Consider the following 71,210-nt stretch of genomic DNA (forward strand, 5'->3'; position numbering starts at 1 on the left):
ATAATCATATATGCTAAGTCATATATACTACGTCTAACTGTCGTATATGGGAAGTCATAAATGCTTAGTATAACTGTCGTATATGCCAAGTCTAACTGTCGTATATGCTAAGTCTAATTACAAATCTAATAATCGTATATTAAAACAATAATAATCTTATACGAAAACTCAAATAATCTTATACTAAAACTCAAATAGTGATATATGCTAAGTCTAGGTGACGTATATTATAGGACCCTAGCTAGTCAATAATTATATACTAAGTCTAATTACAAATATAATAATCTTATATTAAAACTCAAATAATCTTATACTAAAACTCAAATAGTCATATATGCTAAGTGTAACTGTCGTATATTAGAACCCTACACAATCTTATATGCTAAGTCCAATTACAAATCTAATAATCTTATACTAAAACTCAAATAGTGATATATGCTAAGTCTAGGTGACGTATATTATAGGACCCTAGCTAGTCAATAATTATATACTAAGTCTTATTACAAATCTAATAATCTTATATTAAAACTCAAATAATCTTATACTAAAACTCAAATAGTCATATATGCGTAGTCTAACTGTCGTATATTAGAACCCTACACAATCTTATATGCTAAGTCTTGTTACAAATCTAATAATCTTATATTAAAACTAAGTCTAAGTGTCATATATTAAATCTAATAGTCTTAATTGCATTACAAATATAACAATAATATATATAATTACGTCACTTGCCTGCGCGAATTCCTTCGAGGGCTAGCTACCACTCCGGCTTGAGGGACGACGACGACAACGTCTTTTCTGCAACATACAAAAAGATGTATTAGGATAAACGCGAAGTAACATATATTGCATTTGACGTTCACGTTTCGTTCACAATCGTTCACATTCGCGTTCTCGTTAAGGTCACGTTTCATTCACCTACGTTCGTTCGTTCACGTTCATTCACCTACATATATTGTATTTCACGTTCACGTTCGTTCACGTTCACGTTCGTTCGTTCTTTCACGTTCAATTCTCGTTCACGTTCGTTCGCTCGTTCACGTTCTCATTCACGTTCGTTCACTCATTCTCGTTCACGTTCGTTCGCTCGTTCTCGTTCACGTTCACGTTCACGTTCAAGTTCACGTTAATTCGTTCGATCACGTGGCGGCAGCGGAGCGGCGGTGTGGTGGCAGTGGAGTGGTGGAGGGGCGGCGCGTCGGCGGCGTGTGGCGCACAGCGCGGTGGCGGCGTGGCGCGCGGCCCGGTGGCGGCGTTGCGCGGCGGCGGCGAAGCGCGCGGCACGGCGGAGGCGTTGCGCGGCGGTGGCGTGGCGGCACGACGGTGCCGTGCCGCGGCGGCGTCGTGGCGTCCCGGCGTGTCGTGCTGCCGCGGCATCGTGGTGCGGCGTCGTGTCGTGATGACATCGGCGTCGGCGTCGGCAACGAGGCGGCCGGCGGCAACCGAGAGGGAGAGAGAGAGATCGAGATCGGAGAGAGAGAGCTGAGAGGGAGGCGGCGGCGCGGCTCTCACCCCAGAGATACGGCGGCGGCGGAGGAGGCGGAGGCGGCGACAACGACGAGCACGAGACAACGGCACGATACGACGGCGGCGTCGGTGCAGGGATGCCGTAGGCAGTGGCGGCGAAGGAGAAGCCGAGAGAGATCGATCGGGCAAAAACTTCTAAGTATTGGTGGAGAAGACGAGGGCGCGTATCGAGAATATATATACCCCTAGATCTTTAGTCCTGGTTGATGAGAACAACCAGGAGTAAAGATATCTTTACTCCTGGTTGTTCCCATCAACCGGGACTAAAGATATTTTCCCACTATTTCGAAATTTTTTTAAACCCGGTTAGGGTTAAGAACCGGGACTGCTGACAAGCGCACTGAATATTAATTTCCATTACATATGTGTTTCTAAAATAGAAAATAATGCATTAAAATTATTTGAAGTAGAAAAATTAATGACAATTACTTCGAAAAATTATTGTTGTCTGTAATAAATTAAGTGGATAAAACGTAATAAGCAAATATATGATTTAAAAGTAATAAAAATTCTAATAATCATATATACTTAGCATATGAATGATATTAAATTGTTAAAAACTCTAATTAACATATGTATATACATACGCCATGCATGATTTAGAATTAATAAAAATTGTAATAATCATATATAATTAGCATATGAATGATATTAAATTAATTGTTAAAAACTCTAATTAACATATGTAAATGCCACATGCATGATTTAAAAATTTTAAAAATTCGAATAGTCATATATAATTAGCATATGAATGATAGTAAATTAATTGTTAAAAACTCTAATTAACATATGAAAATGACACCTGCGTGATTTAATACTTTTAAAAATTATAATTATCGCATATAACTAGCAGCATATACATGATATAAAAGTGTTAAAACCTCTAATAATCGTGCGTAATTAACATATGCCATACAACAATTGATTTATATGGATAATCAATACATCCAAAATAGTTTACATCGTGTACACAATAATTACGGCAATACATCGGCGGTGACGGTTGACCGCACGTACTTTCTCCTCACTATTGTTCCCTCCTTGTGATCGCTACGTGAGTAAGGGGTGTCTTCATTTGATAGGAGGATGATAGGGTCAATCGTCACCGTGAAAGGGGGTTGCCCATCCAACTGATCGTAATCCTTGTCTGTCTTGTCCTCAACTCCGACGATTTTTCTTTTGCTTGGGAGAACCACGTGATGCTTAGGCTCGTCAGGCCCTCTGCCCTTCTTTCCTTTGCTAGACATGTCCTTCACGTAAAAGACTTGCGTTACAACATTGGCAAGGACAAAAGGTTCGTCCGAATATCCAACCTTGTTAAGGTCAACCGTTGTCATCCCACTGTCATCAATCATTACGCCTCCACTAGTCAACCTAACCCATTGGCACCGGAACAGAGGGACCTTGAGAGGACCATAGTCAAGTTCCCATATGTCCTCGATGGCACCGTAATACGTGCCAGTTGTTCCATCGTGTCCCATGGCATTGACACGAACAGCGATGTTTTGGTTCGTGCTCTTCATGTCTTGGGCTCTCGTGTAGAATGTGTACCCATTAATCTCATATCCCTGGAATGTCGCGATCGACCCAGACAGTCCCCTCGCCAGGAAGGCAAGTTGTTGGTTGATCGACTCGTTAAACATGAGATGTTGCCGTAGCCACGCGGGGAAAGAATCAATGTGATGCCGTGTAATCCATGCATCGGACTTACCGATGTTCCTGGCACGAACTAGAGCCAAGTGCTCCTCGATGTAAGGAGCTACCAATGAAGATTGTTGCAGAACTGTGAAATGAGCTTTACGGAATAAATTGTTGTCTACCGTCATTATTGCTTTCCTTCCGAGAGTTCCCTTTCCCCGTAGTCTCCCTTCATGGCGTGATTCAGGTACCCCGATTGGGCGAAGGTCTTCAATAAATTCTACGCAAAATTCGATGACCTCCTCTGTTGCATACCCCTTGGCGATGCTTGCCTCTGGATGAGCACCGTTATAAACATACTTCTTCAGAACACCCATGTACCTCTCGAAAGGAAACATGTTGTGTAGGCATACAGGCCCGAGAATACTGATCTTTTTGACAAGGTGACAAAGCAGATGCGTCATTATATTGAAAAATGAAGGTGGAAATATCAACTCAAAACTGACTAGACATTGCACCACATCATTCTGAAGGGCTTCTAATCTATCCGGATCGATGACCTTCTGCGAAATTGCGTTCATGAATACACATAGCTTTGTTATTGTTGCCCGGACATTGTCTGGAAGGATACCCCTTATTACAACTGGTAGCAGTTGTGTCATCAACACGTGACAGTCATGAGACTTTAGGTTTGTGAACTTCTTCTCCTTCGTGCTTATTATTCGCTTGATATTCGTGGAGTATCCAGACGGTACCTTTATGCTATCCAAGCATTCAAACATACTTTCCTTCTCTGCCTTGCTAAGAGTGTAGCTGGCTGGACTCAAGTAATGGCTTCCTTTCTCCTTTGGTTCCGGGTGAAGGTCGCCGCGTTGTTCCATATGCTTCAGATCATTACGTGCTTCCAGTGTATCTTTCGACTTTCCGTATACACCTAGGAAGCCAAGAAGGTTTACGCAAAGGTTCTTAGTGAGGTGCATCACGTCGATTGCGTGGTGGACGTCCAATAATTCCCAATAGGGTAACTCCCAAAATATAGAGTTCTTTTTCCATATCGCCGCGTGACCATCTTCGCTCTCTATAGGCTGGCTTCCAGGCCCTTTTCCGAACACTACTTTAAGATCTTTAACCATAGAAAACACTGTTTTCCCGCTGCGATGTTTAGGCTTCGTACGGTGGTCAGCCTTATGTTCGAAGTGCTTGCCTTTCTTCCGTACTGGGTGGTTTGCTGCAAGGAATCGACGATGACCCATGTATACAACCTTGCTACAATGCTTAAGATACGTACTTTCTGTTTCATCCATACAGTGAGTGCAAGCCTTGTACCCCATGTTGGACTGTCCGGATAGGTTGCTAAGTGCAGGCCAATCGTTGATGGTTACAAACAGCAGCGCTCGTAGGTTAAACTCCTCCTGTTTGTCCTCGTCCCACACGGGGACACCTTCCTTCTTCCACAACAGTTTAAGATCTTCGACCAGTGGTCTTAGGTACACATCGATATCATTACCAGGTTGCTTGCGGCCTTGAATAATAATCGGCATCATTATGTACTTCCTCTTCATACATAGCTAGGGGGGAGGTTATAGATACACATCGTAACGGGCCAAGTGCTATGGCCACTGCTCATCTCTCCAAAAGGATTCATGCCATCCGTACTCAAACAAAACCGTATGTTTTGTGCGTCCTTTCCAAAGTCTTTAAATTTTCTGTCGATGTTTCGCCACTGCGAACCATCGGCGGGGTGTCTCAGCATCCCGTCCTGTTGACGCTCTTCAGCGTGCCATCGCAACATTCTAGCATTCCCCTTGTTCCTGAACAAATGCCTTAGCCGTGGTATTATAGGGAAATACCACATCACCTTAGCAGGAATTCTCTTCTTTGTTAGCTGCCCGTCAACTTCTCCTAGATCGTCTCGTCTAATCTTGTATTGTAGCGCTTTGCAAATAGGGCATGCTTCTAGGTTCTCGTACTCCTCACCACGATATAGGATACAATCATTCGGACATGCGTGAATCTTCTGAACTTCTAGTCCTAGAGGGCAGACTATCTTCTTAGCCTCGTACGTTGTCTCGAGCAATTTGATTCCCTCCAGAAGAATGTTCTTGACGAGTTTCAAGAAATCGCCAAATGCCTTGTCACTAACCCCATTTTTTGCCTTCCATTGCAAGAACTCCAGAGTGGTATCCAACTTTTTGTGCCCCTGCTCACAACCTAGGTACAACGACGTTCTGTGGTCCTCTAACATCTTGTCCAATTTATGGGCCCCCTTTTCACTTTCGCAGTCCTCCTTGGCGTCCTACAACATCTGACCAAGATCATCCGCAACGTCGTTACCATCAGCATCCCTTTCCTCCTCGCCCATTCGATTTCCTTCAAATCCAACGTACTAAGCAAAGTCCGGAATATTGTCGTCTTCCACTTCATCTTCTTCCATTTCAACACCTTGCTCTCCGTGGGATGTCCAACAATTATAGCTTGGCATGAACCCCGACTCAAACAAGTGGAAATGAATAGTCCTGGATGCAGAATACTCCTTCTGATTCTTACACTTATTGCATGGACAACAAATAAAACCCTTTTGCCTGTTAGCTTCGGCCACTCTCAAAAAATAATGCACGCCGTCAATAAACTCTTTGGACCGCCGGTCAGCGTACATCCATTGCCGATCCATCTACATGACATGAAAAAAAATCGTACACAAATAATTATTCTTACAATAATGACAGTCATACAATAATTATAAGATAATTACAAACTCTTTCAACAGTCATACAATAATAACATATCTTTATTCATACAAAAATCATAAAATATTACACCAAATAATTCTTATTTACTATTTCTAAAGTTTTAAACTAATATTAATGTGTTTTACTTCTTTTAATTTTCATTTTAGTTTGTTTTCTGTTATTGAAGATTAACTTTCACTATATTTTCCTTCTCAAATATTTTATAAAACCTTCTTTAGCAAATCAACTAAATTTATATATATTCTTTCTTCTCCACACAAATTTTCTCTCTCATCACAACTAAATTTTGGAGACAAAAAAGTGTGCAAAACATAGCTCCAAATGTAATATGACAAAAAAAACATTGGAGGATAAAGTTGCAAACCTTTTAGGCACCTCCGATTTGTATGTAATCACCAAAATAAATTCACTAGAAATTTTGGCATGACCTCCCCTCTTTTTTGAAGAAATTTTGAAGCTTGCTTGGGCAGCTGGAGGAGAAAGAAGACATATATATATAGGGGTGGGACTTTAGTCCCGGTTGGTGTTACCAACCAGGACTAAAGATCACGGGGGGGGGGGGGGGGGGGGGGCGACAGGCCCTAGTAGCATTTGAACCAGGACTAAAGATTAAATATGTCAAACATGGTCAAACATGTTATACCATGTTGATCATGCATGTAGCTAAGTGCGATTTATATCTTATACATTTGCATAAAATTTTTGAATAAGACGAATGGTTAAACATATGAGAAAAAGTCAACGGCGTTTTCTATTAAAAAACGGAGGTAGTATTACTTAGTATTCATGCATGTATGCATGGACATGCAGCCTTCGAGTGCACAGCGAGTTTTTGTATAGTGAAAAAAAAATGATGAGATGGAAGGAAAGGATGGCATACGTTCGGTGGGGAGGGGAATTCGGAGGTTTTATTTTTTTTTTGGTAAGTACACGCGCGCACGTACATACTACTGAAGGAGAAGAGGTGGGGCCCTGGTGTCTTGTTAGTTTTAAGGTTAATCTAATCTAACGGTTTATAATATTGGATTCACCAACTTAAATGAAAACGAAGGGACACATGTTTTGCTTTTTTCTCAGAATTTTTTGAATTTCTCTAATTTATTAGAACGCCACATGACGGCTTGAGAGTGTTTGTAGGAAGTTTAATGGACGTTTAGTATATAATAATAGATAGAATTTCTTGGATTTCTCTAATTTATTAGAGCGCCACATGACGGCTTGAGAGCGTTTGTATGAAGTTTAATGTACTTTTAGTATATAATAGATAGATAGATAGATAGATAGAAGATAGTTTTTGTATGAGTTGTTCGATGTTTTACGCTCCCAAATATATTAATACATTGGATCACCATTTTAAATTTATTATAGATAAGTTTAATACGAAAATTTCAGATTTGTTTTCTTAATTTTTATGAACAACATTTGCATACAACATCTGGTCGTAATAACTACGTTGAATATTACCCTCTTGATGACTTGACTAATTTTAGACAAAAGATGGTCACCCACCCAGCTTTTCATTGAAAGTATAAGAGTTCATACAGTGCAAAAAGGAACAAAGGTAAAATAAAAGGAAAGTAAAAATCCCAAGTCCTGCGTACAAATCTATAGTTCAAGACATACACATCGCCTTCCAACCGAGGTCGAGTTGCCCCGGTGCCATGTCTTATTCGTGGAATTCTATGTCCAAGTGCATACTTTGCGGGGGTAAAATTTTCTACACGTATGTTGCCAAAATTTCTGCTAAGTTTTTCGTGGCCAACTCGAGAAAATTCTTACACAGCCAGTCTATAAATACTCACACATTTCACAAAAAAATACTTGCAACATCAAAGCTACACAGGTAGAATCATCGACCGTAAGTAAGTACTACTCCTACGTACATTAAGTGTGAGCTTGATTAACTATGGAGGTATCCAAGCTGGCCATTGCTTTGGCCATGGTAGCCGCCATGGCACTCCCCTCCCAAGCTCAAAACTCCCCGCAGGACTACGTGAGGCTCCACAACGCCGCCCGCGCCGCCGTCGGCGTGGGTCCGGTGACCTGGGACACGAGCGTGCAGGCGTTCGCGGAGAACTACGCCAGCCAGAGAAGCGGCGACTGCAGCCTGATCCACTCCAGCAACCGGAACAACCTTGGCGAGAACCTCTTCTGGGGTTCGGCCGGCGGGGACTGGACGGCGGCGAGCGCGGTGCAGTCGTGGGTGGGCGAGAAGAGCGACTACGACTACGCCTCCAACAGCTGCGCGCAGGGGAAGGTGTGCGGGCACTACACGCAGGTGGTGTGGCGCGCGTCGACCAGCATCGGCTGCGCCCGCGTCGTCTGCAGCAACGGCCGCGGCGTCTTCATCACATGCAACTATAAGCCGGCCGGCAACTTCGTCGGACAGAGGCCTTACTAAGTTATTTATACACACGGGCGTACGTACTGGCTAGTACTACGTATAGTAGTGAATAAATAAAGACGTGAAAATGTAAACAGGTCAGTGTCTGATCCACGCCTTCACGGTCCATACCGAGGATTCTATAAAGCGTCATGTCGTACAAGTAAAAATAAATAGTACTCCCTCTGTTTCTTTCTGTTTCAGGTTATAACACCTATTAACTTTGGTTAAAGTTAAATTGCTTTAAATTTAACTAAGTTTGTAGAAAAAAAATAATAGCATTTTTAACCTAAGAAAAATTTATTATGGTAATATATTCAATTATTAATTTAATGAAACTAATTTGATACTATAAATATTACTATATTTGTCTACAAACTTAATCAAACTTAAAGTAGTTTGATTTTGACGAAAGTAAACACGCTTTATAACCTTAAACGGAGGGAGTTGTAAAACCGTCTAAAAGCATGTGCCAGCTGCTAGCTGATGGTCCATTCCATCGTCGCACTTCTCTAATTTGCCTTGTCAGTTGTCACTGGGTAAGTTTTCTTTTGAATTCTTTAGGGTACGCTCAAAGACAACCCAAATATATAATTGTTAAAAATTCTAAAAAAAAATACCGACACTCATACAGTATAAATAAACTATTTAACAAAAATCAAGTCAAAACTTAACTCACACATCGAGAAATAAAAATCTCTAGTACAGGATAGCTCATCTTAATCGGACGGCAAGCCTCATCTGTGTCAGGGAGAAGTCCTGTCACGAACCAAAGGTATCGTATTTGTTTTGATCGCAAGCGCATGCATACTGTTGTGAGTATTCCAAATGTATCGTATTTGTTTTTCCGAAAGGAAAACGGCGGTGTAAAGAGAAAGTTCATATATTTGTAATCATGCATACTATAATTGATATACCATAGTCTAAACAGGATTAATTGATAACAATGATAATTGGGTAGTGTGATACAGGAGATTCATCTCTAATAAATATAGACTAGGTAGGGTAGTGCAGAAGGACTAAAGAGAGCTAAGGTTCATATGCACTTTTATATGAACATATTTAGTATACACTTGATATATACATGCTTACAAGGCTAGTAATTAATTCTACGCATCCAGGTGCTACTGAAAGATCACTACCTGCTGATCTGTTAGCGTGGTTATTGCATTTTACGAACTCTTATGTCATACCTAGACAAAAAGGAATAAAAAAAAGGACAGGGTTGTCACCACCAGCTATCTACCTCACTTTTCGTAGGGCATACCCGCATCCAATACCATTTATTTAACCTAAGCACCATATTTTATGTTAATAAACAATGTCACTAATTCACCCGGGACACATACCATTTGGATGGACAAGTTAGAACTAGTGCAACCCATTAAAATCATTGGACAATTAACGTAGTATAGATCGACTAGCCAAATCAAGCGAAGCATATAACTGAAATGTAAAGTATTCATAAAACACGTAAGTAAAATAGTATATGAACTATGTACACAATTAAATAAATAAGATAATTCCTTTATTACATCTCTAGTCTTACAAGAAGAGTAACGTACTAAAGACATATCAGAATAAACTATAGGACGGAAGGCTGTGTTCTTTTCCCCTCTTTCCCAACTCACTTCCCTCATTTTCCACACGCACGCTTTTTAAACTGCTAAACAGTGTATTTTTTGCAAAAGTTTTCTATATAAAAGTTGCTTTAGAAAATCATATTAATCCATTTTTCAAGTTTTTTAGGTTAATACTTAATTAATCTCACTATAATCGTGTGCTTTGTTTTCCGTGTCGGGAGGCAAGGTTGGGAACTTGCCCTCCCGAACATAGCCTAAGCCTAGCTCCACTACTACTAGAGAGAATACAGTATATGGAATGAAAGAATTGCTCCTTTAGGTGTGTATTGTGAAGTGAGAGAGCTCCTCCTTTTATGGTTGGGAAGGTCGGTAACTCCCATAACCGTCATTGAGAAGCCACCAAGGAGCACCACGTGGAGGGTGGAGATGAGAGGGAGTGATGGAGGATCGGCCGAACCCTGGGCCCACCCCTCTCAACCGCCTTTCACAAGGGACTGACATGTGGGCTCCTATGAAGATTAAGGATGGTTTGGCCCCACATTAGGTTAGTTTTAAGCTGCCTAGTGGGCCCATCGATCTGTGTACACGCACGTGATTCGCTGGCGGAGTGTTTCCTTGCATGCCGACTCATTTCTCCTTCACTTCAGTGTTTAATACCTACATCCATAGTAATTCTCCAAGAAAAGTGGAACTACATTATTTATAACTAATATACACATAGAAAATATTAGTTCTCTCTTTATTTATTGAGATAGCTGATGGTTAGAATTGGTACTTATGACCATGTCTTACCTTACTCCCTATGGGGCTTTTAGCTTCCACTCGTGGTCGAGAGATAGAACAGATAATAGAGTATCAGTCACCTACTATTTGTTCAACTTTCTTTCTGGAGGTTACTTTTCAAAAAAAAAACTTTCTTTCTAGAGGTTTTCAAGAATCGTTGCAAATAAAACTTATGTTCCTCAAATGATACTCTCGGATCGCTCAATGTGTATAATTTCTTATCCAATATTGATAACAAATGTTTGGTGAGAAATTGCTACCGCCAGTGGCTTTTATCGCCACTCAATTGGGTCAAGAAACGATGCGGCGCAAGAAAGATTATGGACAACAAACCTTAATTTGGGGCAATTCATGGCCTGTCGGTGATGGCTAGGGCGTGGTGGCAGCGAGGTAGGAGGACACGCGGAGAATCAGAAGGGGAGGGGATGGGGCGGGGGATACACCACGGGATGCGCCGGTTGGCCTTCGCCCTACTTCTTTGTGCATGCTTCATGGAAACGGTTGAGGGAGAAAAATCTATACTCTCAGGCATAGTTGGGCCGGATTTTGGTTTGGCCCATTAGATGAAGACGTGGGGCCTCTTGTTCCTGCTAATGGCTAAGCAGTTGGCTTGCCTCACGATTGGATTCGGACGTTGAGAAAGAATTAATTTGGATGACGTGGAAGCATGTGAAGGCTGGAAAATATCATTTAACTACACTAAAGTGGGGATGAATTATGTAGGTTTATAGGATGCAACAATGACCTTCTACCAAACTGGATGAGACTTTCTTAAAAAGGAGACTCCTTCCTGTTCTGGAAGGATCAATGGAACAATGAGATACTGAAAAAAATTAGGTCCAATTCACATATGCCATAAATGAGGACATCTCTGCAAGATCTTTTATGCAACAAGAATCATATCAAAATTTCAACCTACCACTGACCTCTCAAGCATTAAGAAAGTAACATGACCTTCTACCAAACTGGATGACTTTCTTGATTCTAAAGTGAATGATGTCTAGACATACATCTGGGGCTCAGCTGAACACAAATTAAAAAACGTTTACCACCCCTGCTATCACATTGATATGGAAGAGCAAATTCACAATAAAAGTAAAGGTCTTGTTCTGCCTACTTCTGCTAGATAGATTGAACATAAGGGATATGCTACAAAGAATCAAGGTTAATTTGCATGAAGGTGCAAACTGTGTGCGATGCAACAATATAATGCTGGAAGATGTAATCCATCTTTTCTTCTCCTGCACTTTTGCCCAACAGTGCTGGCAATGCCTTGGACTGTACTCGGATCCATCTATGGAGTTCATGGATATGATTTAAACAATAAAATGCAATTTTGACAACCTTTCATTGTCGAAGTTATTGGACTGCTTGTTGGAATATATGGAGTAGAAGAAATGATGCCATCTTCAACAGCATACAAGTATCTTTCCATCTATGAAAAAGAATTTTAACGAGGATTTTGTGTGCATATGTACATGGAAAAGGACATCGACAAACCCCAATAGCAATCATTGCTTGATTCTCTTATGTAAAACCAGTTTGTAAATAATTTGTACAAACATATTAAATATCACAAAACTACTACTTAAAGTTAGAGTATCGCGGAACTACATATAAAGTAACAAAGTGATCACAAAACTATGTACTTAGCACCAATTTAATCAGAAAACTTGGAGGTTTATGATTTAAACCCTAAAATCTATATTTTTGATATTTTTTTAAATATATAGTATTGCAATACTTTTGCTTAAATCTATAGTTTTGTGATAAATTTGTTGTTAAATTTGTAGTTCTGTGACACGTCACCTTAAGTCTATTGTTTTATGACAATATGATTAATGTCTTTGTGGTTTTGTGAAATTTACTCTATATATTATTGTAATAACCCATCCTCCAGAACTGCATAGCCCAGCCCATTTGATGAGCAGGTCCACTTACACATACTATCCCAATTACACTTTTGTACTCGATTCGTGTAAAATGATTAACACAGAAGTGATATGGTTGAAGGGACAAGCCTATATCAGTTGGTTTCGCTCTTACTCAATTAGTAAGATGATACTAATCAAGTGCACATAACACGCATCGGCCACACAGGTCACGTCGTAATTAGACCAGGATATCACACACACCCCTCAAAGGACGTGACGTCTAATTGGGCCAGCATGTCACACATACCCACCTCCAAGGACCCAACATCCCTCGCGGTCCAAATTACCCACAGAGCCACATAGGCATACAGGCAAATATCTAGGAATGCAACCCCTCTTAGCACACATTCATATGTTCAGTGTCGATGCCATATACCATGACATGTGCATTAGACAGAGATCTTACGCGTGCCATGCGCTATATGCCCGCACTCTGACAAGTGTAGTGCAATTGCGAGGGTCGGCACTGATACTATTTGGGATAGCATGTCCTCGAGAACCACGCAGCCCAGTCCATCCGATGGGCGAGCCCGCTTACACATACCACCCTATTTACACTTTCGTGCTTGTTCGTGTAAAATGATCAAACCAGAAGTGATACGGTTGAAGGGATAAGTCTTTATAAGTTGGTTCTACTCTTGCTCAACTAGCAAGGCAGTATTAATCAAGTGCACGCAACACCCCTGGGCCATATAGGCCACATCCTAATTAGATCAAGATGTCACAATTATTTTAATATAGCACAGTATGAGCCTCTCCTACTATTTATCATTAAAAAAGTCTAGAAGATCTTTAATAGGATATTATAGTAGTTTATTAAAAAACATATATATGCAATACGATTGTTCTGCAAAATCAGAAAGCAGAAAACATTACGTGCACTCCATTTTTTAACTTGCCTATTCAAGCATCGAAATGGTATCCAAAGTATATTTGATATTTTTCTTTCTAATCACTACTAGAGAAACCATCTTTGGTCGGTCGACCCAAATCCACAATAGTCCCGGTTCTATGAAAAACCGGGACTATAAAGCATTTTTAGTCCCGGTTTATAAGTGTAAGGAGACTGTCATCTTTAACCCGGTTCGTGTTATTAACCGAGACTAAAGATCATCTAACACCAACTGGGACTAAAGATGATTTTCAGTCCCGGCTCATCTCGTGTCAGAGGCTGTCAATCCCTAGAGATCTTTAGTCCCGGTTGATACTACCAACCGGGAATAAAATCCTAACTTTAGTCCCGGTTGTTGTTTCTAACCGGGACTAAAAATCAATATACTGTATATAATCCCTTGCTCTTATCCTCAAAAATTTCTATCTCCTATTCCTCCTCCTCTCTCACACACTTTTATCCTCTTTCTCTAAGTCTCTTTCTATTCCTTCTTGTCTAAGTCTCTCTCTCACACTTATCCTCTCGCGGTAGCCGGCGAGGAGCGAGTGGCGGGGCGAGGCGGCGGGGGCCGGGCGCGGTCGGCGGCCCGTGGTGGTCGGTGGTGGCGTCCGCCCGTGGCAGGAGGAGGCGGCTGCGGCCGCCCACGGCAGGAGGCGGCGGCGGCGGCCGCCCACGGCGGGAGCTCGGCGGCTGGATTTTTTCTATTTTTTTCTTTTTTTAATAATTTGTGATTCATTGGATCTGAATCTGGATCAGTGTTATTTGATTTGTGATGTATTTATGATCTGTGATGTAATTTTTTTTAGAATTTTTGATGTTTTTTTCTGACAATTTGTGATGTGAATATTATGATTTGTGATGTTGCTACTTTGATTTGGGGATGTAGGGAGCATCTCGATTTGGAATTTGTGATGATTTTGTGATTTTGATGAGATTGGTGTGAAATCAATATGCAAAGAACAATGAAAAAAATAAGAATGAGACTGGTGCTACCACTTTACTCCCGGTTGGTAACATGTTTAGTCCCGGGTATTTGAACCGGGACTAAAGATAGCGATCTTTAGTCCCGGATTCGTAGTCTCGGTTGGAAAACCGGAACTACAGGGGTTCTAAACCGGGAGTAAAGAGCATTTCTCTACCAGTGAATAGTACTTGCGTAAAAATATTTTAAAAGCAACATAAAAGTTTATTTCGAAAAGAAAATCTAATAATGTCATTCTAACATATCAACGAAATTACATATTTTTCCATATCTTAGCCAGTTAAGATTTTGGTGTTTTGTTTCACGGATTGTAAGATATCATTTCGTTGAGAACGTATGAAGGTAATAATTGCATGAGGTTGTTATTCAATTTATTGGATTACTTTATTTAGTGACATTGTAGAACTAATTAGCTATGCATCTTTGTCAATCTATTTACAATACTCCATGATTTATTTAGGTGACATGCAAAGGGTTACGATATGCATGCTAAAATAATATTATTTTTACAAGTCGAAACATAGTCAATATCAGTCTGTCTTGAATTGTTTATTTAATCTTAAATAATACAATGATGCGAACAGATTAAGAAATTGAATATATGTCGTAGGCACTCCGGACCTTCCATTATATTTGAGAGATGAAGTGAATAATTCAAGTCATCAAACAAGCATAATGAAACATCCGACGCCTCGAGAGAGAAATATTGGAGACATTGCTGAGCCCTTAGATTGCCAGTCAACTTCAGCCTGATATGTGCCCGTCAAACCACTCGAAGGCGGCGACCAGATGTGTTACACATTCAGGAGACTTGACAAAAATGGCTAAAGATCTACAACCTCTCAAATATTCCTAACTCATACTCATGTAAATCTAGTTCCTAGGATGTGCACTAGATTCACACTTTCATCTTAAGCATGATTATACATAGCAAACACAACTAAGATGAAAGAAACTTAAGACTTACAACAACTTAATAATTACATAGGCCGACCGGCCAAATAGACTTATTAGAGAACAGCGGAAGCTTGACTACCCTATCACAAGCACACCAACTAGGAGTTTACCCCATTAAGTTCTCATCCTAGAAGAAGCAATCGGAACCCGCATCACTCAAAGACTAAGTCTAAACCTGCAAACAAAAGGTTTTATCAACAGCAAGAGTCACTACATTAAACAAGTTAATGTACTGGCAAGCACAAGTCAATCCTACCATACTACATGTAAGGCATATATTCAAAGGAAGGCAATATGTAGTTCAATTTCAGCATAAAGCAAGTTTTGTTTCGCAATTCTTTTGTAAAGGAGTTGATGCTTCAATTAACAAAGACAAGTTTTAAGTTTCATTATTAACTTCTTCATAATTCCATCATAATCAATCTCTTATTGCCATACTTAACAATAAGTCATAATGTATCACCACACACACAACTCAACACATTTATCAATTTCAAACCAATATCACATGATCACATTTTTAAAACATAGTCTATACTCATGACACATCACCAAAGCACTCATGACCGTGAGCACGGCTAATTGATTAGTTTAAAGAACTCTGCAGAGTTTGTACAGCTTTACCCACATGATATGAACTCTCTAGTTTGTTTTGAGTTTGCAAGACTCCACCACACTCTTCATGTTGAATGTGATCTAGAGGCCATAACGAAGCCTTTACACTACTTAGAGCCTAGCCTTGCACCAGCACGATACGTGTTCCTCCATCCTAGGCATACTTGGAATATACCTAGAACCGTTAAGTGGCGGGCCCACGCCTTAAACTTAACGCCGTGGTGGCGGACACGACGGGAACCCACCACGTGGCACAATACCGTTGTATTGGACACGCTTAGTCACCTAAACTACCACGTCAGGGTAAATAGGAAGCTCCTCTGAATTATACGAACTCATACACACCGGCCTACTAGAATGCAAGGCTAGTCCTAAATAGATTAATCAGCTTAGGCCATCCCATACTAGCACATGTGGATGTACGAATAACTTTAAATGGGTGACACAAGTTCGGTCCTTATGGACTTGGGCAAACACTCCCCCTATCGGTATGCAACTAACACCATATGCACACCACTTGCCGCCCAAGTATAAAATCACATTTTACACATTTTAGTTCACAAATACCCATCATATTAATTTTATTCCAACAAGGTTTCATGTATCAAAATCATATTTTAATTATAGATGGAATGAGCATTTACATAGTTCTAAGCATGGCTAAGCAAGTAGTTGCACATAGAGCATATATAAAACCATTTGAGCACAAAGAGTGTACTCTAACCATTTCTAGGGGTTCAAACAGCAAGAGGATCAATTATTCAAGGTAGGATATGCAGCAAATATGTCATAACTACCTTAACCAAATTTTAAATACCGATATAGGCTAAGTTCACATGCAACTTTGCAAACAAACATTTTCATTCCTCAAATCATGGGATTCAATGTGTTCAAAGGATGGGAGGATAAAACTTGCCTTGATCAGATAAATGTTAGCACCTAATCCACTCCTTCACCGATTATGCAATTATCTAGATAAAGGACACGATATGCAATTAAACACCGAAAGAGCTGAAAATCCAAAATGCTCTAAAATGCATGATTTATGCACAGTGGCTTGGTACTGATCTAAAATGAATTTAGGTGAAAGAATTTTTATTTTATCTTATTCCATTAGGGAGTTATGAATTTTTAGAAGTTTTATCGGTTTATAGTAATATAGTCTTAGGTAGTGTTATGAAATACTTTTGTAAAGTGATTTTTATTAGATTAGACTTCACAGGGGTGTAGAGATGTGTTTTCTAAGACTAACACATTTGGTTTCACCATTTTTGGAGTTATAATGATTTTCTTATAGATTTTACAAGTTACAACGTGTTTTTGGTATATAGTGTTTTATATGTTCATGACTTTTGAGTTATAGGTTCAAAATATGCTAATTCCTGTTTAAGTTGAACAAAAGGAATAATTTGGTTAACTAAAACATTTTTATTTCACATGTTTATGGTCTTTACTACTATGGTTCATATTTTATAAACTAGAGATGCTCTAATCTAAACTAGCAATATATTATATTAACCTAGAAATTGTCATATGAGCTAAGTTCTTCTAAGTTTTAGTGGATGAGGATGGAACTATGGCTTCACTGGTCAATCAGTTTTTATTTAGGTTTAATTAGACCTAAAGTGTATATATACTTATACATGTTTATGTATTACTTAAACAACACTATGTGTTTAAATTCTTATTTCACTAAGTTAAGGTTTTGATCTATGTTCTCTACAAAAGGTGCCAAATTTTATTTTACTATGTTGAAGATAACTATTTGCTGGTTCTATGGAAACTTTGTTCATTTCATTTGGACTAAAAATGAATTTTCTACAAGTTTTACAAATTAAAGGTTGCTCTATGTTAGTAAATCCTTATATGAATATTTAGAGACTTTTACTACACAGTAAGTATATAATCTTATTTCATAACATGGAAATATGTGTTTTGGTGATCCTACAGAACTTAAGTTTATTCAAATTGAAGCTAAATTGGGTTCTACATGAATTTCTAAAGTTTAGCTTATCTAAAACTAATCATTTTAGATATAATAGTTTTAGAGGCATTTGATGCAAAGTAAGTAATTACTTTTATTTCACCTAATCAGAGAGTGCATGATGATGAATCTGCAGTTTTTGAGTTTGTTTCAAAATGAGTTGAGATGAATTTTCTATGTATTTTATAAGTTTGTACATGTTTTATGTATGACCTATCTTAGATAAATTTTAGAGACATTATTTGTACAGTGAGTGTCAAGTTTTATATTCCTGGAATAAAGTTCATAACTTCAATAATCTACAGCAACTGGAATCACTTCAAAATGAGCTATATTTGATTTTATATAGATTTTACAACTTTGTGCATTTTTCTGCTAAACATATATTTGTTTGGGCATTTTCTTAATTATTCTTCAGATTTTAAAGGATGGGGTCCACATGGCTGTGAGGGACCAATATGCACAAAGACTCTTGAGGTTTCTAGGAATCAACCCGCAGTCCTAGGCCCATATGTCAGTGTGTTTCTACAATTGTAAACGGATCCCTGCACTTAATCTGCTTTAGATAGAGCAGAGCTAGCCATGGCTGAGCTCGATCTCGAGCTCGCCAGCGGCAAACGGTGGCTCGTTTGAGGTTGAGGTCAAGAGATAAAATGAAGAGCAAGCTCTTGTGATTCCATTCCTCTAGTTTTCTTGGTTAGAGGACATCGGAGTAGCGCCGATGGCGAGTGTGAGCGGCGGTGGTTCTTGGGGTGAAAGTGCATGTGTGCATGGAAGTCGATTCCGAACGAAAAGGATGCATGCATGTGGTCTTCTAGCCTTCAGGATGCTCACCGTGGGTCGAGCTAGGGTTGTCGAGGTCTTGGTGGCAGCGGTGACTTGTGGAACGGCTCGGCGACGGTGCTCCTCCTCGGGTGAACGACGACGGCTCGAACGGGACAATGAGCTGCTTCAAGCAAGCATGCACGAGGGTTGTGAGGTCAAGGAGATGGTATATGCGCAAGGAATCGAACAATGGCTCACCGAGGCAGCGGTAATCGATGATGACGGCGGAGGCGATTCTAGATCGGCGCCGGTAAAGAAAAGATGCGTTCTCCGAGTCCTTCACATCTCCGGCTAGGGTTCTTGAGGCGTATTGAAGAGGAGGTTGAGGCGATGACGATGGCGCAGCGGCTTCCTCCGAGGTGGTCGAGAATGGCCGGACGACGACGATGGTTGAAGCGGCGGCGCTCCGGTGCGTGCTCCGGGGCGTTGTCGGTGTGGCTTGTGTTCCCGGCGATGCACTGCACGAGAGGGGTTTAGGTCAAAAGAGGAAATGCTTGGCATTGTGTGGAGAGATGGGAACGCAAAAGAGATGGAGGTGACCTTGACTCAACGGAGATGGCGAAGGTCGTCGTCACTACAACCGGCGGCGAGGTTGAGGATGACAGAGAGGCTGAGGACCTCTCCCTCGGCTTCTTCAGCTCCAGAGTGATGTGTGGAGTTGGGCGACTCGGTCTGGAGGAGATGGAGGCATGACTCAGTGACTTGAAGGCGTCGACATGTCGTCACCACGTGTCGACGTGTCCAAGACTCGGTTGGCTCTCGATCTCTCCCTCTTTGTGTTTCTTAGTCGGCTGAGGATGAGGGACAGAGGAAGGGCGAGCTGGAGATGCTGCCAGGTGGGGCCAAGTCGATGGAAGCTAGGCTAGGAAGAGAGGTATGGGTAGGAGTTTGGATAGACTTAGTTTTTGGATAATTTTCGGAATTATTTCTTTCCCCTAAGTTTGCAACTCAATATCTTAATATGTGGACCAGAAGAATTAGTGTAGATTTTACTGGTGGTAGATCTTTATATCTAGATTCCATTTTCTTTGGTTGCACATAAAAATAATGGGTAGACTTCTCACAGAAATTAAACAAACATCGGCTATTAGAAAGCTAGATTGAATTTTTAGGAGGCTTAAACAGAGGAGGAAAATTCTAGAAAAATTATATTTAGGCATGATAAATTATCTAGTATTTGAATAAATTATTTTGCATGTTCACTTATGAGCAGTTAAATGTACTTTTGGATGAAGTATGGCTTTAGCCGATTAAAATTTAATTTGATTCCTTTTAGTTTTCTGCTTTGACTGATTAATTTGTGGTATTAAACTTAGTTATTAACTTGTACCAATATTATAGTGAATTGCTTGTGCTAAACATTGTCTATTTAATTTTTTTTCCATGGTTTTTAACTTGCACATAATATTTTAGAGAATTAGGATTACTTTACTTTGTATATGTGTTCCTACTTCATAATTGCACCTAATATTGTTACAGGGATTACATTAAACTTCTTTTGGGCTGAGAAGATGATATTTGAGTTTAATATTAAGTCCACATGTTATCACCCAAGATTAACTATAGGTTTGTTTAGTAATTTTAACCCTTTTAGTTTATGCTCACGAGACCAATTATGAAAAGCGAGACCATAATCCAAATGCACAAGGGACTCGAGCCTAGGCATGCATTATGCACATGTATGCTCAAATGCTTGATGACATTTCTAGTCTAATGTTGGGAATGAAAAGGTTTTATTTTGTTCTCAAATTTTAATCATGCAATGGTTTAAGTTGGTCATCACCTAAATTAAAACGGAAATTTTTGGCTCTCAAAAATTGGAGAAGTTAACCTCTAACTATTTTGACAAGAAATTTTAAGTCCTAGAATTTCGGGTACGTTACAATATGATTTGATTGTCATGATTATTTGAAATACTTATCAGAAATTATGGTATGGTATTCCCAAATAAAGTACTGTAGAGATAAAAGGGAGACGTGGGGGTGCCTACATGCCTTGGATAAGAGGATGGTTCACGTGGGGGTGGATGAATACAGGGAAATAAAGGGGAGTGAGAGGAAATCGAGTGGTCTAAGATAATGTGTCCATTCGTTTAAGTGAAAACCGACGATCTGAGAGTTTTGTTGTTTTTATGACTTTCTCAACTTTTTAAAAAGTATAATAGAAGTCCTAGGAGGGCTCGGATGTTTAATAGACCTTTTGGTGATAGATATAAATATGTAGATAGAGACATATATATAGAAGTTGATATAGATAGACATATAGATATGGATATAGACATAGTAATAGATATAGATATAAATTTAGATACAAACATAGATATAGATATAGATATAAATATAGATATAGATATAGAGATAGATATACATGCTGGTTGATTGATTGATTGATGGACAAATAGGTAGATGATAGGAAGACGTAATAGATATAGATATAGATAGAGATAGAGATATAGATATAGATACAGTGAACGTATCCTACGCACAAAGTCTTCTCGTGTACACGCCGTACATATCAACTAGCAAATTTCACAAAAAAAATAGAAAAATTTGGACTTTTACTTTTAATAGCAATACATCTATGTGTAAAGTCTCATATTCACATTATATTTAGGGAACAACAAAAAAAAGACTGAATTTTAATACATTTATACTTTTCAAATTGTCAAAAAAAATTGATACGGCTAAAATATAATGAATGAGGTTATGAATTTACGCATCGGTTTAATACTATTGGCTGTATAGTTTTGTTTTAAAATTTCTGATAAAATAGTTCGTTGTCGTGCATGATGTGTACACGAAAGCTTTGTCCACAAGATATTTTTCATAGTCATAGATATAGTGTATATATAGATATATATAAAGAAACATATTGATAGACGGACAAATCAATAGACATGTTGGCTGAATGATTGATGGATAGATAGATAGATAAGCATAGATAGATAGAAAGATAGATAGATAGATAGATAGATAGATAGATAGATAGATAGATAGTTTAGAAAAACTGCTTGACCTCATTTGTTAGATAAATTTCAAATTCGTGCCACATAGGTCCTTTTCCTCACATGCATGCCTCTTCTATCTGTTGAAGACTTCCCCTCTCCTTCTTAACATCAAATCTTGAACATACATCCATTGGTCCTGTGTGGTGCAACTAGTTGGAGCAATGGAGATAGTAGGTGAGTGCATCTACAATAATCCCCCCGTGCTGGTTACCCCAAGCAAACCAACGCCCAAGCTTGCTCTGTACCTCTCAAACCTCGATGACCAACGCCTCCTCCACTTCCCCATCCAGTACATCTACGTCTTCACCGGCACCCTTGACATGGATACTCTGAAGGTGGCACTCTCTAGAGTCCTTGTTGACTATTACCCACTCGCTGGTAGGTTGAGGGCTAGCAATGAGCACGATGGCAAACTCATCATTGACTGCAACTCAGAGGGGGTTCTCTTTGCTGAGGGATTTCTGCCCGGCCTCACTGCTGGGGACTTCATCCTAGGGCATGCCAAGCCTCATAAGTCTTGGAAGAAGCTGCTCTATAAAGATGAGCAGAGCTTTGTGTGCACGCCACCACTAGTCGTACAAGTAAGTACTTTTATATAGTTACTTCCATTCATATAATTAATTAGAGAAGTCTATGACCATACCTTATATATTTATCATACGATGCAGATAGTCTATATATGGTCATATATATTTGCTTCGTTTTTTGATACTTACAAATATTGGTAGGGGTGCAAGTGGGTCACCCGCGAACCCACTTATAGATCAAAATAAACGAGTTCGTAGATTAGTTTAGCATATAAGTGGGTTTTTACGGGTAGCCGCTTGCACCCTTAAATATTGGACATCGAGTAACACCTGCCAAGAGGGTGCATGTTCGATCTAGTAGATGGTTGGACAGAGAATACGTCACAGGTTGATCTAACGGGTTGTGGGGATGGGACATGAAGTTGGACATATATATACACAGGACGGAATTAATTAGAATTGTTCAGATGGGTGAAACTTGTGGTGTGTATATTACTAGAAGTTGGGGACGATTCGAACCATTATATGTAGCTGTATGTATATTAGCCGAATGACAGGGATCGGTCGACCGGCGGGGGAGCAGAAATCGGGCGCTCCCCCCGTCCCCTGCCCCCCACGCGCATGCATGCCACCTGGCCCCACCACAGTCTCTACCCCCACCTGCAACAAATCACCCACATATTTTGGAAACTCTCTATTAAGTGGATTTGGTTTATTTTTTGTTTCACCAAAAATATTTTACCTAGTGTACTCACAATGTTTTACTATGTATAGATCTAATGTTGCAGTGAACTGAAATATTCCATTGCAACAAAAAACCCATATATTTTGGAAACCCCCTATTAAGGGAATTCGTTTTATTTTTTGTTCCACCGAAAAATGTTTCACCTAATATACTTATAATGTTTCACTATGTATGTACCAAATGTTGCAGTTAACTGAAACATTCTTTCACTATTTGCTGAAACATTGTTTTTATATAAGGTGAAACAACACCCGATTTAAACGAGTGAAACATTTTCGATCTACTTAGTGAAACAATTCCGATATACCTGGTGAAATATCGTGCAACATTTAAAAATAATTCAATAATAAGCTATTTTTTTTCATCGGAATATATCCATGTGTGGTCTTGTTTTGGAGATTTAATTGCAATGAATTTAATGGTGCAATCGGATCATGATTTGGATAAGTAATTTAAGAGAAAAATCTGTTTAAAATAGCTTTGCACGTAAATCTGACGCTGACGTCATGCTGACATCCGTGCCCGATTTTAATCTCCTCCCATCGGGCGCCCGAGCTGGAGTCACGTCCGGTATATTACCAATAAATTTCCATTAAATTATATGCATAATTTAAATCGAACTTCTATACATAGTGTATTGCAAGGAATTGGATTTGTACATCTCGAGTGCAGGCACCATCATTTGCTTCTCACTGACCTCAATAATCTAGCAAATTTTGTGGACCAAAATATATTGATCTAGTATATAAAGACATACTCCCTCCGTTTTATAATTTTATATTAATAGAAAAAATATCCGTGCGTTGCAAAGGGTGAACGTTATTTTAATCTTATTATTGTTATATGGTTTAATCAAAGTGAAATACACTGTGGGAATTCGCTTGGATATATATGTTATTTTTAGCTAATCATGAGCTGCAATTAGAAATCCATCGTCTCAAGTTAGCCTGTGAGTTTTTTTAAGAGATTTCTTATAAGACTCCTAAATTTTCAAAAGCGAACTAACTTAAAAACTGACTCAAATACGGATATGTACTTTCAAAAGAAAACAAACTTAAAAAACTGACTCATACACGGATGACGTACCAAAATACTGGTAAAAATATCTTTAATTTTTATAATAGTAGAGATAGGTCATTTTGACTTTTAAATTTAAACTTCTTCAAAATTTTACCAAATTTATAGAAAAATAGTGCAATTATTATAGCACAAAATTAGTTTTATTAAATCTAACATTGAATATATATTGAAAAATATTGCTATATTTTTCTACAAATTTAGTGAAAGCGAAAAAAGCTTGACTTAGGAAAAAAGTCAAAGCCGCTTATAATATGGAACAGAGGTATTACAAAATAGTCAAATTCACTTATGAATAATGCCGGCGCTATTCATTGAAAAAAAATGTGTCTTTGGTTTGATATGTGTATTGGATTAAATTTCATGTTGGATGGCTGTGGAGTGACATACAACATTTTAATCTATATTCTGAATTTGTTTTAATTTAGAATTTTCTGAAAGACGGATGAGTTGATGTGTATTTAGGCTGCAAATGGACCTATGTGGTTGAACTTTCATGTTTTTCGTAAAGCTATTAGCAGTCACATGCATTTCTTTCGCAACGGAAAAAAAACAGACATGCTATATTTATGGCGACACACCTTGATCACAGTCGGTTAATCTGACCGTTGAATATCATGTAGATTCATGCTACACTATTGATGCTTAATTTAACGAACGTTTGATTCGCTTAGTCTACTACAACCCTACAACCCTACTGCTCCTGTTATTCATTAGTTTCCCATTGAATTTATACTAACATCTCTTTTATTTATATCGACTTACGTATGTAATTTTAAGACTTACATTATATATACATAAAATTACATATGTAATTTAGGGATTTACAATGTAATTATATGCTGATAATTTTTTAGAAAAATATGATGGCATAAATATAGGGAGTTCCAGAGAAAATCATTAATTGTAAGTCAATGTGACGTAACCTGGTTTTCGTATCCACGTGGCACGGACATGTTCAGGTAACTCACCTCAGCTGCGGTGGCACCATCCTCTGCACCGCCATCGCCCACTGCGTCTCCGATGCCTTCGGTGCCGCGCACTTCCTCCGTGCCTGGGCGCGCGCCGCCATGTCCGAAGACTCCGAACTCGCGCATCCCGCCGTCGCGCCCTGCCACGACCGCCGCGCCCTCGCGCCGCGCTGCACCCCGCGCATCGCGTTCGCGCACCCGGAGTACACCGCTGCCAGCGGGGGCGATGACGCCTCCGCCGTCGCGGAGGCCTCGTCGCGCCTCTTCGCCCCGCCGCTGTCGCCGGTTTCCGTGACCTTCACGGCCGCGCACGTCGCGCGGCTCAAGAAGCTGTACGCGCCGTCGGCGTCGCCTCTCGAGCAGTGCACGTCCTTCGAGGCGCTCGCGGCGCACGTCTGGCGCGCGTGGGTCCGTGCCCTCGACCCGCCGGCCTCACTCCCCATCAAGCTCCTCTTCACCATGGGCATACGCCGGCTGGTCAAGCCCGAGCTGTCGGGAGGCTGCTACTGCGGCAACGGCTTCGTGCTGGCGTGTGCCGAGTCGACGGCCGGGCAGCTGGCGGCTTCGGCGCCCGACGCGGCGAGGCTGGTGCAGGAGACCAAGCAGCGGGTCGACGACGACTACGTGCGGTCCGTGATCGACCTCCTGGAGGTGCGGCGGGGCTGTTTGCCGGACTTGGCGGCGACCTTCACGATCTCCTCGCTGACGCGGCAAGGGCTGGAGGACATCGACTTCGGGGCGGGGACGCCGGTCCACTTTGGCCCGCTTACCAGCGAGGTCTACTGCCTGTTCCTCCCGGTGATCGGCGACCCGCGCGGCGCCACCGCGCTTGTGTCCGTCCCGCAGGCCGCCGCGGACAGCTTCGAGCGTTGCTGCCATGATGGACTGGATGACGTGGACGTGGAAGACAAGAATCAGCTGCCTAACATAGGAGATGGCATGGCATCCTAAAATCCTAGGCGTTTGAATGCCATATCTCTTCTAGAAACAATATATTCATATGTCTCTCCATTTGGCTCCAAAATAATAAAATAACTAGTATGGTGGTCCGCGCAGATTACGCGGCTAGTATCATTATATTTTCTCTCATATAATAACATATATGTTTTCTCATTATATTATTCAAATATATTAAAATGACAACATAATTTTAAATTTTGCAATAACTTTACAAAACTACTAATGTGTAATATTCATATTATATTTTATATACGTGTTAGTTATTAATTATTTTTAATATCAAATTTTAGTTATTTGTAAATTATATATATTCCTATATGGACTCTAGACTCGTCTTTTAATTTTTTTTAATTCCGAATTTTCTGTAAATTATATTTCTATATATTATATTTCTATATAGACTCTATGCTCTTCTTCCAATATTATTTATTTTTATTTTTGAATTTTCATATTATATTATATATACGTGTTAGTTATTAATTATTTTGAATATCAAATTTTAGTTATTTGTAAATTATATATATTTCTATATGGACTCTATACTCGTCTTTTAATATTTCATTTTTTAATTCCGAATTTTCTGTATATAGACTCTATGCTCTTCTTCCAATATTATTTATTTTTATTTCTAAATTTTTATTATTTCTAATTGTATTTCTATGTGGACTCTAAACCCATCTTTCAATATTCTTTAATTTTTAGTTTTGAATTTCAGTTACTTTTAAATTGTATTCCTATATTGACCTTAAACTCTCCTTCCCATGTTTTTCTTAATTTTAAATTTTAGTTATTTGTAAATTGTATTTTCATACGGACTCTAAACTTTACTTTTAATTTTATTATATTTATTCCAAATTTTAGTTAGTTTAAAATTCCTTTATGGACTCTATATTCTACTTCTAATATTCCTTATTTTTTAATTCCGAATTTCTTTTTTTCTTAATTGTATTTCTATATGGACTCTATACTCTACTTCTAATATTCCTTATTTTTAATTCCAAATTTATATTATTTCCTAATTGTATTCCTATATGGACTCTATACTCTACTTCTAATATTCCTTATTTTTAATTCCAAATTTCTGTTATTTCCTAATTATATTTCTATATAGACTCTATACTCCTCTTCTAATATTCCTTATTTTTAATTCCAAATTTCAGTTATTTCCTAATTGTATTTCTATATGGACTCTAGTCTCCTCTTCTAATATTCCTTATTTTTTAATTCCGAATTTCAGTTATTTTCTAATTGTATTTCTATATGGACTCTAGTCTCCTCTTCTAATATTCCTTATTTTTAATTCCAAATTTCAACTATTTCCTAATTGTATTCTATATGGACTCTAGTCTCCTCTTCTAATATTCTTTATTTTTTAATTTCGAATTTCAGGTATTTCTAAATTGTATTTCTATATGGACTCTGATTTTTCTTTTTCTCCGATTAATGTGAGAATTTCTAGGCCATGAGAGCGAACGTAGAGACTCTTTTTTCTATTCCTTTAATAATATAATAGATAGATAGTTGTGGTGCCCTAGCAAATTACCTTTTTTTTTGGCGTAGTACAACAGTCTCACATTTTTTTAAGATGTCCAGCAACTTTAAAAGTCATGTAGTAAATTTTACCATAAAAACATACTAGAATTTTGGTAGAAATGAAAGTGTAAATTAAATAATTGCAAAATAGAGAAAAATATAAAAATGATCAATTTCAATAGACCGCAATGAGAATAGAATGAGCGAGATAGACTCATTGGGCCAACTTTCCTCCAAACCTCCATACCTTGACACAATGAGCCATATTCTTTACGAATTTCATATAATTTCAAAAAGGAAGCAGTCAGGGGCATCACAGCATGTTATATTCAGGTTTAAGCATTACTCTGAAATAGTTCAGTGATTTACTATGATGCCAACTGATTATGTTTGTGCCTGATATGTATGTATTTGTTTACCACTGTAAAAATTCAAAACTAAAAGTGATTGAGGGAAAGGGGGGGGGGCGGTAGCTTCAGACATGACCAGCTTTTATATTGGTAATAGCATTCAGAGGTCAAGACCTGTTGCATGATTCTATTTGTAAATTTTTGTCCACGTTATCTGAAATCAGCGAAGAATATGGGTAACACATTTGTTGTTAATTTAGGAATCATTAAGTGAAGAATATATTATTTCCACACGTTATGTTCTTCTGTATATAGGATTGTCATCTCTCATCTTTCTTCATGCGTTTAGTACCAAGTGTTGATTTAATTGGGTAATTGATCCATTCAAATCAAATAAATTTCAAGGCTCATTATGCTAGGAATTTGTGTATATTCATTCTCTTATGGGATATCAGTGGGACGAAGAGTTTTGAGAATTAATCCATTTGATTAATGAATTGGTAACCTATATCAATTACTCCTAATTGATGGTTGGTTGATGGTTGTGTACTGGATGATGGTTGATGGCTAGTTGATGACAATCAGTCACTCTATTCCTCTTCCTATTCTATTGGTTAACATATATCAAGTACTTGATATAGGTTACCAAGTACTCTCCTAATTGATGGTTGTGTAGTGAAGAATAGTTGATGACAATTAGTTACTCTATTCATCTTCCTATTCCATGACTATCTTACTCTTCATCTTTCATTTCTCCTATAAAATGAGAATGGATTTGATCTCATGCGTGAAAAGAGATATACACACTTTTCATCCACTTCTAATGCGGTTGCTGCCACGATAATCTCATCCCGACGAGTGTGTGCACATACGTTGGGAGATTAGGCCTCCGAAACCATGCACTGCTGCGATGTTTGCACGGACGAGCGAGAGATCAGGTTTTTGGGGAGCGCAAGGCGCGACTACTCACTATTCGTCAATGTCTACTTCATTCATCACCATGTCGACTGATGGAGGCGTAAACGGTGGACATGTCGGTGGCGGTACTGGAGGAGGCGAGAACGACAACATCAACGGAGGCAACAACAACAATAGCAATATCTCATTCTCTGGAGCATTCTCTAGGTATATTACTCTATTCACCTTAGTGTTAAACATGTTGCTAGATGATGCTATTACTATTACTAGCATGTTCATGTTTAGCACTATAACTAAATCATTTCGTTTTTCACATGTCATGTTTATTATCTTGTTTTTCTAGATTAAAATATGTCAAATTATGACCATATTTCCAACAATCCAAAAACCTGATAGGTCTTTTTCGGTAGTTAGCTTTGCCGCATCACTAAAACCACATGCCTTCGATGGTTCAGACTATAAGAGGTGGAAAGCACGTGCACTATTGTGTTTGACGGCTATGCTTCTCTGTTTCTTGGAGCAAACCGAGTGAACCGCCTCTCTCTCCTAAGGAGGAGGCTATGTTCGAGTCTGCGGATTGCTTGTTCCATGGAGCATTGATCAGTGTACTAGCTGACAATATATTGGACGTTTACATGCACATGCCTTCAGCGAAGGATATGTGGGATGCAGTTGAGGCCAAGTTCGGAGTTTCCGATGCTGGCAGTGAGTTGTTTGTCATGGAGCAATTCTATTACTACAAGATGGTCAATTATTGTTTTGTAGTAGAGCATGCTCATGAGATTTAGGCACTGGCAAAGGAATTTGAGAATAAAAACTGTGACTTGCCGGGCAAGTTTGTGGCGGGTGGCATTATTGCAAAATTGCTACCTTCTTAATCGGACTGTGCCACTTCTCTGAAACACTGGCAAGAGTTCGGTGTTACTGATCTCATTGGCTCTTTGGGTGTTGAGGAGAAGGTGAGGGCAAAGGACAACCCCGATAAAAAGATCAAGAGAGGTTCTAGCGCTAACTTGGTGCAAAAGAAGAACCCTAATGCACCCCACAACAATAACAAGAAAGTCAAACGTGATGTCAAACTAAAGGCAACAACCAATTTTAAGAAGAAATGCAAGGGAAAGGCGAAGGGCAACTGCTTTGTGTGCGGTAAGTCTGGGCATTGGGCCAAGGATTGTCCTGATCACAACGACAAAAAGTCTGCAAACATGGTCATTAGCGAGGGCGAAGGAACATCGGGGTACGGTAAATTTTTACCTACAGTTCTCTCTATTTTCCACTCACCTGATTGGTGGGTTGATACTTTTCGACATTTTAGGTCACGACTACGGTATTTGCATGGTTTGGAGATCGTTGGTGCCAGGGTATATGCGAGATTGAAGTAAAAGAGATAGAGACAAGGATTTTTATATAGGCTCGGGCCCCTTATCTAACAGGTAATAGCCCTACTCATGTTGGTCATAGCCGGTATTGCTCTATATTCATTAGAATCACACAAGTACAATATTTTGGATAGCCTATCTAGCTGTCATCGACTTGGCGGCATAGATAACCAACACGTAGTCGACAACAGGGTAGTCTTCCTCCTCGAGTACAAACTCGTCGAGATCAGAGATAGCGCTAGATTCCTCTTGTCGGCCTCCGTAGGCACCATATTGGGTTCGTCCAGGCTAATCTCTGATGTCGATGTCTGACGGCGTGTGTTGGCTTCTGTGTCTCGTGTCCATTGTGTGTCTCTGTATCTCCCCTCTCCTCCTAGGGGGTCTTGTATTTATACCCATAGATGTCCCCTTGTCCAAGTCGAACTAGGGAGACTAATATGGATACAATTCGAGTAGTCCTTGTTGTTTCCATATAGAACTCTACTCATCCTTCCTTATCCGGAACTCCTTCTATATACGAGATATAATTCTGTATAAGACTTGGTATATGATGGGCCCCGCTGAGTTTAGTCGATTACTATTGGGTATGTGGTATCCATAACCATGACAAGAAGGTGGAGCACTGTTATTTGTGGAGTCAAGAGAAAGAAGTTACAGGGATAGCGAAGTCTCTTTATTATGGTGAGCTTGGTGAAGGTTCATCGGGGTGGCTTGACGTAAGCAACGGAAGAATCAACCACTACTACAGAAAAGTCCATTGGTGTCGGTTGGGAACCAGTCGTAGGTGCCGGGTTTTCCAATAGGCACCCAGCAGGCGGCACCGATGACTTCAGCCATCGGTGCTGGTTGTAGAACCAGCACCTATAATAATGTATAGGTGCCAGTTTTACCCAAGAACCAACACCTACAAGAATGAACATGAGAAATAAAAAACTCCAACTCAGCTCAATCAAGCCGACCCAAGCACATCAAGAACATAAAGAACACATTAACATCAAGACCTAAAAGAAACCTCGCCCTCCGCACCAGCCTTCTCCACCACTGCCGCCGTCGTCGGATGGAGGGGAGGAGAAGGAGGGCGCCACCGCCGCCTCCCCTCCCGCCGTCGCCACTGAGAGAGGGAGAGAGTGGTGTAGTGAGAGAGAGGTGAGGGAGAGAGAGCGGTGGATGGAGGAGGAGAGAGATGGAGATAAGATGGGTGGGTGAGGAAATGAGGAAAGAGGGGGTTGGGTGGGTGTGGTGATTTTTCAGGTCTTGGCTCGATTTTTCAGGTATCGGTTTTTTAATAAAACCGGCACCTAGGTGCTGGTTTTAAAAAAACCGACACCTATGTGTATTGATGGTGGTTTTTATTTAGAACTAGCACCTGTAATTGCTCAAATGCGTCGGTTCTATATACTTTAAGCCAGTAGAAGTGGGAAAAGATCTATAGGTACTGGTTTTAGTACTTCCGACACCTATAGTGCCAACCTCTATGTGCATTTTTGTAGTAGTGAACTCAAGTCCTAGGACACTGAGATTCAAGCAAGTGACAGATTCAGGTTGGCGTGGTATATTCGTCAAGGTAGAGTTTGTTAGAGTTTGTTTCGAATATATATACATATAATTGATCGATTACAGTTTAGAACTTGGAGTTATACTAGATACAGGAATAGAGTAATATTATATAGAAAAGAGCAAGACGCATCGATCGTGGTTTTGTCTTTATTTCAATCCAAGCTGAAGTACATCATTTACTCACTTATTTGATTTGACTAATGTTATTATTACTCCCTCTAATTAAGACATAACACAAACACACAGCGCGTGCATGTAACGAGCGAGGGACGATGCATGCGTGCTAGACACATATATATAGCTTGTTGCAACAACGTCGTATGATCAGTAGGGCCTGCGGCCAACGATGTTGCCACGGGGCTCGTAGTTGCAGATGATGAAGATGCCGCGGTTGGCGTCGCACCGCACGCGGGCGCAGCCGACGTTGGTGGAGTCGCGCCACACCACCTGCGTGTAGTGGCCGCACACCTTCCCGGCGGCGCAGCTGTTGCTGGCGTAGTTGTAGTACTTCTTCTCGTCCACCCACGACCGCACCGCGTCCGCGGCCGTCCAGTCGGCGCCGGCGGAGCCCCAGAAGATGTTCTCACCGTACGGCCCGCCCGAGTGCTGCAGCCGGCAGTCGCCCTTCCGCTGCCTCGCGTAGTCCTCCGCGAACCCCTGCAGCTTCGTGCTCCAGCTCATCGGACCCACGCCGACGGCGGACCGGGCCGCGTTCTGCGGCGACAGGTAGTCCTGCGGCGAGTTCTGGGCATCGGAGCAGTGAAACATTGTAGCGGCTACCACGGCGAGCACGAACAAGCTGCAGATTGCTAGCTTGGATGCCTCCATCTCTGCTTGTAAACGTAGCTGCTTTCTTACTTCTGTATATAGCTGGTACATGCATGCAGAGGGGTATTTATAGTCGACGTGTGAGAGAATTTTCTTCGTTTTGCATGGAAATGTTGGCGAGGCGTGCCGGTATTTTCCTTGTGCTGGCAAAGAATTCTACGAACAGGCGATGGTACTGCATACTTATCTGCAGCCTACTCGATTCTGTTATTTAGATGAACGTACAAAGCTCCAGTCAAGTCATGGCATGTTTAATTGATTTGTTGGATAGAGAATACTGTAACGTGTACCGTTAAGATAAGAACACGTATATATATGTTTGGACTCTCAGCTATAGTGCTTGGGAGCCAAATATTGGACCGCTCCGGCCGGTGGTGTGCTCTGAAGAATTTCGCAGAGTACTGGAGTATACTAGCCGGATGGCTCTTGTGTGCGCATGCACGTCACATTCTGGCAGGAATTAAGTTAAGACGAGAGATGTATCTATACGTATCATGGAAATAACTTTCGTGATACATCATATAAGACTGTTAAGCAAGGTTTCTCAAGGCATATGTCTGCTAATGAGAGAATCGGCCTAACTTGATCTTTTTTGGGAGTAGACCGATTTGGCCCTGGTCATTCAAGCAAGCCTTGGACCATCATGGTGTTTTATTTTGGAGTAGAATAAGTCTATCACTAGAAAATATTTGCCGCGCATTAGTATATATAGGCTAGCTCAATTGGATGGACCCAGTGCACTGTTAATTATGAAGTCAGGTAAATAAGAATTGATAATAACTAAATATGTATATCCAAAACAAAAAAAAAGAGCTACATAATCACAAAATTTTACATTCAACTTACCCGATAATCTAGTTTTACATACCATCAAACTCAGTTGCTTTTGTTACTGACAATGAGAGATCAACTTTGTTTCTCCTTATAAAAACAATATGAGGTTCATATCAAATATGTTTTCCTTACAAAGATATTACATGATCAATACTTTGTGATTAGCATCAATGATGAAATAAGGAGATTTAACTATTTGTAATGAATAGAAAGTAAGACAATATTTTCAGTGAGGATAATAATATAACTTATCATTGAATCCACCGTCTTGTGATATCTCATTTACTACAGCCTTGTTTGGCATGAGCATTGCTCTCTCACTGAATTGTACAGTGGTTAAAGTCCCAGTTCTGCACCTGCATTTCTCAGTCCCAGCACTCTATGTCAACTTAAGAAAATGTAAATAAGGAACAGAAAAAACATGTGTTCTGAAGAAACGGAACATAACATGAAACATAACATGGAACATAACATAACATTAACAATGTAGCCCCTTGAATTTGAGCTATGGTAGACTTTAATTCAGATTTTAATATCTAAAGGATAAGGCAGTGACTCGGTTATCAGAATATAACATGAAACAAATAATTTTGAGAGAGCATAATACAAGTATATGTGATCTAAAAGAAATGCAGCCTGTTATCAAGACAAAGTTCTTTGTGACTATAGGGTAGCCCAAGCAGAAGTTCTGGTTGTGATCTTCATTCATGCAGAGGTGAAAATGGAAAGCAAAGAAACTCTAGTTTTAAAAGCAAAATAGAAAGGGCAATTTCTTTCTGCTGTTCTTATAGGTCAAAATTGTCCCACTGATGTGAGCATAGTAGAAACGATTTCTTGGGGTTAGTTTTGCTAGATTACTCCGTGCCATAAAAAAGATAAAGAAGATTTTATAAACAACTTGACAAATGTCCATAAAATTAGCATCAGGTAAGCAAAAGGTTTTGGATCTTAACGAACAATCATGTGCTAACTTTTTTTAACTAATGCTAACTAAATTTAAGCTCAAAATGCCTTGCTATGTTTTCTTTTTCTCTCTTTCTTTCTTTTTCCTTTTGCAGATTAGTGTAGCAGCTACCTGACCATAGGTGAAAGCATCGCTGCTAACAAAGTATACAGATAATGAAATGATTTGGAGGTCATTTGATCGATATCTGATTGACGTCCTCAACCGTTGACACATACTCATCAGATTATAATATACATGAAGGTTACGGGTCATTAATCTGCTGATTGTATGCATGGAAAGCATGAAGCATCATGTCAGATATGGAAACCTTGCTAATAGATTAATTGAACTCAGAAAAAATGCATTTTTCCAGATCAATTAAGAAAGTGTAGATGAGTCAGTATTCACCTAAAGAAACGAGCACCGGCATTGGTAACTTGTGTGCATCTCCGGTGAGCTTTATTGCCTCTTTGCCAGAGAATAAACAAAATTGAGGATGACGGTGGATGAAAGGCTGCCGCCGTCTAGCTCGTTCCTCCACAGCGAGGTCAGGGAGAAGGAGGCCTAAAGATGAGCAGGAATAAAGGGGGAAAAGCTGCAGCAGCTGTGGATTAACCAGAGACCGTCGGGGGTGGTCGACTGGAGCATCTCGCTGAGGAGGATGTCGTCGTCGTCGTGTCATCGACAGCGTCGCCGCTCAGCCCGTGCATGTCGTCCGAGGGGAGCCCAGAATAGGGATGGGCAGGAGGCAGCGTCGGCGCTCGTTCTGCCCGGATCTGGCACCCTTGAGCTCGTCCGATGAGGGACTGGTGGCGTGGCTTGGATGGTGCAGCGGTGACGTCTGAAGGGGATGGATAGGAGGCGGTGATGGGGAGGAGAAGGTTGCCGTGGTGCCTGGCATGGGAAGGAGATCAGGAGAAGGATGCAGCGGCGGCCGGCAGCAATAGGAGGCGGAGCGATGAGGAGGGGGAGGCGGCGGCGTTTCGGGATGGGAAGGGGCGGATAGGTACGGGCCGTGTTACGGGATAGGACACGTGGCACGGTTTTATCATATGTAAAATTGCTTCCAGTTTTAGCCACGTGGCCAATCAACGGTAAGGGATTGGACCCAAAAATCAGTATAAGAGATGCCTCCCTCAATACTTGCTCCTGATTGAATAGCCTCCCTCAACCGCAATACCAGGTATAATGTCTCCCCACTCTTCAAAAATCTGACCAAATCAAGTCCCTTGGCTGTTTGGATAGCGGTTTCATCCTATGTGACGCTCATGGGATCCACTGTCAGTGATAAAAAAATAAAAAAAATAACGCCCCCACATAACGGACTTCATATATAGTTGAGAACTTGTGAGTACAACTCCCCAACAGAGATTGGTTCAACCCGTGCGCACATAGCTGAAACAACTTCATTGTATCCTTCACCAAGTTGAGTTACGATATACTGGATTAGATCTTCTTCGTCATGTGGACAACCGCTAGCCATCGTCATCTCCTCGGCAAGGGACTCCATCTTCGCAAAGTACTCTGGGACTGATAGGGGGTTCCCTTCATGGTGTTCATGAGCGCAATTCTGGTGTTGATTGATCGTGCCCGGGTGTAAGTTGAGTACATCACTTCAATCACACCTGATGCTTTAGTCATTATCTCACACGTCGCAACTTGCATATGGACATCCCTTGATAGGGACGAGAGCAAGTAACCCATGACCTATTGATTGGTCTTCTTCTCCGTCTTGCCATCGGTGGTGACGGAGACCTCAACAATAGCTAGGTTTCTTGCTGGCATTAATGAGATGCCCTTGGAGTCAAGCTCCTTGGACAGCAGTGATGATCTGCACCTTCTAGAACACATGATTCGCCTTCCCTTATTTCTTTGAAACACAGTGGCCTTGAAGCGGATTGGTGGCCATTGTGTTTGAGGATGACGACACCATGAGGATCGCCCTAGATGGATCGACACTCTGATACCATGTGAGTTTTCTGGATGGAAACGATCGCACCAATCCCGCGCATCGCCTTTGTGTTAATATAGATAGGAACAACACCTATTGTGTCTTACAGAGATATGCGCTGATAGAATCGGTAGGACCACAAAATCAGGAAAGGCGACCAATGATCTATATGTTCTGCTATTATCAGGTGTGACCAATGATCTTATCTAACACTTAATCGTGACTGAGCTAGGTTCAGGTTGTTCTTCAAATTATCCAGAAGTCTAACTGACAATGGCTTAGTAAAACCATCTGCAACTTGATCACTAGATGAAACAAAATCAATTTGTAAAAGTTTATGACTTACCCGTTCTCTGATGAAGTGATAGTCAACCTCAATGTTTTTTTTTGCATGGAAAATTGGATTTGTTGATAAGTAGTTAGCACCTAGATTGTCACACCAAATATTGGTTGCCTGAGGACTTATAATTCCTAACTGCAAGCAAGGTTTGCATCCACATGATTTTTGTTGTAGCATTTGCAATAAAATTATGCTCTACACAACAAGATATATACCAGATTGCGCTTCTCTGGCAATGTCATCTGGAGTTCAATTATTACAATACAAGTTTATTGCAGCGCATAGTCCAATTAAGACAGTATGACATAATATACAAGTTTGAATAATGGAAAAAATAATAAGACGATGAGAATTTGTTGTAGTGTTGTTAACAATGGAATTTTGTATCAAACTCGGAGAAGAAGGAACAAGATCGAAGCGGATTTGGTGCAAGATCAAGTTGGTTTTGAAGTCGGACTCCGCATCGGCTAGACACTGTATCGGCTGCAAACTGAGCTTAAGTCGATAACAGTTGATAAGGTTGATAGCCAATACAGCCGATACGGTATAACTTGGGCTCGGTTTGCACCTAGATTAAGATAACCGTCGTTGCCAATTAGAGATAGAACTCGAATAAGGTAATTGTATCTAATAATTAGGATATTTAAGTCAGTTTTGTTAGAGATTTGGCAAGAGACCACCGTGTAGTCTTGTTTGTATCTTATTTTTAGGAAAATTTGAATCGAGTCCATAATGGACTAAGTTTGTACTCAGGCATAAATATGAACCCCATAGCATTATAATCGGATGGACAATCTAATACAATTTCGGCACAACACCACCCTTTTTACTTTTCTATTGTTCAACGAGTTTATACTTGTCATGGTTATTTGCATCGGCAGGGTTAGGGCTTCGACACTCTAATCTTGTCAATGTAAGTACCTATCTATCATATATCTTAGTTAATCTAGTTTGTTAGTTCAATTTATTTGTATCAGCTAAGATTCGTTTTAGGGTTTATGCCGATATCGGCTAAATTGCTTTACCAGATTAGATTAACTAAGGTGTCTACCACCCTGAAATTCAGTCAAGGGCTTGATTGTCTACATATTATGTTTATTTTCATACTTTGCGCTGCATCAGCCCCAGTCGTGCTTAGAACCATAACCTCTAGCCTGCCTTTTGATTTCCAATAAGGGTTTCATCGGGGTTTCAGCCGATGAGTTATCTAGATATTGCATCGGCTTATAAAGATTATATTCAAGTTAGATTTAGCCGATCGCGACAAAGGTTTCACTGTTTATCTATTCGTTTTGATTTAATGACATCGGACTTCTAGCCGATGCATGTTTTAACCTTCGGATCAATGCTTATTCTATCATATTGTTAGCCAATTGGTTTCTACTGGATTATATTGTTGTTTTGTTGCATTATCATCAGCCGATTGTCTTTGTTTACATCAAGTGTCAGACTCTACATCAACCATATAGCCGATAGCTCAAAATCCTATCGCTATCGGTTGGTATCGGCATCGGCCGGAATTACTCCACCGGCTTGTCAGCCGATTGGCTCATTGATCTACTATTTGTATATCTTGTCAGTTATAGGATCAAACTGACTGGCACACCCGTATCTTATCAACTTTTGGACCTGCACTGGAGCTAAGCAGATATCCCAGGCCGTTGTGTTCATCGACTTAGTTCGCGCCAACACAGTTTTGGCACCATAAGCTAGCTAAGCGCGGATTTTTTGTCAACAAGTGTACAATAATCCCAGTGGTTTACTGGATTCCTTTTAATATTTATTATTCTATTAGAACCCACGTTTTGGCATGGTTATGTATTCATGGATGTTGCTCTATTAATAACTCGAGGGTTAGAGCTAGGTAAGGCTAAACTGGAATCTACAGTGGGCTTTTATTTTGTTTAGAGGATATCCTATCTTCCGATATAGTTGGTACTCACTAAGGATTATTTACTCCTATAAAGCAAGATAATACAAGAAGCCACATCATCAATAATTTTAAGTCATTAGATCATATTGGTACAAAGATAATAACCGTTGGATCAAGAAGCTATACTTATTCATTCAATTCAATCATTTATTAGTTATCCATTCACCTCCCTTTGCTCCACCTCATTGTGCATAAAACCATGTTTTCCGAATATAACTCAAATTATTGTTTAATATGTGTGTTTTATTTTATTATGCACGATAAGATAGCATATAATTATTAGGTATCGTTACCTAAATCTATTTTTAGAAAAAACTTGAGTGAAGTAGAGAGATGCAAATTGTCTAACTATAACGATACCCATATTGCACATGAAAATAATATTCATATATTATAACAATACACAATTGCGCTTGGAAAAATAAAGCATGAATTGTATTGTAATAGCATATATAAGACATATATAAATCCACATTATTATATATTTTATAAATACATAGAGTTACACCTAACAATTTAAACTATGATTTTGTTTGACGATAAAACTACAAAACCCGTGGCAAAGACGCGGAATGCCAACTAGTTTATCATATGACTATGTAACATGAGGTTCTATTGTCTCCTATAGTGATGCACGGGCATTTTTTAAGTTAAAGGAATAAAAAACTTAAGTGTTGAAACACGTTCTTCTTAATTAGAACAGAGGTCACAAAAACCAAGTGGACTCAGAAGCAACATAACACTCATTGCTAAGCCGTGGGCAACAAAACCGGAGGCCATGGCATCTGGTACTGAAACACAGGCTCACTCGCACTAAAACTCGCAACAACCTCTAAGTTGCTGAGACGAAAGGCAATGTAGCGGTCGTTCAGGCGTCGTGGCGAGTGGAGGCACATCAGCACGACGCCGGCGTTTACGGCGACAACGCGGCACGCTCGATCATAATCCCATAGCATATCAGCAGCGTCTTCGGTCGACGTCGTCAGCGATGTTTCCTGTTCTTGGTCCAGCACCCACGCGCGGCCGCCGCATCCAGACTTTCCAAGAAGCCAAACTCTGAGGTGCCATTTTTTCTTAGACAACATGACCAGCCTCATCGTTCCTCTCTCCTCCATGTTGACCAAGCACATGGAGCCGTCGTCGGTGTCGCCGACGGCGTACGACGGGCCCAGGAGGACCCCGGGCGGAGGCACGACTTCGGGGAACCCCATGGTTTCGGCGTCCAGGGAGACAAGACTGTTAGGAGAGCCGCCGCGTAGCCTCTTCCAGCAGATGCGACCTGGCGCGTGCATGGCTGAATAACGTTTCACTTTGAGAGGCAGCGGCATGTCGATGTCGCTGGTGTTGGTCCACGGGCGAGCGCTCCACGCACCCGTGGAGGAGTCGTACACAGCCAGTCGCTCCATGTCCAGCCGTTGATCTCCTCCCGAGGCGTATATTACTGTCGTACTACATCTCTGCATGGTGACCACACGGAACGACGACGACGACGCTGCCTGATCGCCGACGCGGCCAGGGATCAAGAAGCTGCCGGAGTTGTGATGAAATGCCCGCTTGTTGCCATGCCGCGGTGGGGTGAGCTTCGCCAGGACACGGCGGGCTACAGGGTCGAAAACGGTGAGCTCTCGTTGGTGTCGCAATTCCTCAGTAGGAGGCGGCCTTGGTGGCAGTCTTCAACTTCAAGGCGGCCCATGGACGTGACGGGAGTGAGGAAGAAATCGCCATGTCGGACGACCGCGGATAGTTCGGGGTCGGAGAAGGTGGGCTGCGCTGGTTGGAACACCGGCCGCGAAGAGCATTCAGTGTAGTAGTAGTGGCCGAGGAGAGGTTGGGCTTGGCCGGGGTGGAGGGCGTGGAAGCGGCGGAGGAAGGCGGGGGACGAGGCCACCCGGCGCCACCGCTTCACAGCGCAGGCGGCGCGAGCCAGCGACGGGACTGACGGCAGCCGCACGAGGAACTCCGCGATGACATCGTCGCAGAACGAGTCGACGGTTGTGGGCGATGCGGCCGGCGGTGGATCACCGGAAAAACTGGAGGGTGATGCCTTGCGCTTCATGCCTCAATACACGGTGCGTAGTACGGCATGACACAACTCGGTCGATCAGATCGCTCTGGGACTCAGGAAAACTTGACTTCATATATACTATAAATATTCTTCCTTGCAGAGAAAGAGTTCGTTCTGGATTGGAACAGAGCTCTCGTATCTATCGAAACTACTAAAAAATATTGGAGATATATGGAAAACTCAATTTATCCCTTAAGAGGATATCCCATCATTTTTCATGTCAACTAAAAAGTCATAAAAAAAATTTAGTAGAATAGATCAATATGTGATATTGTCACTTCACAAATATGCAAATTCAAATTCAACTTATACAAGTAGAAACAAAAATAAAAAATTTACTATGAAAAAAAAATCAGTAGAATAGATCAATATGTGATATGTCACTTCACAAACATACAAATTCAAATTCAACTTATACAAGTAGAAACAAAAATAACAAATTTAACTATAAATAGAGCGGTCAAATTTATTGTTTTTGTTTCAAATTGTATAAGTCGAATTTTAACACGTATGTTTGCGAAAAGATATATCACATATTGATCTTTCCTACTAATTTTTTTTAAAAAAATTTGATGACTCTTTGAACGACATACACAAAACGAGGGAATGTCTCTTTGAGGGACAAAATTCCACTTCTGAGATATATCTGCTATTTTCAAAACGAGGGGATGTTCCCTCGAGGGACAAAATTCCACTTCTCAGATATATCGCTATTTCCAAAGAAACAGGAGAAAACTTGCAAATACCATGCCTTCAAATTGATTCGTTCCTTCCATCTTCCGACCCGTCGTCGCTGCCGTCGCCGATCGCTTTACGCGATGAGACGCGGCAGGAAACGCAAGCGCGCCGGCAAGCCGACCTGCCTCCCGCCGGCGGACGCCTCGTTCCCTTCAATTGATTCTCTCAACGACGACGTCCTCGAGGAGATCCTCGTCCGCCTCCCGTGCATCGCCTCGCTCGCCCGCGCCGCCTGTGCCTGCGCGCGCTTGCGAGCGATCGCCTCCTCGTGGGCATTCCTTCGCCGCTTCCGGACGCTTCATCCTTCGCTCCTCGGCCACTTCGCCACCGACGCCGACGACGAGTCAGTGATACCGACCTTCCACCCCGCACGTGCCCAGTTTGATGGTTGCTCCGACGCCGCCGTACGAGGCGGCGATTTCTTCCTCACCCGCGTCGACGCAAACGCTGGGTGGCGCGTCCAGGACTGCCGCCACGGCCGCCTCCTCTTCGCCAACGAGAGCGATCTCCTCGTCTACGACCCGCTCTCGCGCCGCGGAGTTTCCATCCGTCGACCATCGTGGTACCCCTCCAGCCACTTCACCCACTGCCTTCTCGCCGGCTACGGCGGTGACGGCTGCCCGGGCTCCTTCCGCGTGGTGTCCGTCGAGCACAACGGCGAGCGCGCGGCGCGGGGCGCGGTGTACAGCTCGTGCACCGGCGCGTGGCGGCGCGGCCGGTGGGACTACGACCGCGTCATCAACCCGAAGCGCCCCAGCGAGTACTCCTACTTCCCGGGGATGCAGGCGGCGGGGCGGATCTACTGGAAGCACCGCGACACGACGAAGCTGCAGGTGTTCGACGCGGGACCCATGCGGTTCTCGTACGTCCACCTCCCCGAGGGCGTGCACCCGCGGTCCAAGTACGCCGTCGGCGAGGCGGAGGACGGCGGGTGCTGCCTCGTCGTCCTCGCGGACGCACCCCACGGCACGGTGTTCAAGGTGTGGCGCCTCAGGACAGGGAAGGGGTCGTGGCCGTGGGCGTGGACGTGGGAGCTTGAGAGGCGGCTGCCGGCATGCGAGGTGATAGGGAAAGTACAATACCCTCCGATTCGCCACGTGTGCGCGGTGGTCGCCGGCGTGGTGCTGATCTGCTTCCAGAATCACGCTGGGCCTCACCGGCACATCGCATTCTGGCTCAGCAACATGCAGGTGGAGGCCACGTTCAGGAGCGCTGGATGGGCTTACCCTTTCCTGATGCCATGGCGCCACTCATCACCTCTCTTGTTGCCTTCTGCAAAATTTTAGTCTAGCAAATACAAACTGCGTTGCTTTTTCTCGATAATCTGAGACTCACAAAGCCATGTTTGGCCACTCTTTCACGTCATAAATATGTGAGGTTTTGTTAAAACTTTTGAGTTTTTTTTATCTTAAAAATACAAGTCCATATGCCCATATGGGTGCATTTTTTTAAAAGAAAATATAGGTGCATTTACCACAAGGTATAACGAGATCGGTGGACCATCAACGAGTTTGATTGGAGAATCATTTAACAGATTTACTAAAAATGTTGCCAAATTTTCAGCTTGATTTCAGTGAGTTTCTTCGCCTGTTGGATCACACATTCATTCTTTCAATTTTGTTATATATTTGCAGATAAATTTGCTGCTAAAAATTTGATAGATACTAGTATAATTTTTATTTTGTTTTGTGTTCATTTGGGCTAATCTCTTTAAGATCCAGAAGCCTTTGCTAGCTGGCTCTATAAAGTAAATATTTAACCTCTCCAAGTGCTAACCGGCCGGATGGCTAAACTCATCTGGGCATTGACGAAGGCCGTGTTGAGTTCCCAACTAAAAACTTCACACTATCACATCGAATATTTGGACACATGCATGAAGTATTAAATATAGAAAAAACCAATTACACAGATTGCGTGTAAATTGCGAGACGAATCTTTTGAGCCTAATTACGCTATGATTTAACAATGTGGTGCTATAGTAAACATTTGCTAATAACGAATTAATTATGCTTAATAAATTCGTCTCGCAGTTTCCAAGCGGAATCTATAATTTATTTTATTATTAGACAACGTTTAATACTTCAAATATGTGTCTGTATATCCGATGTGACACGCAAGGCCAATTTTTTTTTTGCCAACAGGGTCTAAATTTGGCCACGATATTTCATTGGCCAAACCCACATCGACGGCGGCCGGCACTAAGCTATTCCATCCCATTGTAGGACAGTGTAGTTGTCATCTCATTCAGCGCCACCGTTGATCCACCCCCCCTCGCTTCTCTGACATCGTCGCTCTTGTCTCTTCGACACCGGCACCCTGATCAGGCGCATAGTTGACTCAGTTTGTATCATTGACATCCAGTGCCACCGTCATCCCTTGTAGCCTCCCAGTCCTCCCCCATACCGACTTGGCCTTAAAAGTTTAGATGGGAATAAAACTTTTAAGTCTCTATCACATCGGATGTTTGAACACTAATTATAAATATTAAACGTAGACTATTAATAAAACCCATTCATAATCTTGGACTAATTCGCGAGACAAATCTATTGAGCCTAATTAATCCATGATTAGCCTATATGATGCTACAGTAAACATTCTCTAATTATAGATTAATTAGGCTTAAAAAATTTATCTTGCAAATTAGCTTTTATTTATGTAATTAGTTTTATAAGTAGTCTATATTTAATACTCTAAATTAGTGTCTATATAAAGAGACTAAAGTTAAGTCCCTATATACAAACACTACCTCACAACCTTTGCCTTCAACTGTTCCCACCGCCACCGCAATTTTTTATTGGCTCCGTCACTCCTACTGTTGCATCCTTCTCAAAATTGCACGCTGCTGATCGAAGGTTGTCCTGCATCGCCAGCATACGGGTTTTTTTTTTTTTAGATAATGATCGCCAGCATACGGGTGGGTGGGAAAAACAAGAGAAAAGAAAAACACTAAGACACTAACAAGTGGGACCCAAGAAATTGGAGAGTGGGAGGTTGAATGACTGTTGAAACAAAGAGGGTTCACTTTATTTTTCGATCTTGCGAAATAGGCAAAATGAAGATCAATATTTTGCCTCGGTACGAAATAGACCAATATTTGACAGGGCTCTTGGAGAGCTCTAAACTGTTGATTCGATGTTATTTTGATGAAAATACCTATTACAGTACATATTTATAGCACTTTTATATAATTAAAATGTAGTAATGTCTAACATTTACAAATAACTAGTTTTTCAAAGTGAGCATAACTCAATTGATTAGGTTTTTTAATGGAGCCAGTCAAAGAAATCTTTTTTTTTAAAGTAAGCGTAGCTCAATTGGTTAGATTCTTTGTAATGGAGCCAGTCCACCCAAGTTCAAATCCTACATTTAATATGGTGCTCACATTTACGGCTAATTATTTTTTTAGGGGTAGGCAACGTACATGTTGGCAGCGAGACACCTGTGGTGACTTCGTCAATCTCAAGATATACTTGCCCAGTCATTCGGAGGTACTCCTTCTGGTAGAATGTGCGACTTCGTCAATCTCAAGATATACCAATCCAGTTATTAGGAGGTACTCCTCCACGTAGAATGTGCGTGTGTACGTTCATAGGGGTGAGTGTGCATGCTGTCACGCCCGGAATTTCTATCCAAAATTCCAAACGCTTACATGTGTGTGAACCCTCGTCCAGGAATCAGCCGAGGCACACAATAACAAATTGATAATAGAGTACAATTATTACTCTAGTTAATAAGCGAATAAAATGTCATTACAGAGGTAGATAGTTCCTCTCAATCAATAAAGATCTAAGCAGCGGAAAATAAGATAAACGGCGCAGACGGCTCCACTCCACAGGCAGCTTGACCAGGGCTACACCTAATCCTCCACACCATCAGCATCATTGTAGAACTCTTCCTCTGATGAATGATTGCATGGTGAGTATATGACATACTCAGCAAGCCACGCAGCAAATATGCAAGTGCACAGGATAACAAAGGATGGCATAGTAGGGTTTCATTTGCACAAACAGCATTTAATAAACATTTCAGAATTTAATAAAACAGTTAAGTAATAAATAAACAATATTAATCCAACGCTATACAACATACCCTGTTGTATAGGCCCAACCATTCTGAACAATCATCCCGGCTGCACAGTCCTATCTCCAAACCAGGAATATACCATTCCAAACCAGGAGCTAATCAAATTATTACCAGTTATAGCATCTTCTATTATGATGAGAAGTGTGAGACTAATCACAAAAGACATTGTTAGACCCGCCCATAACCGCGGGCACGGCTATTCGAATAGTTTTACTCTGATCAGAGATGTACCACTGTACCCACAAGACACAGCCCTACATCATGTCACCATGTGCCTCAATACCACCACGGTACCTCGGAAAGGAGCTGTGACAATACCCCTTGCATAACACAATCCACCGCAGCGCACCATTCCTGGATTATAAATCACCCCCTTATAAACAAGGCATGGACTCCCCAGCGACCCCCGTGGGCTTATCTCCGCCACTTCTCAGTCTGGTACTCCGCAATAAACCATGCTATACAAAAGGTAAAGCCGTTGCCCACGCTGGCTTGTGGTTGGCACGGTTAATGTTTCACAACCGAAACTCGTGAACCGGTCCTTAATTGTCATGAGCACGACTCTCAAAACCATGTGCTCACAACCCACCATTATCAGGTTTTAATTGGCTAGTAATTAATTAACCAATCACGATTGACCATCGTGAACTATCATTAAGCCATCATTAATTAATAGTGAATCATAAGTTATCCCAATAGTGTGCTAATGTTTCTAAGCATGGCTAAGCAATCACATATAATATCTAGCTGAACCAATATGTATAGCCCAACTAGTCAAGTTATAATAACCCAAGGTATCAAGGAATAAAGTAATCAAGAACAAAAGGGCTATAACAAACAATAGGTTAATTCCACCCAATGACATTCGAAAATAAATGCAATAGTTGAATAGAAACAATAGCTTTAAACAGGATCAACATGCTCAAAGGGTTGTTTGGGATCTGTGTGACTTGCCTTGCTGGCCTTAGAACTCTTCAAATTCTTCTCCTGCGAAAACGGACTCTCCGGAAACGTCGGAATCTAAACAGAAAAGAGCAAAATCACCAAAACAGCACATAAACAAGCATGAACAGTACATGTGGATATTTTTAACATGTAGATCTCAATTTTAGAAAAATTTAGAGACTTGAACCAACTAAATCCGAGCTAAGATGAATTAGTTATGAATTTTTGAAGATTAAATCGGATTAAAACACTTATATGGATTTTAATTGAATTATGACGCAATAATGAATTATTTTTGAAAAGGAAAAGAGATTTATTGCGTCAGCGGCTAGGGTTTGCGGTGGACCGGGTGCACGGCAGCGGTTCACGGGAACGAACGGCCGAGATCGATCCATCCAAAACGGACGGCCGAGATCGATCGGGTCTACGGCGGCTCACGGAGACACGACGACGATGACGTCGGCGATGACGTCACCACCGGCGGCGGCTCGAGCTTGCAAACTCGCCGGCGAACGACGGCGCGGCGACGCGAACGGAGGGCACCAGCACGTAGAGGGCGACGCGGCGAACTCACCGGTGACCAAAGAAGCGGCGGAGGAGCAACGGACGACGTCGGCGACGAGGTCGAAGCGGCGGAGAAGATCGGGTCGACGGCGGCGACGGTGCTCCGGCGGTTGACAGCGACGGCAAAGGAGCGGACGAGGACGGCGACGACTTGGCGACCATGATGGCGATCTTCCCGAGCGACAACGACGACCGGAACGGCGGCGGCGCACGGCTGGAGCGGCGGCGACGACGGCGGCTCAAGGTTACACGGCGCTAGGGCGCTTCCGACGGCGAGAGATGAAGGCGAGGGTGGCGACGGGTAGCGGCGGGCTTGGGGATCCTTTTATAGGGGCAAGAAGGCGGCGGCGAAGGCCCACGGCGACCAGCGACGCGAAGGAAACATCGGGGTTCGGAGGAAAGAGACCGATCCGATTTGACCTCGAATCCACGAATTTCCAAACGATTTTAGCCGGTGATTCCAAAAGAGAAAAGGTAGAGGAGATCCCGAAGATTGTTTCCCCTCAATTGATTTCACCGGATAAGGAAAGGCGCGGCCGAATTTGGAAGGAGACGGCGGCGGCGCGGCACTAGGGTTTCGGGCGGCGGCGGCCGGAGGTTGACGACGGGTCCGACAGGTGAGCCCCACCTGTCAGCGACAGCGCGCTCGCGCGGGCGGCTGCGGCTGCGTACTGGGCCGACTGGGCCGAGGGAGAGAGAGAGAGGGGTTTTGGGCTGACTTTCGGCCCAAAGCCAAAAGAGACTTTTAAAAACCTTTTTCGATTTAAATTATTCATGAAATGCAATTCCATTTATTAAAAATACTTCCTTAGCTCAAATAAATCCCAGAAAAATCTAGGAATTATAGAATTAAGCGAAGTATTTAATAAAATTTTATCTGGCCCCATTTTATATTGGAATTTATTAATTAAAATTAGATCTTCTCTTCTAGGCTTTTAAAATAAATTCTAATAATTCCAATTAAACAACAATTTATATATTTAGGATTTTTAGGGTGTGACACATGCGTTGAGGGCACTTGCATTTGTACCATGTTTTTTTATAAAAAAATAGAAATCTATTTTTTATTTATGATAAATATGGCAGCATAAATAAGAAATGCTTAGTCTAAAAATATAAAAAATGGTGAGTTGCCTCGAAGAGTATAATACTCTTCGAACAAAATTATCGTAAGCATCACGATCATATTAGATTATATAAACTTATTTAGTTTTAATTTATTCTATTATAAAGTCGGTGATTAAAAAGGCTGCTCTAATCTTACTCTTAAATATCCATTTATGCTGTAAGGAATTTGTTTTTCGAGAAATCCCTGTCCATTGCGAGGATGTGTCATTCCCACATAAGCGGCCAATCAATTTTTTCTACGTAGTTTTTTTTTTGATCTTTCTACGTAGAAGTATTTGGTTTGGATAATGTTTGGCTGCTCGGTTTATTTTACCAGCCTCAGTTCTTCGGCCTCCACGTGTTAAAGATGATGAGGCTGGGAAGGGCGCCCTGCTGCTACTGCTTCACCGAGCCGCACCCCGCCGGCGGCGTCGCGGCCGCCGTCAGGCTGCGACTGCTGCCGCCTGCCCGCGCCGCGAATACCTCCTCAGAGCCGGCGGCGCGGCTGAGGGCGGTTCTCGAGCAGGTGGACGAGGAGCTGCGGAAGGGGAACGACGAGGCCGCGCTGTCCCTCGTGCGCGGCTCGCAGGGGGCGGATGGCGGGCTCCGGTTCTTTGGCGCGGCGAGGCAGGTTGGCTTTTGTTGTCATGTAATATTTGTCCTGATGTTGTCTCGCGATTATTAGCAGCTGTGATGATGATGCATTCACCCGCTCTGCTTTCGTTCTTAGATTGGAGCATTTTTATGTGCATCTTAAACTGATTTGGCAAAGAATTCATGAGCCGAGAGGGCGATAGGATATATTTAGTGCTGATTTCAACTAATGCTATTCATAATTTTGCCTAAATAAAATGAAGCTTTAGCCTTTTCCTTTTCTCTACATTTTGATCTTGGTAGTCTTTTTTTTTTCTACTGAAATCTATATCAGGTACCTCAAAGACTTTATACATTGGATGAGCTGAAGTTAAATGGGATCGATACTTCTGCTTTCCTATCTCCTGTTGATCTGACTTTGGGATCAATTGAGAGAAATCTCCAAATTGCTGCAGTTCTAGGAGGGCTCTCTGTATCAGCTGCATTCGAGCTTTCTAAACTCCAAGTTCTGTTTCTGTTTTTGGGTCTACTATCTCTGTGGTCGGTGGATTTGGTTAGTTACATCATAATGATTCTTTCCAATCATCTAAATAAATTTTCATCATTATATGGCCTTTTAGATCATCGACTTTATGACTTGTAGCTGTTGATCTACTGATTTATTCAAGTCCATGTTATGGTTAAAAAATCTCCATTGCTAATTTATTCAAGGAGTATTTAATCATCTGTAACTGTGGAAATATGAAGTCTAACATATTGTTCCATTCATACAGTAATGTGCTTTCAATCGATGATCTTGAGCTTTTCTATAATCTCTAACTGAAAAATCTTAGTATTACTTGCATACACTTCTTAGAACTCTAATTCATTTTTTTCCTTGAGCTCATTTCATGTACCCAAAAAATTAATTGTCTATTAATGTCATCTTATCATTTGTCCCATGTCATGACCATCAGACAACCCACTGTTTCTTGATCTTACACAACTACAGCTTTCTAGGTATATTTCGGTGGTGGAGTGAGAAACTTGATTCTTGATACAATTGGTCACAATCTTAGCCAGAAGTATCGTAATAGAGTTATTCAGGTATATATATGTCATCCATTCTTATTTACATGAGCTTAAGTTCTGTGAGTTTAGAAAATTTGACAATGCTTTCTTCTAATTGATTAAAGATAATTCGCCATGAACCCAAGTTCATAAATGATAAAATATAAATGTTTACCCACTTTGTTCCTTTACCACTGTTGGATACAATTTTTTAATTTATTAGTGTACAATATAGTCACAGTTAATTATGGCATCTCTAGTTTATGTTGTTTTGCTGTCAGAGGTATGAGGGTTCAAATTTTGGAATTGTGGTTCAGAGAGAAAAATCTACCAGGATTACAACGATTAATAAGTGTGTCAGTTTGATGATCTGATTAATTTCTTATCAACAGTTCTTAGTATAATCTATTTATGTTGGTGAGTTTATACTAAAAACTCGGGAAGTCCACATTAGAATATATTTGTAAATTGGTGCATTAAATGGGTGTTAAGTCTGAAGGGATAAACATGATCATTCCCAATAATTTACTTGGTTGCAGAGCCAACATGGCTGGCATAATTTTAAGGAAAACTAACTGTTGCCTCTATAAGTCTGCTTCACAGGCTTTGATGCCTGGTATAACATAGATATGTATGGGGAAATGTTTTACTATGAGTACATTGCGCAGCTTTCGTTGTTAGATCAAGCTTTGGCAAAGTGATTAGCGGCTGAAGTAGCAGTTCTTTTTCCCCCTTCATTTCATATTTTATCATAAAAAAAACTCATAGTGATCAACATTGTAAAAAGTAACATGGGTATTTGGACCAAATGGTGAAGGAACACATCCAAATAGCTTACTTCCAGCAATAAGGCGGTTGAATATCTTCAAAACAACAGCTTGAAATATGGCAGAAAAAATGAAAAATTCCAACCTATTGAATGCTGACGTTGTGGTTTATTTTACATAATCTAAGCTAACATCCTTTTATGTAAAATTTTGAAGCACGAAGCTGGCCACTTCTTGATAGCGTATTTGCTTGGGGTCCTTCCCAAAGGATACACTATCACAAGTTTAGATACATTCATAAAAAAGGGCTCACTGAATGTGCAAGCTGGGACAGCTTTTGTTGACTTTGAGTTCCTTCAAGAGGTTAGTTTTCTTATCACCTCCATTTTTACCACCACTATTTTGGAAAATGATGATATCTTATTGTCTGTAACCTTTAAGTTTCGAGATGCCCTGTTTCTATCCTCTAGATTTGTGAAGTGTATGATGCACAATCTTGTGACTCGCTGTTGCTGTTACTCTGGTCAAAGGCTTTCTTCAGACAACCCCCCTATCGACTAGTTTGTCATGGATGTACAAAATGGTGAAGGGTAATTGTTAGAGATATTAGCTATTCTAGCAAAACCAGAGTCACAGTCTGAAAGCAGTGTACTGATAAGAACCAGCATTACCTATCCTTTTTTCTCCATTCTCTTTTGCCCATAATAAAGGATGAAATGTTATTGTTATTGCATTTTTATGACGCAGTTAATAATCTATTGAACACGAAAAAGTGGATGAACTGTATCAACATAACACATCTTTAAGCATATGGTGAACGGCTGTTCTGATATAAATTTCTGAGCAGGCATTCAGCTTAACATGAGTACATGACTTCTGTTTTATGCCATTTCTTCCTGGTTAAAACAAAGAGTTGAGAAGATAAAACTTGAAGTGTGTCTTGATGTTTGAATCCTTCATGATGCTTATGTTACAGTAATTATTTATAGTATAATGCCCACCAGTTCAGTTCATCATATTAAAAAGGAATGCAATAATCATGCAATGCCATTCATATGTTATGGTTTAAAAAGTATTGCCATTATGTGATCGCAAAATAAATGTAGTGTGCATTTTATATTGTTATTGTTCTACGCCTTTTTTCCAAAAAAAAAAAATATTGCATGTTATATGCGGACTAGGCTAATAATTATCTTTTATACCCAGGTCAATTCAGGCAAACTATCTGCCACGGTAAGGGTTTCTAATCAACATTATCTTGTATAAAGCATGTAAAATAGACTGAGATGTGATTCGTTCAGCTTCAAGACCTATTGTTGGTTGGTGATAATCCTTGGATTATCTTGGGGGTAAACACTTGTCGGAAGTAGGTCAGACAGCGGCGACTTTTGGTAGAACGGTGCTAGGTGGAAGAGTGCACTGATTGAGGGAGAAACACATCTAGAATAGCTGGCCATGGAACGGATTAGAGCTGAAGTTTAGAACTAGGACCCATTTATTCATTTATAAAAGTATGCACAACCCCATTCTTACATAGTTATGGAAAGGAATATATAACAGTGTAATCTAGTCTTATATCTCTAAAATAACAAAATGAAGATGCTGCTGGACTAATGTGCATTTCTGTTTGCATACATGAACAATGTCAGAACTCAAAAAGAGTCCGTAAAGCATATTCTGATAAAAATATATTTACTTTAATTCAAATTCGACATGATTTTTTCCATTTAGTGTTGAATAATGAAAGTAACATCGAAATAAAACAGTCTTTATTGATTCAGGAGAAATTTCAAGGCCTTAGGCCTCCCAGTAGCCCCCAAGAAATTTCCATCATCCATTTAATACATAAGGCGTATTATGTGTAGATCCATTGATTAAGGAGTGGATGGAACCAAGAGAAAGGGAGGAGAATTTACGAATTTACGTTATCCTTATTATTCAACAATTTAAATATCTTGAAAACTGGAAATTGAACAAGAAAATCATTACATATAAACGCAGGTTAGATGGGATGGAGTAAAGTGGGGGGAAAGAATGTTAACGTCAATAAATTTGCACACATCTTACGTTTTGAAATTAGAGAAGACTATATGCTTCATAAAATGGGGTACTTTGTCAATAATTGATCATTCCCTTTTTGAAAGCTCCCTTTTGCATAGTTGTATGCATATTACTCCCTTTGTTTCATATTATAAGATGTTTTGATTTTTTTTCTTAGTCAAACTTCTTTAAATTTGATCAAATTTATAGAATAACGTATCAACATTTGCAACACCAACCAAACAAACTATCAAAATATATTTAATGTTAGATTTAATGAAACTAATTTAGTGTTATATGATTTGTTACATTTGTGTATAAACATAGTCATAGTCAAACTTATAGAAGTTTGACTTTGAAAAGTCAAAGCGTCTTATAGTATAAAACGAAGGGAGCAACTATTATAACATTGTAACTTAATATTCAAATGAGAACATTTGCACCATAGCATTCAGTGTTGGTGTTAAGTCTGGATTTTTTTCTTTTTGTGATGATGTTTGTGATGAACAGTTGACTATACGTTGGATCTAATGGCAGATGTTGAACAAGTTCTCATGCATTGCCTTGGCTGGAGTAGCAACAGAGTATCTTTTGTATGGATATGCTGAAGGAGGACTAGCTGACATTGGGCAAGTATGTAGGCATGGGTAGTCGACAGACTCTGAATTTTGATAGCCATTGTGGAACCACATCAACATTGTTTATTTTATGCGTCCTTTTTTTTTTTTTTTTGCAATTACAGCTAGATGGATTGCTCAAAGGTCTAGGTTTCACCCAGAAGAAAGCTGATTCACAGGTGAGATGGGCTGTGCTGAATACTGTACCTGCACTGCGTCGCCATAAAAAGGCCAGATCACAGCTCGCGGAGGCAATGTCCTCTGGGAAGTCAGTTGGATCTTGCATCGGGGTCATAGAAGAGAATATAAACTCTGAGGATATTTAGTTAGTGACTATAAAGATGATGGAAAATATAGATCACATATGTACAAACTTTCACAATGGACTGTACCTTTTAACTTGGGCTTTGTATTTAGTCTGTTAGCAGGAAATACATGTCAAAATCATGGTTTTTATTCAGTTTCATATATTAAACGTTTAAGTCTACGTTCCGGAGGTGGGATAATGATATTTTATGGTGGATGCTTGATGATATATACTGTTTTTTATGTTTTTGCTATGAAGGTAATGAAAAAAGTACCGTTTGTCTGAACAATTTGTATTTTCTGATTTTACGTAAAGACATGAAGGGGGGAGGGAAAGGATAGGTTCGCTGGCTGGATGCATAACTGCCATGATTTTAATTCAATAGTCTCTAGAGAGTTGGTCAGAATTGTGTTCCACAGCATGGCTTAGAGCAGAGATGTACCATAGGTCTAAAAATTACTTAGATACTACATCCGATTTAAAATATAGTAATTTTTAGCTATATATTTGGACATACTTCTCAGATAAGCCAGAAGTTATTATATTTAGGGACGGAAGTGGTAGCTACCATACATTTTTCTCTTCTGATAGGTGCTATACTCCAACGACATTAATGGGAGCTCCTGTTGCATCGACGGTGTTCATCAATTTGGTCAGGCAAATCTCCTGTTGCAAAATACACCATCAACGGGAGTATATACAAACGATGATCTCTTTTTCCCTGCACGTTTCTCACGCTGAAGTTCAGTTGAAGTTTTTTTTTTTTCTAATCATTATTAACAAGTTCTTGGATGTCCTTGGTAATCACTATCCACTGGAGCACAGAGAAGCTGGCACCGTAGCCAATCTCTACTCGTATTAGACAATCAAGACTAACAGAGGAGATCAAACAAGGTGTTGACGCGAAAACCTGTGTCGAAAGGTTCACAGGAAAGTGTACTTAGTAGATGAACTGCAAAATTTCAAGACCTAAATTATATTTACATGTGGAGGGAGACATGAAGATCACTTGGCTGCGTTAGGTAGAACATGTTCCTACCTCCTCGTTTTCCACACGCACGCTTTTCAACTGTTAACAGTGAGTTTTTTTCAAAAAGTTTCTATATGAAAGGTACTTAAAAAATCATATTAATCTATTTTTAAAAATAATTAGTAAATACTTAATTAATCATGTGCTAATCGCTGCTCCGTTTTCCGTGCTGAGGACGAACGTGGCCTTAATAAGAACTCTTTTGCTACGTTCTCAACTTTTAGCTCATTTCATAAAGTCTTTTTCTTGTTGGTTCCTGTTGTAGATTGAGTTAGAATCTAAAAATTCTCTCCTAAGTATCTTGTTATGATCTCAAGTGAGCCTATTTTTCAAAAACAAAAAAGCATGCGCGCGCGCGCGCGTGTTATTAGCACAAATCATCTAAAAAATATCTTAAACGAAGAAAAAAAAATTTATAATTGCTTCAGGTATTGAGGAATAAGGGCAGCTATGGCAGCAGCATTTCATTTTATGCATCTTACAATCATTTTCAGTTTGCAGTAATCATATCGAAAAATCTTTTGTATAATTTAGAGTTGTTTGTACTAGAACAATACCCTCAGACTCAGAATTAGGAAAATGGTAGATATTCCAAACTAATTTTCAGAAAAGTATCATGATTGACATTACATTGATTGCAGCAGTTTATTGTTCTTTCCAGTATAAGATTTGCAAAACATTCTTAAATATGTGATAATCAAAATTATGATGGCTTCAATTTATAAATACCATATGCGCAGAATATATTAGCTAATTAAAGATTCAATACTATAACTGTTGGGATACGCGTAGGCTACGATAGCATAAATCAAAATTTTCTATCGCGTAAACCAGGAAACATGCAAGTATTAGATCATAGATCGTTACCACTCAACGCGCTGTGCAGCGGAAGAAGACGCTGAGAAGTCGAAGGAACTCTCGCGAAGTAGCGCGCGTCGATGTAGAGGAAGTAGTCGATCGCACTGGCTCGGCCTTCTCCTCCTCGTGCGTTCTCTTCGCCGTACTCCCACGCCAATCAGCACCGCAAACCAGCGGCGCCTCTACCAGTATCCACACGTACAGGGACGGAACGCCACGTGCAGATGTGCTAGCACCCGCGCGCGGCTAGGGTTTTGCTCGGGTAGGGAAGTGACGGCTAGGGTTTCTCACATGATGCAATACCTCCACCGGTCACACCTCTCACGAATATATAGGATCCATCACTCGGGCCTCCAAGGCCCGTAGGACTACTATTTGGATCCCTATCCGAATTAAACTCATATTAGATCTCTATCCAATCCCCTTATTTCGGCCCATTAAGTGTGCGACCCTGTAGGTTCATGTATACTTGACTGTAACCCGAAAACTCCTTTTCGGTCCACGCGTCAACAGCAGCTCCTAGCAGAACGTATTGACCCATCGGGCATACATAAAGATCATATCGGCTGAACCTCTAGTGTATACTTGTATGAACCCCTTTGCCTCACGATATCGATTAAGCTCAAGGCTAGATATGTGCCATCCTCTAATAGCTCAATCATTCACTCGAACCTGTTGATAGATTATATAACTTATGATTGACTCCTCAATCACCTTTGGCATGGCCATGCACTTCCATAATCTACAACATCGAGGGGCCCAGAAATATCTCTCCATAAGAGGGGCAAATCCCATCTTGATTATTCATATCCCACTACATGTTTCATAGCATACCCGAAAGCTACTTTTATAACTATCCAATTACGGAGTAGCGTTTAGCAGTCCTTAAGTAAGCTACTACACATGTTGAGAACCATGATAATCTCAGGTCTAAGGATTCAACACCAACACTCAATGAGATCACTGATGACACAACACATATGGCTCTTGCAGTGTCTCATGTTGGGTCTATCCAACAACATGTTCACCAACATGTGTCCACATTATTAATTTGATATCTCTATACCATGATCTATGAGACATGATCGTGAATTAATACATGTGCTGATCATATAAACATATTTGTTCCACATATGATATTTGATCAGGGATCCTTTAGAAATAGTAACAAACATCATAAAGAGTCTCATGAAAGAATCACATATTCATTAACCAATACGGAGTTATCTATTTCAAGGAACAATGTCGGATAAATATATAAACATAGTATGTGATACAATCATCTCTATGATTGTCTCTAGGGCATATCACTAACAGTCTCCCACTTGCACTAGAGTCAATCATGAATATATCTTATACCTATTGCCCTAGTGTGTGCCTCATGCTTAGGCTGAGGGAGTGACTTTGTCAACGGATCTGCAACATTCAAATCCGTATATATTTTGCATATCTTCACATCTCCTCTACCCACTATCTCGCGAATGAGGTGATACCGCCGTAAAATGTGTTTGGACTTTTGATGCGATCTAAGCTCCTTGGCTTGCGCAATGGCACCACTATTATCGCAATAGAGGTCCATAGGGCTAGAAGCACTAGTCATCACACCTAGTTGAGAAACGAATTTCTTTATCCAAACAGCCTCCTTTGCTGCTTCAGAAACGGCAATGTATTCGGCTTCTGTTGTAGAATCAGCCACTGTATCTTGCTTGGAACTCTTCCAACTCACAGCGCCTCTATTTAGGCAGAACACAAATCCAAACTGCGATCTAAAATCATCTTTGTCGATTTGGAAGCTTGCGTCAGTGTAACCATTTACAACGAGCTCTTCCTGTCCTCCATAGACTAGGAACATATCCTTAGTTTTTCTCAAGTACTTCAGGATATTCTTTACAGCTATCCAGTGACTCTCACCTGGATCTGATTGGTATCGGCTTGTTGCACTAAGTGCATATGAAACATCTAGACGTGTACATAGCATAGCATACATGATGGATCCGATTGCCAAGGTATATGGAATCACACTCATCTTGTTTCGCTCATCAGTCGTTTGAGGACACTGATTCTTGCCAAGATTAATGCCATGTGACATCGTTAAGAAACCTTTCTTAGAATCTTGCATGTTGAACCTCTTCAACACCTTGTCAATGTATGTACTCTGGCTTAATCCAATTAGCCTCTTTGATCTATCTCTATAGATCCTTATGCCCAGAATATATGCTGCTTCCCCTAAGTCCTTCATTGAAAAACTATTTTTCAACGATGTCTTAACGGATTCAAGCATATGAATATCATTCCCAATCAATAATATGTCATCTACATATAGGATTAGAAACACCAATGCGCTCCCACTAATCTTCTTGTATACACAAGGCTCTTCTTCGTTTTTGACAAAGTCCAACGCCTTGACTACTTTTGTCAAAACGAATATTTGAACTCCGAGATGCTTGCTTCAACCCATAAATGGATTTCTGCAATTTGCATATCTTTTTAGCTGATTGTGGATCAACAAAACCCTTGGGTTGTGTCATGTACACATCCTCATCGAGATTTCCATTGAGGAAAGCTGTTTTGACATCCATTTGCCATATCTCATAATCGAAATAGGCAGCAATCGCTAAAACAATCCGAATAGATTTTAGCATGGCGACTGGCGAGAAAGTTTCATCATAATCAACACCTTGAATTTGTCTGAAACCTTTCGCCACCAATCGTGCCTTGTAGATGTGAACATTTCCATCTACATCTGTCTTTTTCTTAAAGACCCATTTGCATTCAATGGCTTTTACACCATCAGGTGGATCAACCAAGTTCCAAACTTGATTGACATGCATGGATTCTATTTCGGATTTCATGGCTCCAAGCCATTTCTTAGAGTCTGGTCCCACCATTGCTTCCTCATAGATAGTAGGTTCATCATTGTCTAACAACAGTATATCACGTTGTCCTGTAGTTAACAACGCATACCTCGCAGGTGTACGCCGTATTCTTTCGGACCTTCGTGAAGCCGGTGTTTCCACAACTGGTTCAACAACAGCTTGTTCAACCTGTTGAACAACATCTTGCTCAGCTTGTGGTTGTGTGGACGTTGAAGCGTTTTCCGGTGTTTCCTGAATTTCTTCAAGTCGCACCATGCTCCCACTATCCTTTCTTGAAATAAACTCTTTTTCCAAGAAAACACCGTGTCGGGCGACAAACACTTTGCCCTCTTCCCGATTATAAAAATAATATCCTTTCGTTTCCTTAGGATACCCCACAAAGAAGCATTTATCTGATTTAGGTGTGAGTTTGTCCGATTGCAAACGTTTTACATAGACCTCACAGCCCCAAATCTTTAGGAAAGACAAACTGGGACGCTTCCCTGTCCATATTTCATATGGTGTCTTATCCACTGATTTTGATGGAACCCTGTTTAGTGTGAACGCAGCTGTCTCTAGAGCGTAACCCCAAAAGCTTAGCGGCAGATCAGTTTGGCTCATCATTGATCGCACCATGTCCAACAATGTATGATTCCTTCGTTCAGACACCCCATTCCACTGAGGCGTTCCTGGCGGAGTGAGTTGTGGAACAATTCCACACTCCTTTAGATGATTGCCAAATTCAAGGCTCAAGTACTCTCCACCACGATCAGATCGTATATACTTGATTGTCTTACCCAAATGATTTTGTACCTCATTCTGAAATTCCTTGAACTTTTCAAAGGACTCAGGCTTATACCTCATTAAGTAGACATAACTATATCTACTAAAGTCATCGGTAAAGGTAATGAAGTACCCAAAACCACCTCTGGCAGTTGAGCTCATTGGTCCACATACATCAGTATGTACTAGTTTCAATAGTTCACTTGCCCTTTCACTTTGACCCGCGAAAGGTGCCTTTGTCATTTTGCCAAGTAAACAAGATTCGCATGTCTCAAATGATTCAAAATCAAACGAGTGTAGAAGTCCATCTCTATGAAGCTTCTCCATGTGTTTCTCATTTATATGACCCAAGCGACAATGCCAAATAAAAGTGGGATTCAAATCATTAGACGTTGCCTTTTTGCATTAATGTTATAGACTAAACATCCATCAAGATTCACAATGTATAAGCCATTCATCATGGGTGCATGGAAATAGAAAATGTCATTATAATAGACTGAACAACCATTGTCCACAGATCTAAAACCATAACCCTCTTCTTGCAAACAAGAAGCAGAGATAACGTTCTTACACAAAGCTGGAATGCAATAACAATTATTTAATTCCAAAACTAATCCTGACGGTAAAGATAATGGCATAGTGCCGACCGCAATAGCAGCAACTCTTGCTCCATTGCCCACGCGAATGTCCACTTCGCCTCTTGCTAAGCTCCTACTTCTTTTCAGCCCCTGCAACGATTTGCATATGTGAGCAACTGACCCGGTATCAAATACCCAAGAATCAGTAGAGGAAGTAGCAAGATTAATTTCTATAACATTAATACCTGAGGTGGAACTCTTTCCATCCTGCTGCTTCTGCTTGAGCTGCTCTAGGTATTTCATACAGTTTCTCTTCCAATGACATGTCTCCTTGCAAAAGAAGCACTCTGCATCCTTAGCGGGCCCTGTCTTTTGAACCTTGGTCTTAGAGTTGCTAGTACTTGTGATCTCATCAGAGTTTAGCTTTCTCTTTTGACCACTTTTCTTGTTGTTGGGCTTGCACTTATGCATAACCATCACATGGTTGGAGTTTTTCTTAATGCTTTCCTCGGCAGTCTTTAGCATCCCATGCAATTCTGCCAAGGTCCTGTTCAGGTTGTTCATGTTGAAATTCATTATGAATGGCTCAAAACTGGGAGGGAGCGACTGGAGAATCAAATCAGTAGTCAACTCTCGGCTAAGGGGAAAGCCAAGCTTATCCAGACTCTCGGTGTAACCAATCATTTTGATCACATGTGGGCTCACTGGATTACCTTCTGCAAGCATGCACGCAAACAAGGACTTTGAGGTATTAAACCTCTCAGCTCTTGCTTGGTCCTCAAACATGTTACGTAGTTTCGTGATTATCGTATGAGCATCCAATGCCTCATATTGCCTTTGAAACTCAGGGGACATAGTAGCAAGCATGAGACAGCTTATATCAAGGTATTCATTGCATCACCTTTCATGCTCCCTACGTTGAGCAGCAGGAGCATTGTTGGGCAAGTCAGCTAGAAAAGGCTGTGTAAGCATAAACTCTTTGTGCTCTTGCCTGAGAACAATTCTCAGGTTGCGATACCAATCCATGAAGTTTATTCCAGTCAACTTCTCTTTCTCAAGAATAGACCACAAGTTAAAATTGGATGGTGCAGGAGCTGCCATGATCTATAATAGAAATATATGCATGCAAAATCAGCACCATGTTTACATTTAACCTTTCATTAAACAATTTAACAAAAGATACTCCCACTATGTATTGTGAAATAAAATTCCCTCTAGTAACATAGTGAGTCAAGATCCTCATTTTATTAGTGTCTAGTAAGCTTTGGCATCACAGCTAGACAACTATCAAAATAGGTAAGCAACACCTTGCTAATCACATCATATGTGACTCTTGTGCTATTGGGGTGACATCTCCATGTCCAACCCAACCTATGCCCCAAGGTCCAAAACTGTTTTGATAACCTTGTCAAGTAAACCAATGATCTCCGCATATAGATGTCCGATATCTATCCTATTTTATCATGATAAAAAGTGACACTTTGCTATGGCAAACCCATCACTTATGATCACAACCGTAATAGGTGCAATTATTGGAAGAGCATAAATTACTTAATTTTTCTGAGGGAATCTATCCTACCATATCATATCAAATATATAACAGCAATAAAGTAAGATAGATATAATAAAACCCAAGCGAAATCTAAGGGGCAACGCACACGGCGGTCCCGCTAGCCGGTTAGCGGGCAGGGGGTCGAGGGGAGAGCCGTCCCCCGCGGGTGAAAACCTTAACGGCGTAATCAAATTATGCCGAAACCGAGTCAATCTCATTGGCTTGTTTTTCTCATTGGCGTGCGGTTCCAGTGGACATCGGACTATCCGATGAACACACTCGCGCTCGGCGTTGGTGAGTACTAAACATTCTAGTGAAGTCACCAACATACATACCGATTGATCTCATCAACCCATGTGGCTATCGGTTCATCTCATGTTCCGATCACCTAAGAACTCATATACAACATAATACATCTCATCTACTACATCCGCATATCAATTATATGCAATGATCTAGATCATAAACTATACAAGGCGGCTCTGATACCACTGTTGGGATACGCGTAGGCTACGATAGCATAAATCAAAATTTTCTATCGCGTAAACCAGGAACCATGCAAGTATTAGATCATAGATCGTTACCACTCGATGCGCTGTGCAGCGGAAGAAGACGCTGAGAAGTCGAAGGAACTCTCGCGAAGTAGCGCGTGTCGATGTAGAGGAAGTAGTCGATCGCACCGGCTCGGCCTTCTCCTCCTCGTGCGTTCTCCTCGCCGTGCAGATGTGCTAGCACCCGCGCGCGGCTAGGGTTTTGCTCGGGTAGGGAAGTGACGGCTAGGGTTTCTCACCTCCACCGGTCACACCCCTCACGAATATATAGGATCCATCACTCGGGCCTCCAAGGCCCGTAGGACTACTATTCGGATCCCTATCCGAATTAAGCTCATATTGGATCTCTATCCAATCCTCTTATTCCGGCCCATTAAGTGTGCGACCCTGTAGGTTCATGTATACTTGGCTGTAACCTGAAAACTCCTTTTCGGTCCACGCGTCAACAGTGGCTCGTAGCAGAACTTATTGACCCATCGGGCATACATAAAGATCATATCGGCTGAACCTCTAGTATATACTTGTATGAACCCCTTTGCCTCACGATATCGATTAAGCTCAAGGCTAGATATGTGCCATCCTCTAATAGCTCAATCATTCACTCGAACCTGTTGATAGACTATATAACTTATGATTGACTCCTCAATCACCTTTGGCATGGCCATACACTTCCATAATCTACAACATCGAGGGGTCCAGAGATATCTCTCCATAGGAGGGGCAAATCCCATCTTGATTATTCATATCCCACTACATGTTTCATAGCATACCCGAAAACTACTTTTATAACTACCCAATTACGGAGTAGCGTTTAGCAGTCCCTAAGTAAGCTATTACACATGTTGAGAACCATGATAATCTCAGGTCTAAGGATTCAACACCAATACTCAATGAGATCACTGATGACACAACACATATGGCTCTTGCAGTGTCTCATGTTGGGTCTATCCAACATGTTCATCAACATGTGTCCACATTATTAATTTGGTATCTCTATACCATGATCCATGAGACATGATCATGAATTAATACATGTGCTGATCATATAAACATATTTATTCCACATATGATATTTGATCAGGGATCCCACTTGGGTCTGCTTTTCACAAGGCACAATCTGTTTTTATGGTTTTAGACACATAGTCATATCATTTGTAGTTCCAGAACAATTTCTGAGCACAATCTGATAGTACTATGACCATTTGTTTACTAAAGGTTGTTAGCTTAACTATGTTAGTATCCCCGCAATAAAAAGCTTAACTAGTTAGTAGATTATTACTGCTTTTAGTGGTGTATCGAGAAAAGATCAATTTCTCTCTTACTATTAATTAGTGAAGAATTGGAATCGTAATATCAGTACAAGCATCAAGCATCTACAAATTCAAAAGTTGGAGTCTTACACTGATGAAGGGATGCAACGTCTGCTAAACTCGTGTTCATATACTAAAACAAGAAAGCTGGAGAACCTGTGGCAGCATCAGGAACACCTTCTTCTTCAAGTAAGTGATCTTACTTGCATTATCCAGCAAACAATTAATTTTAGTATCTTTCTATTGTCAACAAGAGTTAATTTCATGTAATCTTTACCATTGAATATTGTTTTAATCATCACAGCTTACTAGCCTTCCAAGTAGTACAATGTCTTAATGATCTTAACTAAAGAGAACCCTAAAAAACAATAGTGGTATAAAATTTATTGAGCAGCAAATGCTTCATCATGTAAAAACTATTATGCAAGATAAGATGACAAGATTTATACCATGAAGGTGGGTTGTGAGGTGAGCTAGTTGAGTCATTAGCTTCAGATAAATTCATAGCTCAATGGCTTTTCTACTGAGGATCTTAGTAGCAATTGGGACAACTCAAGTTTTTAGGGAAGCTGAAAGTTTGACATACGTGCTGCTACTTTGACCAAATTGACTATATTCCAGTCTAGTGTGGTGAAGAACTATGATGGTCATCCGATGTAATCATTGAAACAAAACAGAATCTCATCTTTCTTATGAATTTGAGTCAACTTTTCTGTCTCACCAATAATCTCCACAGGAACAGCTTCCATCGCTGAAACAATGGAACCGATGTGCATCTCTAACAGTAATCTGTCTGAAAGTTATGGCAGAGATGATTATGATGGCATTATGACAGTCTCCACGTGTCCTTAGATTTTTCATCACAAGTATAGGTTCTCCTTCTACTGTATTAATCAAACCAAATGCTAGTGCAAGCTTCTTGCTATTGTGCCTTAGCCTTGTCTCCCCTCCGGCAGCATGATCCTTTGCCAAGGCCCATATCTTATCTGGAACATACCCTGCAAGCTTCATCTTCTCTGACATCACCTCCAAGAATTTGTACACGTCTTTGATCCTAGGATGTGAGATATCATTGGCAACGAAAATATGTACTATTCTGCCAAGATCTATCCAGCTGCAGCCAGGCTTCTTTCTGATTCCCCGATTTCTCAATAGTTTCCGGATTTGTGCAGCCTCCTCCCATTTGCCAACAGTGGCATAAATATTTGAGAGCACCACATGTGTTGATGCACTGTAAGGAGTCAAATTGAGAATCTCTTTGGCTGCTCTTGCTCTAAGATCCATGATTCCATGTGTCCTACAAGCACTCAGCGAGGAAGTCCAACCAATTGAACTAAGGTTAAAAGGCATTTCTTTAGTCAACTCCTCAGCCTTCTCAAAGTTCTTGGCACGGGCAAGTACGTCAACCATGCAAGAGTAGTGTTCTTCGCAAGGTTCGATGCCATATTTGTGCTTCATTTAGTAAAAATACTCCCAACATTCACCGACTTTCCTAGTGTGGGCACATGCTGACAGCACTGAAAGGGAGGTGCGACTTGGCGTACCGCGTGTGCATGGCGGCGCCGAGGAACAGGTCGCCTGCGGCCGCGCTGTCGCTCAGGACGGCGATGAACTGAGCCGCGGCCGCGGTGCACAGACCGGAAGTGGATTTTGATCCTCGTTGTTTGGATGTAGGGGGTGTTTAGAAACAAGGGTGAAAAGTCTTGGCGTGTCATATCGGATATACGGAACGTAGTCTAATAACAAAACAAATTACATATTCTGTCTATAAACTACGAGACGAATTTATTAAGCCTAATTAATCCATCATTAGCAAATGTTTACTGTACCACCACATTGTCAAATCATGGAGCAATTAGGCTTAAAAATTTTGTCTCGCAAATTAGTCGTAATCTGTGCAATTAGTTATTTTTTTAAGCCTATATTTAATACTTCATGCATGTGTTCAAACGTTCGATGTGACAGGGTGAAAAATTTTAAGGTGATATCAAAATTTTAGGGTGGGATCTAAATGGCTATGAAAAAATTGAGAAGATATATTTACACGTGATATATCACTCCACAAACATGCATGTAAAAATTTAACTTTTACATCTCGCAACGAAAAAAACAAATTTGACTCTGAATATACGTTAACTAGTTGCGGTTAATTTGTTTTTTTTGTTACGAGATATAGAAGTTGAATTTGAGCTTGCATGTTTGTGGAGCGTTATATCACAGACCACGGGAGCAGCCAAAAGCCCATCATTGCATCGCCAAGTTGCCGCTAGCCCGCGACACACTGTCGTGGCATGGCACGTCCACTGTTTGTAGTGTAGCACGCCTACGGGCACTGAAGCCAGGATTTGGCGATTGGATTTGGGGGTGTTGACCATGAGACGTGAGAACTCGCTAATGGCTTGATGGACAGTGATGTGGGGAACGAGATCCAGTGATGTGCTATTCATCAGTAGCGTTGGATGCTTGGGGGACGGTGGATCGAAGAGCTACTGCCCTCTGACGTAGTTTTCCCAACGTCAGAGGATCGTGACGTGGACGTGAGGTCGGTATCATGTCACAATAATTAGCAACTAGAGAAAGAACACAAAATCTACGGGCAAGTCTTTCTAGATCATACTAATATATGCAATTGTGCATCTCTACTCCTTAAAAATTCTGGATTGGTGATGGTGAAACCAAAGCAAACATAGGATCCAACGTACGTCGACATGATTGGAGCGAGAGCGACGAAAAAAAAAAAAAGTACATGCGATCCGGAACGGAAAAAAGCGTAAAAAGCGTCGACGCCCCGCGACCCGCGCCCCGTCCCGCGAGTCCCGCGTCCCACGCGTCCCTCGACCGCACCGCCTCCTAGCCGCCGTCGCCCCTTCCTCCGCGCGCCCTCCATCGCTGCTGCCCCAAGCACCCTCCTCGCCCCCTCATCGCCGCCCTCGACCGCCGACGCCCCGCGCGCCCTCCACCGCCACCGCCCTGGACCGCCGCCGCCTCCTCGCCGCCATCGAACGCCGACGCCCCTCGCCGCCCTCGACCGCCGCTGCCTCCTCGCCGCCCTCGACCGCCGACGAATCCTAGACCCACGCCCGGCGTCCCGCGTCGCGCGCCGCCCTCGACCGTCGACGCTGCGACCCGTGCCGCCTCCTCGCCGCCGTCGTCGCGCCCCGCGCCGCCCTCAATTGCCGACGAACCCTAGACCCGCGCCCCGCGCCGCCCTCGACCGCCACCGTTGCGCCTCGCCGCCGATATCTCCCACCCGCGTCGCTGCTCGCCGGCTGCTTCGTCGATCTGCTCCGCGCCGCCCGAACAACTACGACTGCGCCACCGGGAGACCAACAGCCGCCGTTGGCTGCTTCGCCGATCTCCTCCGCGTCGTCGGGAGACCGATGCCCGCTGCTCTTGGCTCACTCTCCCCAATCCGCGCCACCTCCGCCGGTCACGATCGCCACGGAGGTCTATCCGTCGCCTCCGCCTCCGTCCTCGACGCCACAGTCTCCCTCTATAGGTACAGGTCCCCTCCTGCCTCACCCCAACCTCCCCCCCCCTCCCTCTTCTCTCTCTACCCAACCCTAATTACTCGGCCCGCAGTCCATTGCCGGGGTAGGCCTCGCCGCCAGGCCCCCTCCCTTCTGCCACATGAAAATCTGCTCAATTTTTTTTACCAGTGAAGCATGTATATCATAAAGGTGCTGAATATAGTAGAGAATCAGATATCATAATTAGTGGAAAATCATACATTGGCCTAATATATACAGCAGAGGTCCCAAATTAACTTTTCAGTCAAACAATTGCAATAATCGAGTACCATCGCTCATTATCTGGAGTGGTTTGGCGATGTAGAGGCCGGGTTTATCCCATTTTCTAAAAAAAAAATGTCTGGAGTGGTGCAATCTTCCCCGAAGCACTATAATGCTTGCCTGGTGAATTATGTGAAGAATCCTCTGAAGTAGTGGCACATCAACCTTCTTCGCTTAACTGGAACAATAAAACAGCAATGGGATTTTGTCAGTTTCTTCAGACATCGGCCAACATTGTTCACTTCTGTAAAATTGCTAATCATGGTTTATTTTAAGTTTATTACTTAGGATTAGCAGAAGTTAATTTATTGGACTGCTTCAAAGTGAGTCTGCCTGGTGTGTACAAATTTGCATAAAACTGAATATGAAGGAGCGCAAGTCATGAACTGATTGATGCTCCAGGAAAACAATAACAGCAATTAACAGTTTCACTCTCCCTAAAAAAATACAGCAACTAACAGTTTCAGAGGCCCTCCTTTATGTTCATGAATCAAATCAAATTGATTATTTATACAATTTATATATCTGCATAATTTGTCTCACAATGATCATGACATTCAAGTTATTGCTACTTATTTCAGTATATTTAAACTGTTGTCGCAGATAAAAATCAGACTTTTTGCTCTCATCATGCAAAGAATAATTTCTTTTATTCTTTACTGCTCCAATGATACTTCGGTTATTTTTCTACTTAGTCAAGTTCTTATAAAATTTGGGAGTGCATCTCTGTTGAACCCGGCCGACCCGACCCTGCAACAACGCCTCACCAACCGTCGCCCATCTCTGCTTGGACAACATAGTCAACTGCCATCTGCTCATTTCACGGTATAACCCAGCATTTTTCCCATCCTTATTTATTTTCCTCCTCTCTTCTGATCTTGTGAGATTTTTTTCTTCATCTTTATTGTGGGTATGTCTCTGCAATATTCTTTGAGTACATCTAGATTCACATAGACCTTTGATCCAGTGTCCTGTGACATGTCCAATTATATATTTTGGGTACCATGTAGATCAGTTATTAATTCTACGATGCCAGAAAATTACTGGGCTTCACATTGAAAGGCTATAAATATTATTCTATTTCTTCCCTCTCATCTTAATTGTGTGTGACAAATACTTTGTGTCATGACTGGTCCTTAGCTAGATATAATTAATGCATGGAATGCTTGATTGGTTCATGAACTGGCCTTAAATTGCAGTCAAGATCCATCCATGTGTTACAAGCAGATGTTTCGTGAATACTTTTGCTAAGCTCTGTACTGTTCTTAGCTCGAAGACTTTTGCTATGCTCTGAATACTTTCACTGTTTGCATATACACTATCGCTAGGAGAGGATCAACTGTATCTATTGTTTGCGGAACAGATATGGCATAGCGTGTAGATTTTGATGCTATCACATTTCGTCTTCAGTTTGATTAATTAACCATTCCCCTGGGACCATTGCTGACTGTCCTATAAATAACTGTACTGACATATTCTCTGTTGCTGAAAAGAAAAAAAATTCTTGCTGATATGGTCTTCTTTGCAACCTGGAATGGTCAGTTTAGGAACCTGGAATGTTGTCCTTGCACAACTAACGAAGTAATGATATGGTCTTGATTTGCAGGATAAGGAGACTAGGAGAGTGATTGGGAGGATCTGCTACTTCTTTGTCGGATCTGCCACTTCTTGCAATCAGCAAACATACGTAAGAAAGTGCCTTTAGCTAATTGATCTCTTCAAACTCCTATCTAAACATGAACAATAAGTCCTCGGCCTTGAGTGATTAGGGAATGTCATATATATATAGCATTTGAATGAACTTAGCTTCAGTCTTAAGACTCTTGGTGCGATTACAAACTCTGAACTCAAATGGAGAACACCTCTCTTTTTAGGTCAACATTCTGAATCTGCATTGGCAACATGCAGGCATCTTTGAAGGGTTTCTCAATGGGTCTATGAGGGCACCAATTACACACTAATAATTTAGCATTTAAGCTGTAGGAAGCCTGTCGATCTCCTGTCATGTATACAGAAATAGGAGCTTTGAAGTCTTGTGCATCTGAAGCCCAGAATACATGAAGCTCCTATGCTGAGTTTTTATCATCACTATGAATTTCTAAAGATGCCCTGTACACTTGAAAGTTTACTGCTGAATTTTCGAGCTTTTACTATTGTTCTAAAATTCTTGAGATGTACTATCAGGACTCGAAAGTTGAGTGTCTCACTCCATTGCATCTTGTTTTTAAGATACTTAAATAGAGGAGCAATTAGAACAATGAGATGCCATTCAATCGTTTGAACTATTTTGTCACGTGAGGAAACCTGGGGAGTAGTTTGATATTCTTTTTTGTTCACTATTTTCTCTCTATTTTTGATCTATCAAACAGATGCATAATAAGATGCTAGCCTCGTCATCAATGAAACGTGTGCACTGCATATTTCTGTTGGTTGTTTCACAAATTCATAATATTTGATCTATCATCTCATTTATTTTCAGAAATGGTTAAGATTGTTGGGGGCTCCACACCATCAAGTACAAAATCAGGTTAGCCATGTGCATGTTATTGACTCAAATGATGCACTCTTTGCATGCTAATTTCGCCCATGTCTTCCTTTCTTATGCCCTCTTGCAAATATATAATTTTTTTGAGAAATTTAATGATTTACTATTAACAAACGCCCGATTATTTTTTCTTTTTTTAAAACGTGATCATTTTGCTCATAAAATGTGACCTATTTTAAGCAAGCCATGCTTTAGTTCCTTTTTAAAAAATTGCATTCAAATAACAGTGCATTAGCACAAAAATGTGCCGTTGTTTGCTGGGCTATTTTTCTCTCAAAGGTTTAGAAGTGACAAATTAAAAATCTTGGACTATTGAAGTCATATACTTGGAGGATGATCCCCTGGTCAACGACGTAGTAATATGCCCGTGCATCTTGTTCTTTAGATACAGATCTTAGCTAGGATTTGGGATGAAAGCAAAAAAATATGCGTTCACATGTATAAGGGTCACAGAGGACCAATTAGAACAATCAGATTTATATCCCTGGGATTCATGTTCTGGGCAGAAATTCTGTTTAAATCTGCAAATATTATTTTATACCATATTTTGAAATTAGATAGGATGTGGAACTTCCTGCTACTATTGGTGTTTCAGTAATCTGTATTGGCAATACAGTTGTTCTCATGGAATTAATATGTTTGCATCTATTCATATAATCTCTTGTCCAATAATTTTCTGTACCTTTCTGCGATATATTGTGATGTAACTATAGCAGTTGTTCACTGATTAATACACCTTCTAGGTCTGCACTTTGAATCTTTATGTGGAGTTCCACCAACTGAACTTGGCCACTAACTGACTAACTATGATTTTGAATGGTATTGATTGGATGTGTGATGGAATCGGTTCACATTTTTGTCCTGTACAATATGAGTGTGATGTGTGAACTGTTAGATTTCTGTGATTTGATTACTGGCACAATGTGATGAAATCGGTTGAACTTCTTTGTCATGTGTGGAAACCTGGGGAGAATTTGTTTGTCTATATTTTATACACTCTTGTAAAATTTAATTGTGAATTGAGATTGTAAATATGGTGCTCTGGAAAAAAAAACTACAGTTAGCTATGGATTTAAATTAATACTCTCTTCGTTTCATATTAGAAGTCGTTTTGATTTTCTGCAGTCAAACTTCTTAAAAGTTTAATTAAGTTTATAGAAAAGTCTATGTACTTAGTAGCTATTCAGCATTTATTTAATAAAAAAATGTGGGACCCACCTATCATACTCTTCTTCCCCTCTTCCTCTCTCTCTCCTCTCTCGCTCTTCCTCTCTCTCTCTTGCAGCGCGCACGGCAAGGACGGGCGGTGGGCGTGGGCGGTCGGTGAGGATGGCGCAGGGACGGGCGATCGGTGAGGACGGCGGTGCGGATGTCGGCACTCAAGACAGCACGCACGGTGCGGCGGCAGGAAGGCGTTTGGCGTTGTGGTCCGGAAGGGAGCAGCGGCGGCAAGGGACACGGAGGCAGCGACCACACGGGACGCAGAGGCGGCGGCGGCGAACTCCGCCTCCAGCCGCCGCCTCCGCCTCCGCCACTGGTCGGGATGGCGCTCGGGATGAGGGTGGTGGCTGGTGGCGGAGGAGGCTGGAGGCGGAGCTCGGGATGAGGCGAGGCTACGGCAGCGAGGTCGGCTTCGCAAGCACGACAGAGGAGGCGAGGCGACAATGGAAGAGCGTGGCTGCGGAGGAAGCGAGGCGAGGCGGCGGCGGCGATGGCGTCGACTTCTTCATTGACAACGGCCCGATCGACCACTACGACGACCTCGCCA

At 41.2% G+C, this 71,210-nt stretch overlaps 8 protein-coding genes and 1 long non-coding RNA gene across 13 annotated transcripts; 5 read left to right on the forward strand and 4 right to left on the reverse strand.

Annotated features, from left to right (window-relative positions):
* The first annotated feature begins 7,726 nt into the window (after positions 1 to 7,726).
* Positions 7,727 to 8,497, forward strand: LOC4325422 (pathogenesis-related protein 1). The gene has a single exon (XM_015786566.3). The coding sequence runs from the start codon at positions 7,825 to 7,827 to the stop codon at positions 8,317 to 8,319; it is 495 nt and encodes a 164-aa protein (XP_015642052.1). The 5' UTR covers positions 7,727 to 7,824; the 3' UTR covers positions 8,320 to 8,497.
* A 13,380-nt stretch (positions 8,498 to 21,877) lies between these two features.
* LOC4325423 (alcohol acyltransferase 9) lies at positions 21,878 to 26,260 on the forward strand. The gene is made up of 2 exons (XM_015788464.3): positions 21,878 to 22,444; positions 25,175 to 26,260. Exons 1-2 carry the CDS (start codon positions 22,025 to 22,027, stop codon positions 26,132 to 26,134), a joined length of 1,380 nt encoding a protein of 459 aa, XP_015643950.1. The 5' UTR covers positions 21,878 to 22,024; the 3' UTR covers positions 26,135 to 26,260.
* Positions 26,261 to 32,002: 5,742 nt separating this feature from the next.
* Positions 32,003 to 32,937, reverse strand: LOC4325424 (pathogenesis-related protein PRB1-2). The gene has a single exon (XM_015775906.3). It carries the CDS (start codon positions 32,757 to 32,759, stop codon positions 32,205 to 32,207), a length of 555 nt encoding a protein of 184 aa, XP_015631392.2. The 5' UTR covers positions 32,760 to 32,937; the 3' UTR covers positions 32,003 to 32,204.
* A 541-nt stretch (positions 32,938 to 33,478) lies between these two features.
* Positions 33,479 to 35,462, reverse strand: LOC112939042 (uncharacterized). Its single transcript, XR_003242432.2, has 2 exons — positions 34,897 to 35,462; positions 33,479 to 33,898 (listed from the first exon to the last, which is right to left on the reverse strand). It is a non-coding gene; the product is annotated as an uncharacterized lncRNA (long non-coding RNA).
* A 3,897-nt stretch (positions 35,463 to 39,359) lies between these two features.
* Positions 39,360 to 40,887, reverse strand: LOC9271309 (uncharacterized). The gene has a single exon (XM_015792698.1). It carries the CDS (start codon positions 40,173 to 40,175, stop codon positions 39,462 to 39,464), a length of 714 nt encoding a protein of 237 aa, XP_015648184.1. The 5' UTR covers positions 40,176 to 40,887; the 3' UTR covers positions 39,360 to 39,461.
* On the reverse strand, positions 40,313 to 40,768 carry LOC107275246 (uncharacterized). The gene has a single exon (XM_015782399.1). The coding sequence runs from the start codon at positions 40,766 to 40,768 to the stop codon at positions 40,313 to 40,315; it is 456 nt and encodes a 151-aa protein (XP_015637885.1).
* Positions 40,888 to 41,524: 637 nt separating the features above from the next.
* On the forward strand, positions 41,525 to 42,904 carry LOC136354912 (uncharacterized). The gene has a single exon (XM_066306754.1). The coding sequence runs from the start codon at positions 41,596 to 41,598 to the stop codon at positions 42,799 to 42,801; it is 1,206 nt and encodes a 401-aa protein (XP_066162851.1). The 5' UTR covers positions 41,525 to 41,595; the 3' UTR covers positions 42,802 to 42,904.
* Positions 42,905 to 48,537: 5,633 nt separating this feature from the next.
* LOC4325426 (uncharacterized) lies at positions 48,538 to 53,817 on the forward strand. 3 transcript variants are annotated; one of them, XM_015768515.3, is made up of 7 exons: positions 48,538 to 48,845; positions 49,143 to 49,361; positions 49,808 to 49,894; positions 50,842 to 50,988; positions 51,832 to 51,858; positions 53,203 to 53,298; positions 53,408 to 53,817. In XM_015768515.3, exons 1-7 carry the CDS (start codon positions 48,582 to 48,584, stop codon positions 53,606 to 53,608), a joined length of 1,041 nt encoding a protein of 346 aa, XP_015624001.1. In that variant the 5' UTR covers positions 48,538 to 48,581; the 3' UTR covers positions 53,609 to 53,817. The 3 variants fall into 3 exon arrangements, with proteins under 3 accessions (XP_015624001.1, XP_015624146.1, XP_015624075.1); XM_015768660.3 differs by lacking the exon at positions 49,143 to 49,361; XM_015768589.3 differs by lacking the exon at positions 51,832 to 51,858 and having other exon boundaries at positions 48,540 to 48,845.
* Positions 53,818 to 65,910: 12,093 nt separating this feature from the next.
* On the forward strand, positions 65,911 to 70,449 carry LOC4325427 (uncharacterized). Of its 3 annotated transcripts, XM_066303899.1 has the most exons (5): positions 65,911 to 66,605; positions 67,593 to 67,722; positions 68,504 to 68,584; positions 69,377 to 69,424; positions 70,186 to 70,449. In XM_066303899.1, the coding sequence occupies exons 1-5, from the start codon at positions 66,487 to 66,489 to the stop codon at positions 70,240 to 70,242; spliced, it is 435 nt and encodes a 144-aa protein (XP_066159996.1). In that variant the 5' UTR covers positions 65,911 to 66,486; the 3' UTR covers positions 70,243 to 70,449. The 3 variants fall into 3 exon arrangements, with proteins under 3 accessions (XP_066159996.1, XP_015631800.1, XP_066159997.1); XM_015776314.3 differs by lacking the exon at positions 70,186 to 70,449 and having other exon boundaries at positions 69,377 to 70,090; XM_066303900.1 differs by lacking the exons at positions 69,377 to 69,424; positions 70,186 to 70,449 and adding an exon at positions 68,772 to 69,077.
* The last annotated feature ends 761 nt before the right edge of the window (positions 70,450 to 71,210 follow it).

This window comes from Oryza sativa, chromosome 1 (assembly GCF_034140825.1).
Source record: "Oryza sativa Japonica Group chromosome 1, ASM3414082v1".
NCBI lineage: Eukaryota > Viridiplantae > Streptophyta > Magnoliopsida > Poales > Poaceae > Oryza > Oryza sativa.

Bases quoted from the DNA above. Each gene is read 5' to 3' on its own strand.
- LOC4325422 (XM_015786566.3), top strand. From the start codon at position 7,825: ATGGAGGTATCCAAGCTGGCCATTGCTTTGGCCATGGTAGCCGCCATG.
- LOC4325423 (XM_015788464.3), top strand. From the start codon at position 22,025: ATGGAGATAGTAGGTGAGTGCATCTACAATAATCCCCCCGTGCTGGTT. The intron at 22,445-25,174 runs GTAAGTACTTTT...GGACATGTTCAG, and splicing joins CGCCACCACTAGTCGTACAA to GTAACTCACCTCAGCTGCGG.
- LOC4325424 (XM_015775906.3), bottom strand. From the start codon at position 32,759: ATGTACCAGCTATATACAGAAGTAAGAAAGCAGCTACGTTTACAAGCA.
- LOC9271309 (XM_015792698.1), bottom strand. From the start codon at position 40,175: ATGCAGAGATGTAGTACGACAGTAATATACGCCTCGGGAGGAGATCAA.
- LOC107275246 (XM_015782399.1), bottom strand. From the start codon at position 40,768: ATGAAGCGCAAGGCATCACCCTCCAGTTTTTCCGGTGATCCACCGCCG.
- LOC136354912 (XM_066306754.1), top strand. From the start codon at position 41,596: ATGAGACGCGGCAGGAAACGCAAGCGCGCCGGCAAGCCGACCTGCCTC.
- LOC4325426 (XM_015768515.3), top strand. From the start codon at position 48,582: ATGATGAGGCTGGGAAGGGCGCCCTGCTGCTACTGCTTCACCGAGCCG. The intron at 49,362-49,807 runs GTTAGTTACATC...ACAGCTTTCTAG, and splicing joins CTCTGTGGTCGGTGGATTTG to GTATATTTCGGTGGTGGAGT. The intron at 50,989-51,831 runs GTTAGTTTTCTT...TTTTATACCCAG, and splicing joins ACTTTGAGTTCCTTCAAGAG to GTCAATTCAGGCAAACTATC.
- LOC4325427 (XM_066303899.1), top strand. From the start codon at position 66,487: ATGCCCGCTGCTCTTGGCTCACTCTCCCCAATCCGCGCCACCTCCGCC. The intron at 67,723-68,503 runs GTATAACCCAGC...CTTGATTTGCAG, and splicing joins TGCCATCTGCTCATTTCACG to GATAAGGAGACTAGGAGAGT. The intron at 68,585-69,376 runs GTAAGAAAGTGC...ATTTATTTTCAG, and splicing joins CTTGCAATCAGCAAACATAC to AAATGGTTAAGATTGTTGGG.